General features: G+C 35.6%; 3 protein-coding genes across 5 annotated transcripts; 1 reads left to right on the forward strand and 2 right to left on the reverse strand.

Annotated features, from left to right (window-relative positions):
* Positions 1 to 6,856: 6,856 nt before the first annotated feature.
* On the reverse strand, positions 6,857 to 34,157 carry LOC145589441 (E3 ubiquitin-protein ligase PRT6-like). Of its 3 annotated transcripts, none has more exons than XM_081646009.1 (19): positions 33,753 to 34,157; positions 30,397 to 31,506; positions 21,122 to 22,230; positions 20,765 to 20,905; positions 18,515 to 18,758; positions 17,714 to 18,415; positions 16,929 to 17,123; positions 15,638 to 16,302; positions 14,132 to 14,183; positions 13,415 to 14,057; positions 12,124 to 12,332; positions 11,510 to 12,042; positions 10,671 to 10,775; positions 10,507 to 10,573; positions 10,239 to 10,316; positions 10,052 to 10,120; positions 9,838 to 9,940; positions 9,596 to 9,701; positions 6,857 to 7,030 (listed from the first exon to the last, which is right to left on the reverse strand). In XM_081646009.1, exons 1-17 carry the CDS (start codon positions 33,822 to 33,824, stop codon positions 9,866 to 9,868), a joined length of 6,069 nt encoding a protein of 2,022 aa, XP_081502135.1. In that variant the 5' UTR covers positions 33,825 to 34,157; the 3' UTR covers positions 6,857 to 7,030; positions 9,596 to 9,701; positions 9,838 to 9,865. The 3 variants fall into 3 exon arrangements, with proteins under 3 accessions (XP_081502135.1, XP_081502133.1, XP_081502134.1); XM_081646007.1 differs by having other exon boundaries at positions 9,596 to 9,730; XM_081646008.1 differs by having other exon boundaries at positions 6,857 to 7,092; positions 9,596 to 9,730.
* A 17,186-nt stretch (positions 34,158 to 51,343) lies between these two features.
* LOC145587506 (ribosome biogenesis protein WDR12 homolog) lies at positions 51,344 to 57,348 on the reverse strand. The gene is made up of 13 exons (XM_081644240.1): positions 57,140 to 57,348; positions 56,916 to 57,016; positions 56,433 to 56,539; positions 56,025 to 56,060; positions 55,829 to 55,914; positions 55,504 to 55,571; positions 55,246 to 55,356; positions 55,035 to 55,160; positions 53,397 to 53,540; positions 52,049 to 52,157; positions 51,800 to 51,936; positions 51,679 to 51,714; positions 51,344 to 51,585 (listed from the first exon to the last, which is right to left on the reverse strand). The coding sequence occupies exons 1-13, from the start codon at positions 57,294 to 57,296 to the stop codon at positions 51,493 to 51,495; spliced, it is 1,311 nt and encodes a 436-aa protein (XP_081500366.1). The 5' UTR covers positions 57,297 to 57,348; the 3' UTR covers positions 51,344 to 51,492.
* Positions 57,349 to 70,554: 13,206 nt separating this feature from the next.
* Positions 70,555 to 71,229, forward strand: LOC145588576 (uncharacterized). Its single transcript, XM_081645207.1, has 2 exons — positions 70,555 to 70,680; positions 70,804 to 71,229. Exons 1-2 carry the CDS (start codon positions 70,555 to 70,557, stop codon positions 71,227 to 71,229), a joined length of 552 nt encoding a protein of 183 aa, XP_081501333.1.
* Positions 71,230 to 72,089: the final 860 nt, after the last annotated feature.

The following is a 72,089-nucleotide window of genomic DNA, read 5'->3' on the forward strand; positions in this document are numbered from 1 at the left end:
TTGTATGTTCTTCTCCAAATGACTTTTCGGGCTCAAAATCTCATTATAAGAGCTTTTTAAAATCAGCTTTTTATAACAGCTATTTACAACCATCTTGTCAAACCAGCTAATATAATCAGTTATTGAAACTAGTTTATACAGCCGACTATCATATATCAATCAACTACTCCCTTCGTTTTTAAATACTTGCTTCATTTCTCCATGCGCGGAGTTTTAGGAGAAATTGAAGAAAGTAATAAAATATGGAGGTAGTGGGATAGTTGAAAGAATAAACAATTGTAAAAAGCAAAAGTAGTGGGGAGAATTAGAGGAGAGAGAATATGAAATTAATAAAATATGATTTATGTTGGGTCCACTAGGTGAGAGAAATAAATTAAATATTGTAAAAGCATTCCAAATAAGGAAATGGAGCAAGCATTTAAAAACGGCCGAAAAATGAAAGTGGAGCAAGTATTTAAAAACGGAGGGAGTATTTGCAAAAGCTTGACTAACAAACATGCTAATGTACAAAGTTTAACTAATAAAACTTGCAAACAAAATAATACTCCTTTTGTCCTTTTATTAAGAGTCTATTTGGGTGTTTTCACGGAATTAAGAAAGTTATAGATTTCTTGAAATTAATGATTGGAAGCACAAATATGCATGTAGGGTTTGAGAGATAAAAAGAAAGAAAAAGTGGTTGAGAATTATTGATGAGAGGGAAAGAGAAACTATTGAGAATCAACTTCAAAAATACCAAAAAAAAAACAAAAAAAAAAAGAAAAAGATGACAAATCATCAAAAAGAGAATAATATTGTTAAAAAGTACAATTTTAAATAGAAATACGCTCTTAAGTTTGCTTAACCCCAAAATGAAATATAATGTAGTGAGTGAATAGCTCAGTGGAGCTACATTCACGTTTCGTGGTCTCGACTCGGGATCGAGCATATCCCCGAGCATTCCCACCCACAGTTTCCTCCTGTGATAGGATGGGCTGTGTGGGCCCCGCTTACCAACAAAAAAAAAAATAATACAGGCTTTTAATTAATAGACGGAGGGAATACTTGAATATGTATACAAAGACTAATTCAATAACATATTTCCTTCATTCCTAATATTTCAACTCATTTATTGGATAATCCCATATTCTTGTAAAATCTTTGTACTTATGGACATAATATGGTAACTAGTTTGGCTGGCCGCGAGCATTAGTTCCCGTTGATGATGCTAGCTAATTTTGGTAGCAATTTGCATTGAATTGAATTCAAAAGTGAAAAGCTAAATACCACCATAAAAAATGATCAAACCGCTATCATTTTAAACAAAAAGACATCCTACTAAAAAAAATTCCCATTTTCTTTCTTTAACATTAGTCCATCCACCACCACCAATCACGACTCCGGTATGACCCACACCATCACATCGATCACCACAATAACAATAATGTTTTTTAATTGTTTCCTAAATAAAACACCGAACAACATTAAGATTACTAATAATAACAATTTATTATAATTGTTATCTAATACAAATAAAAGCATAATAATAATAATAATAATAATAATAATAATAATAATAATAATAATAATAATAATAATAATTTTAAAAAAATTGTTTCCTAAAAAAAATTATTTCAATTTTTTTAGAAAAATAACAGTAACCGGCCACCATTACCGGTGACGAGCAATTGGTTCTCACCTTTTGTTACCAGACACAGATTTTATAATTTTAAAACAAAACTCGTCGGAAACTTACCGCCACATGAACTGCCGTCTTTTCAGATCTTCTTGACTAGCCTCCTGGTTCTGCGCTGCCGTCAACTGCTGCGAGTAACCACTATATGTTGTTATGGTGGTTGTGAGGAAAAAGGTTGGTGATTAGGGTTTTTGATGAGAGAGAAAAAAAGGATGAAAAATGGGTTAGGGTGATTATGACCCTTTGCTTAAATGATGGCGGTTATGATAATAAATTTGAAGGCGGTATTTAACACCCCAATTCTAAAAGGTCGTAAATACAGTTGATCATAAGATTAGTTTTATTAAAATATATTCCCTCCGTTTTTAAATACTTGCTTCACTTTTCTTTTTCAGCCGTTTTTTAAATACTTGTTCCATTTCCTTATTTGGAAACCTTTTACAATATTTAATTCACTTCTCTCACCTAGTGGACCAAATATAAATCATATTTTATTAATTTCATATTCTCTCTCCTCCAATTCCTCTCCACTACTTTTGTAATTTTTTATTCTTCCACCTACCCCACTACCTCCATATTTTATTACTTTCTCCAATTTCTCCTAAAACTCCGCGCATGGAGAAATTGAGCAACTTTTTAACAATGGAGGGAGTAGTTTCTAGTTGTACGCTTACCACTAGTAAGGTGTCAGCTTTTGCAAGTAGTCAAAACTTTGCTCAAAATAACAGGTATGTACGAATACTTTTTTTTTTTTTAAGTGGTAAGGAGGACTCTAACCAGACCTCAACCCTCACGATTTTTTAGTCCAGTATTCACGGGCTACGCACTTGGGAATCCCTAGCTATACCCAAGTACCCTCACTTGGTAGGATTCGAACCCCAAAACTCAGGATCTGAGGTGAGAGTCTTATCAAGTGAGCCAACACTTTGTTGATATCTACTAATACTTTTTCAACTTCTTGAATTACATAATTTCAACAATTATGACAAGATTTTTTTTTCTTTTGAAATTTATGTTATCAACCCAAGTACATTCAAATCAGATAAATAATCGCAAACTACTGGGTGTGGGCACCCACACCTAAGTGTTTGTACGGAAAGCTAATTTCCCATTCAAATACAATTGAAATTTCACCATTTATTTCAATTATCAATGAAAACTGAGATTTTAGGGCTCATAATTCACAGAATAACATCATGATGCTTGAATCAGCCAACCAAATCAAAGAAAATGAATTATTTTATGATTGAACCGAAGATGACGATGACGACGAAGACGGAGATGAAGGTGAAGTAGTTATGCTTTTTGCGATTTGTGGCTGATGGTTGGTGGTGATGCGATTTGCGGCTGATGGATGGTGGTTGGCGCTATGCTATTTGCAAGGTGATGGTGGTTGGTGGTGGTGTTGCGATGTTGAAGGTGGTGGCATGAGGTTAAGGTCGTGGGTTAGGGCGGTGGCGTGAGGTTAGGGTGGTGGCTGGTTAGGTGTGTCGTGAGGGTGAGTGATGTTATGGTCGTGGGTGGAGGTGGCGTGAGAAATAAAGTTTCAACCAAGTGAAACAAAGCTTCAACTAAGAGAAACAAGTAAGTGGGAGGTAGCGTAAGAAACAAAGAGAAAGGAAGTAAGAGGAAAGAGGAAAATGGAGAAAGAGGAGAGAGAAAGAAATAAAATATATAGTAGACTAGTACTATCAAGTATCATATTAGCCAACAAATAACTCATATGAGCCATCAAAATGTATATAACAGCCAATTGATGTAGATATCAGTCAATATTAGGGACATATGAGATATTAATAAAAACGTAAAGTCAACACAAGAAACCTATCAGCCAACAAGAGTAAAATAACAACCAACAAAAGGTACTTATCAACCAAGAGACGAAACATATCATCCAACAAAAGAAGCATATCAGCCAACTAAAGGATGTAATCGGCAAACAAAAGGTACAAATAAGTCAATAGAAGGAACATATCAGCCAACAAATGAAGCATATATCAGCCAACAAAATGATGAAATCAGCAAAAGAAAGCAACCGGTAAGCCAACAAAATAAACATATTAGTCAACAAATGAAACATATAAGACAACAATTAAAATATACTCCCTCTGTCCCATTTTGCTTGCAACATTTTGACTGGACAGGCTTGTCGATGCACATGTTTGACCGTTGATATCTTTTATTATATATTTATACAAGGTATTCAAAGTTTATATTAAGAAACTATACACTAAAATAGACCCAACAACATCTTACATGATTACATTCACTTTCATATAATAGTTAAAAAAAAGATGGTCTAAGGGAGATGTGTAAATAGTGCAAAAGTCAAACCGTTACGAGTAATTTGGGACGGATGGAGTATATATCAACCAACAAAATAAATATATAAGCCAACTTATAGGGAATAATTCAAGCATCTCATACTTGAGCCCCACTGTGATCATACACTTAAGTATGGTGGCATCCAAATGGAAGGAAGCTAGAGCAAAAGAGTCGCCAATAAGTTTTAGGAACTTGTAAACTGTTCACGGGGTGAAGGTTACACCCCTTCACGATCCATGAGATCGCTAACTCCATAGTGGTCTGGAACCATGACTGGATATTCGAGGATGAATGTACAAATCCAACCTAAAAGAGTTTGAACCTGCCCTAAAAATAGGCCTCTACTTTATTCTTCTCATATTCATGTGCGCTTTCTAACTAACATACAATCAATATATTAATCCTAAACCTATTTAATCTATGTTGGTTGAATATTAATGCACAAACAAATCTATTATTGGCAATTACTTAAATTATAATCATATTAGCCTAAACAAGATTATTGATTATCTTATTAAGCATGATTACAAGTACAAATTCCCTTTAATCCTGCAAGAGAGGGCGTGATCAAGAAATAACAATAATAATAATATATCAAGCAACATAAAAATAACAATCATCATCATCATAATAATATTCTCATCAAAGCATAATAATATTAGCAAGATCCTAGGCATGATACTAACAAGATTAATAACAAATCCTAGCATGTCACTAAACAATAAAGATCAAAGCTTTAGCCCTAAAATGATACTAACATGATAGAAGAACTAGGAGGAAACCTAAGCATGATACTGTAGACACCTACTTTTGGCCTCTTATCCCAAAAGGAAGTGCGATGATGTTACAAAAACCCGTTCTTCATGCTAGATCAAAGTTGAAGTGTTTATGGACTACGAAATGCATTATGAAGTAAGTTAAAAACTCATATTTGAGACCAAGTTATCTTAGATCCTTGTCCGGTTACTAATTAGGCCTAAAACGTGCTCATACATGATTAAACTTGATTAATAATGGACCCAAATGCGACAAATGCAATGATTCGATCCAATGGATCTTACATTGCTGAAAACCGAGCCAAACAGATAAACCAACCATCATATTTCCATGCATGTCCTATACAGATGGATAGCCCTTTCAAAGATCTTTCCAACGGTATATTATAAGCCCAATTCCGAGCTAAAACGAAGAAGTTGTGATCAAAACACTAAACCGGGCCCTAAAACCGACACCTTGCACTCCAACGGCCATATCATTTAATCCATAACAGATTTTAACCTAATTTTAACGGCATTGGAAAGTAGACATTCAGAGCTTTCCAATGATATCTAACACGCCTTAATCCGACTTCGCAATCAAAAGTTATAGAAGTTTTAAAAACGCGTTTTCGTATAAGGCAAACCGCACCCAGCGCAACTTAGTGAGTCGCGCGCGCCAGGCACGCGCGACTCGTTGAGATGCGCGCGACACCCAGTGCGACTCAGAGAGTTGCGCGCGCCACCTGACGGTACGGCTCTAAAACCCTAAACCTAGATCCCAACGCCTATAAATAGGGGTCTTCGTTCAACCCGAAAGAGGACCGAAAAATCAGAATTCAAACCCTAGCATTCTCAAAACCCTAATCTCTCAAGTTCTCTGGCTAGGCAATATGCAATCTTGGAATTATTTTATGGTGATCATGAGCGCGAGCTTTGGAGGGAAGTATGGAATGTAAATGGACCTCCAAAATTATGTCATTTTGTTTGGAGGGTGTGCAAAGGTTCTCTTGGTGTTATGGCTGTTTTATTTGCTCGTCATATTCGGCCCTCAAGCTTGTGTTCTATATGTGGTGCTACTAGCGAGACGATCATTCACACCTTGTTTCACTGCACTCACGCTGAAAACATTTGACAGCATAGCGAGTTTCAGAACCTGATTTTGGAAGGTCTGTCCTCTTCTTTTCAGGAATTTTTTTGTTGGATCGTGAGTAGACTAGACAAGGTTCAGCTTCGTAAGTTCCTTTGCCTAGCATGGGCGGCGTGGCATTGCAGAAATATGGCTATATTTGATAACGTTGCTGAGATGAATGGCGTTATGGTAGCAGCAGGGTATGTAAAATTTTGTGAGGACTATGCAATTTACAATGCTAAAGTGGGGGGGGGGGGGGGGGGGGGGGAGTGTATCTGCACCTCTGAACTTTTCTAGAGCTAACTGGGTCCTCCCTTATCACCAGTGGGTCAAGGTGAATGTTGATGCATTTGTGCCTAGGAGTGTGGGTGTTGGCTTGGGAGTGGTCATCAGGGATGAAAGGGGGAAGTTGCTGGCTGTGGCAGCAAAGAAATTGCAGTGTAAATTGGCTCCTGTAGTCGCCGAGGCAGCGAGGTATGGTGTTGAGATGGCAGGAAGGTTGGGCTTTGATAGCGTTATTCTTGAATGTGACTCCTTGAATGTGGTAAGAGCAATCAGGCAGAAACATGAGGGTGCGACACCTATTTTTCATTTCTATGAGGATGTCTCCCGTATGAGTAGTTCTTTTGTTGATTTTGAATGTGTTCATGTACGACGTGCGGGAAATACTGTTGCTCATGTAGCGGTTAGGTGGGACACGGGTCTTAGTGATGAATTTATTTGTACTAACTCTTTTCACCAAAGTTTTCAAGCTTTGGGGACCTTGATTTAATAAACTAATTTTCCCGCAGTGGTCTTCAAAAAAAAAAAAAAAAAAAAATGAATCAGAGATTAGGATATACATGAACACATTAAAAGAATAAAAGTTGCGGCTAAAATAACATATTCAACAAGCAGATCCTCTTATGCACATAATTTACATAGAAGCCAAGATTAACATCAATTATAAAAAAAAAATAATAATAATAATAAAATAAAATAAAATAATAATATTAAAAAATAGGAGATAACTTTACATGGGAGCATAAAAGCTAGCATATGTAACAAGTCATTTTTTACAACAGACCAACAGTGGCATATATGAGATATTAAAGTATTAAACCAAACATCTCTTCACTTGCTGTAATCCTAACTTCCTAAGCCCTGCCACAAATTAAATCATCCATCAGCATCCATAAAAGTCAAGCTTACGAGTTGCATAATTACTGCATTAGACGGTGAAAAAAAAACTACAAATAAGCTGAAGGTCCCTGTAAAAGGAAAGACGAACGAAACAGTAACAACAAACATTTTCTAAGCTAAAAATGAAGGTTGATTGACATATAATAAAATATTGAATACATGCAGCACCATAGAACTCATAGATCAATAGTTGATACAAATTAAAAAAAAATAATAATAATAATAAAAATAAAATAAAAAAGATATGAGTTAGCAAAGAAAGCCATGCTCGTTAGTCATTATGCAGAAACCTTAATAGATTGAAAGAGCACTAGTCACCAGATAAAACTCCAAAATCCCAGACTAGCAGGCCATCCCCAATTACAGTCGAATCAAGCATCAAAAGGAAAAAATAAATAAAATTTCCTCCATTACAGAGTTAACTAAATATCTCAATTAGTCTATCCAAAACTTAATACAATATCTGCGTAAACAAAATTATCCCCAGTTAGCCCAAGTTTGTGTTTTTCCTCATAAATTTTCATCACTGTTTATAGCATTTAGAGAAGTGTGACTGGGAATGAGGGGAAAATACATGCTTCCTCCTTGGACATTTACACAATTCACACATACCAATCTTTTAGTGATTATGTAAGAACAAATATAATTATTTCCAAAATAGCAACTTAATATAATTTTTACAATGATATAATTAAAGAGAGTAATGGCTAAACTCGGGCGTAAGTAAGCTAAAAACTCTAATGGTGCAATTATTTCCAAAAAAAAAAAAAAAAAAAAAAACAGGATGAAGTGTTAATGGTAATGAGACTTGAAGAATCATTACCAAACATCTCCATGAGATTTTCCTTGCAAAATAACTCATATCTCATTATCATAACCACCATTCATTTACCAAACTGGTAGTTTGATGTTTGGATTCGTTTTAACAATTGGAGAAAATGCGGAAAGCAGACAGGTTTACCAACAATCTACTACAAAGTGTAAGAACCACAAGGCCTCTCTACTGAAAACTCCACCAAACACTTATATTTCAACTTTAATGTGTACACATTGGAAAAATAGAAGGAAAATACCATGGTTAGATTATTTATGAGAAAATACCATGGTTAGACAGATTATTTATGAGTAAATTACCATGATTAGACAAAAAAACCATCAGTTTTGTCTATGGTTCTTTATACCCAAAAAGATTCTTCATTTATGTACAAGCAATTCAAAACAAGGACACCAACATGAAAAATCACTAGTCTTCAGGAGAGAGACCATTTAGGGAGGGATTAGAGCAAGATTAGCCCTAGGTCTTAAGATTCTAGATGACATCATCATTTTCTAATTTTGTGTTCTTAAGACAAGACTTTATTATTTTAAAGCATTTATAAAGTTTGGTCTTAATAAAATCTGAAGTGGAGTCTTGAAAATTCAAGACTCAACTTCAGACTCAATTTAGCACTCAATTAATTTTTCTTTCTTTATTTTTAAAAAACTTTAATAATTTAATTTATATGTAAAAAATGAGTCTGAGCGATTGAAGAGATAAATTTTAACGAGTCTTAAGGAGTCTTACATAATTATAAATTAGAAAAATAATTAAATTTAATCTAAAAAGCCGATGTGGCTATGAATTAAAGTCTTAAGATGAGACTACGCTAATCTTGCTCTTAGGAGAGATGCATAAGGGAAAAGAATTAGCATTTTGGAAATATTTTACCAAGTGCAAATTTTACCAAACTAATGGTTTGGGTGCATATGAGCGTCATGCCACATAACCTTTTATTGAAATGGGCAGTATAGGATATATTTGAGCTGAAAGAAGAACATTGGCTCATTTAAGTTCACTCCTTCCCTCTTTATTTACATTTATTATAGGAAAATAAGTACTGTGAAGTTCGGGGAAATAAGGGCTGCCAAAGTTCAATTCACTTACTCAAGTTTCAATTTCAGGAAAAAAAGATAAAGTTCAGTGCCAATAAGGGCTACCCAATTTCAATTCACAATTACAAGTTCATGCAAGTAAAGCCTAGAGCCAATAGGTTACGCCATACTAAGGGCTAATAGGAATGGATAAGTAAAATTCAACTGAGGAGAACACAGTCACACACTCACACACCCTTGGTTGCAGGCCATAAGCCTAAATCACACCCTATACATAATCAGCAATTCCTTACCATGGCAGGAATTAGTCAACCATCTCAATATGAGCTTAACATACTCATTTTTATCTTCTCTCTTGAAACTAGCATTCAGTGAAAAGGGTTGTCTCATACCCCACCCCAAGGCAAGCTTATGTGTCATTTTTGCAAGAAGTAAACTAGCTCATCTTAACTAACAAACTACAACTACACCCTTTTTAGTTGTTGGACTCGAAACACTAATGATTGTTATCCCCAGGATTCATACATTAGGGCATGTGGAACAGCTGCTCCCATGAAACATAGCAAATGAATACAGGCAATTACGAAAACTATTACTCAAGAAAAAGAATAAACAATACAAGATACGGAAATGAAAAAAAGGGAAGAACTTTACATGATTGACCAGCACGAGGACTCTGCAGATCAAGGGTTTGAATGTAGATAAGGACCCTGTGGAATCTTTACATCTCCTATTATCCTACCCTTTAATGTCATATCATCTAAAATGCTCTTGCAGAATGGAACATGTCTGATATTAATCATGAATTTCAGTAAACCAAAAAAAAAAAAAAAAAAAAAAAAAAAAAAAAAAAAAAAAAAAAAAAATATTTACACAAATCAGGATAGTAATCACACCTAGAGCTTTGAAGGACCAATTTAAGAGTTAAACCATGAAAAAGGTGCCAATTGTGGTTTGATGAAGAACTTTAGAACTCCGATCGAGGCCATGAGAAGCAACCTAAATGAAAAAGTGTTGAGTGTGCCAAAAGGTGATATTGAATTGTTGTAATAAGGCATGATGGAAAACAATCAAAGATAAAGTAATATATAGTAGACTTTCATCCCTCACCATGTATGTCAAAGCTGCATAACGTTCTTCATTCAGGAACAATGGTTTGCCCCGACGCATTTCAACATCCTGCAAAGTAAAAAAGTACAAAGAGCTAAGTAATGATAACCCAAAAGTTCTTTACATTGCAAATTTCTTGATTTAAAATAAACTATATGGGCAACTTGAGCAAATAAATCTTCGGTACCTCTTCACCATATGCATCAAGGTAAGGTGAGGGCCAAGGAGCTTGGCGTGCATTTCTCTGAAGCAATATCGTTGTTTTCTATTCACAGGGGTAAGAAAATAAGTTAGCAAAAACCTACACGGCCCAAATAATGTGGGGGGGGTGGGGGGTGGGTGGGGGTGGTGAGGGGATAGGCATGAAGTCCATATAAAAAGGGAGCAATTTGACAATAGGAAGACAACTATAACAAAGAATATGTACTAGCATAGAAAAGTCTTGGAACCCCTACCCTGATTAAAAGGAATACCCCAGTCCCAGCACCACAGGACGCTGCATGAGCTTGACATCCACTTTCACTATAGAGAGCAATAGTATCAGAAAGCAGCCATAACAAAACAGTTAAATATATATCAAAACTACTGATTCAGTAAGAATGAAAAATTAATACTGGACCTGCAGCAGGACTTCCAGGCTGGAGAGCACAGTCTACCACACAATAGGCATAAAGCAGGTTCTTCTTGCACAACTTCACAATTAGGGCATCGAACTTTTATATACCTGAATAAGAAGGCGTCAATACATTAAGATCTTTAGCATAAAGCAGACGTAAACATACACATTGGCATAAAATACAGTTGGATTCAACAGGAACAATAATTATGATTAAAATTAAAATAAATAATTACATTAAGGCTTAATACTAATTCAACAGCTGGATTCAACCAGAGCACCAATTATGATAAAAGTAAAAAACTAGTAGATAATAGCTACATAACGACATAATACTAGCATAATAGTAATAGCAAGGAAAGAGTTGAAGATGCAGTCGCGATCACAGCAACGGTTGTTCTGTAGTAGAAGCGGCTTGTAACGGATTCTGCCAACGCGGTGTGTGAAAATTTTCACAATGATGGATTATAGCCTCATTTACATTTGATATTAGTTTAAGTATTCTAACAACATAATATAACCAAACCTATGAGTGATTAATTTATTTGGTAATTAGTTATGTAATTTCACATAATTAGTTATGTAATTTTGGCCAATTTTGAAAAAAAGAATAGACATATTAAGGGGAAAACACATTTTAACGCGGCAAGTAACCACTAGATGATGGGACACACAGCAAGAAAGACGTGATTTATGGCGGAAGTTCAAGGAGCGGCATCTCCAAAATCCATTACAGAACGACACGAATTTACTTCAATATTTTCCACGAGTATTAGTAGGCAGGGATTCGTATATAAAAACAGAAAAGAAAACTAGAATAAAGCAACAAAAAGAAAGGAAACCTCTGCACAAGATCCTGATAAACAACAGGAAGACGCATCAGCTGAAATGGAACTGCTGGAGTTGAATGCAGAACACGCTGAACACATTGATCTTCAAACTCTTTAGAAAAATGATAAAACCATTTTAACATCATAGAACGTAAACCTCCATCTTTAAGAGCAATATCCAAAGGAGGAATTCCAAACATGTTGCGCAATTCATTAATCTCATCCCTATCCCCCAAATTACCAGTAGCCTCCTGACAATCAGAGATATCTAAAGATTTATCAAAGTCGCCAACCCTTGGGAGGGAAGGTGAAATTGCAGAACACTTCAGAAGTTTCCATAACAACAGACATCTTCGCAGATATGGTAAGCTTAAATTATCAATCACGTCTTTGACATGACAAGAAGGATCAACATATTTTGAAACAAAAAATTTCTTTGCAACGGCAGATTTTCCAGCTAACTTGGCAATATCAGCAACCAGGCAATCATGGAAGCCTAAATCAGTCACGTTGCATTGTGAATATGAGCAGTAAGTGATTATAGCCTGCAGAGTTTTAAAAGTATTCAGAGATGAACATGGTGAATCAAAGGTCAGCACCTATATTATTAATTTAAGATATCTTACCTGAATGATAGAAACACCATAAAAGGTATGCACAAGAGATAAGAAACACTCTTTTGATGACAAGAATGGATAGGGCAGGCAAAATAGAATCCACATCAATGTTGAGAAAGGATCATGGATAAGAACAGGATGTGAAGCCTGGTCCCAAAATTGCATGTCAGGATATTCCATCTCCCCATTCGTATGTTTTAATAAATACAGAAGTCTCCCTGCAAAATCAAACAAATCAGAGGAAGCATGTACATGACATAAGCTCAGTAATTTAAGAGCCAGGTTGAGAACATGAGAGCAGTTAACTTTTCATAAAAGAGTTAGAAAGCTTTAGTAAAGAGTTATATAAATATTTTAATCAAAATACACTGTCACAAGAGACAAATTGATCACATCAAGTACAATGTACGATGCCTCTCACCATCAGATAGCGTCAATTTTTACACAGTACAACACGAATCAATAATGAAATTTCTTCAAAGTTACCAGTATCAAGAAACTTTACTTCTCCAGGGTCAATATCCTAATTGGTTCTGAACCTACCAGTTTAAAATCAATGAAGGCAGAATCCAAGCAAAGAAGGGCCATGGGTCAGAAGTAATGAGTATGCTTAACTAAAATGTAAAATTATACTACGCCACCATAAAATGGCTTGACACTTTTTTTAAAGCTATTGAAATGTTCTGGGGGGGAAAAAAAAAAAAAAAAAAAAAAAACCGCATTTCTATGCATATGACATTAATGGAACCGATGACATTAATGGAACTGCGGAAGACCCACTTATGCCACAGCCATACCTGCACCCCAACCCCCAACCCACCAAGCAGAGAGAGAGAGAGAGAGAGCTCCCTCTACCTCAGGGAAAAACAGAGGTACAAAATCAAACATCCTTTTGGGAAGATCATGAATAGGATTCAAAGAAGTACTTTCTAAACTAAAAATAAGCAGAAGCCTGATATGAAACATCAAAATTAGACCTAAATCTCCAACAAGAAAAGCACGAGACTTTTGACACTTTCAAGGTTATACCCCTTTTATTTTACGACAACCTTAACTCACATGAACACACAAGACTAGGCAACATGCAAGTGCTAATTTTTCAGAAAACACGAGCAATGCACTCAATTCCAGATACAGTTCTATGATGTATACATAGGAAGGGGGTGGGAAGCAAATATTCACTGATAAGATATGATTGATATCAGATAAAATTCCAAAAAGACAAGGGGAATGCACTCAAGTTTTAAGATGAATACGGAAATAATGGAAATATACATAGATTTGAAAGGAAATCTCTTACCTTCTCCACTGATACCTTCCCTGTGACCCTTACTATGGGTTGGGCCACAGCAAATGGATTCTGAAAAGAGTTGAAGACCTCTAAATCTTAAAAGTAAATCAGGCAAATTTTTGCTTCTAGTACTCTGGATGATTTTCAGCAGCAATGGAAGTATAAACCCACCAGATGAGTTAAATTCATCATACAGAGAGCTTAGACCATTTCTTGCACTAAGAGAGCTCTTTCCGCAGCGAGCAGCAATTTCTGTTGAGATAAGAGAATACTTGAGAGTGGCCCACATAAGAACAGAAGGGCTCACCCTCCCCGACCTTGAAAATGTATCCTGTTTATCTGGAAAATACATTCCACTTAACAATTGAAAGACAGGTTCAAGATTAGGCCTAATCCTTCGGTTTCTCTGCATAGGCAAAGCCTTAAGCATTTCACCCCTTGAAACAGCAGAAGCTGCAGTTTGTAAAATAGACAAGGTGTATTGAAGCTGCAAGGAACCATTCTCCTTTTTTGACTCAGTCAAAGAACCAAATGGAAGCACTGTAGAGATGTTGAAATTCGTAGGCTGCTCCCAAAATTTATGAGAAGCACCTGGCACAGCAGGTAGTGTAGAATTTGCAAGGCGACGACATACTGGACAGAGAAACTCACCCTGTAAAAAAGCGATAAGTGAAAGATAACAGAAATCTGGAGAAAAACAGTACAGAAGATTTTATAAAACTGTACTTGATCTGGATCAACAATATGCCCGCCTTCAAAGACCATTCTTCTTATAAGTCTGCATTACAAAATAATCAAAAAAGCTGTAAATAGACCTGAGTAATAGGGTAAGCAGATGACCAGATATATAAGAGAAGAAAACTATCACCACAGAAATATTACCATACTATCACCAACTGTTTTCCATGAATAAAAATTGATTGTGCAATCCACAAAACATAAGGGAAAAAAAATGAGTAAAGAAAGTGAACAATGGAAAGAAGTACATTTAAAGCACTTCACTAATAAGTGCAGGTAAAGGGGAGTTGAAATGTGAGTGTGTGCGTGCGCGCGCGCACATGTGTGTGTGCGTGTGTATTTGCTACTATAGCCAACCATTGACATATACAGATATAAAAACATGAATTCAGTACAACATAAGGAAAAACAACTGAAGTTGTCTCCCAATATGTATAGTAGATATAACCTTCATGGTGGCCAGGTAACACAGCAAACATACTAAGGATAGTTTTCAAACCAGATCCATCACCCCCCATATAGTAGATATAACCTTCATGGTGGCCAGGTAACACAGCTAACATACTAAGGATAGTTTTCAAACCAGATCCATAATTCATATCACAAACCCCCCCCCCCCCCCTTCTCCCCCTCTCTCTCTTCTTCCAGGATGGGAAGAGAAATCAGAGAATAAAAACTGACAACCAAAAGAAGCAAGTATGCATACATCAGTGTGTGTTTTCCTATTTTTCCTTTAAACTAGCACACTAAATTGTTTTGTCACCATCTAGAGGATCACCAATATTGTATACCTCAGACAGAGAGATAGTCAATCCACTGCAGAGTAGACAGTCTATTATGAGACACCCACTGTTGTAATGGCAGCGAATCAGCTATAATGGGGCAGGAGCTGAGGTCCACTTTCTCATAACATTAAGTGAGGGTTTGTCTCATCTAATGATCTGAAATTGTTAATTAAACTTGTAGCTCTAAGTGGAACTTTTCCAATTGTGCTGACATAATTTATGCTCATTGTACTAATGCCTTGAGCAACAATGGATGCTCTCATTGTAACTGTCCTAATATAAATATAATTCTTCTGTTTCTTTTTAGCTGCATCACTTTCCTAAAACAGAAGTTTCAAATTAGTTGCATCACTTTTTTTTTAGTTACTCTATCTCTCTCCTACCACATGGGTCCATTTTTTTTCTTTCACCCTCTATCTCTCTCATCTCCAAAAGTTGCCTAGGAGTCCACAATTTGCAAAGTGATGCAGCTAAAAAAAACGGAGAAAGTACAATTATATAAAGAGATTTCATGTTTTCCTTTATTAATTTTGTTGTTCTTACAAAAAATCATTTTTAAACAGTTCTTCAGACATAAAATTTCTAAAATGTGAATAAGAAAAACACACAGCAAAAGGTATACTATGCATGAGTTAAAATGTTAACAGAAAAATGAAACAGAAGGGTAAAAAGTAATCACTCAGATAGTTGAACTGCCAGCAGAGCTCACCTTTCTTTTAATGATGACAAATAACGATCAAGACATCCTTGATGAACTGCATGGCCGCAGGAGGAAACATGAATCCCATCACAACCCAAGGGGCGAAATTCACCATAAGACAAAATCTGCACATCAGGCTCCATTCTACGGGAATTGCTGTTTTGCAAAGGATCCCTAGACTCTTTTGTAAGAGAAGCTATATATTTCCCGAGCAACGGGGAGTCTCGGTAAGATGAGTTTGCAGCATCCTTACCCGAAGAGGATCCTTCACCATCCCTTATAAAACCAGAATCGTGAACAACACTAACCTCTTTGTGAATAGAACAAAATAAATCTTTCTCCAATGATTCAAGGGAATATACAGCCTTATCCTTCTTCTCAGTAGATTTGCCAGGGTTTTTAATTTTTCGAAGCTCGGGAAATTGAGACTTGAGGTAATCTATAAAGGCATGAAGTTCTTCAGGGTGAGCCTGAGAAGCAAACTCATCTACTGCACCTTCTACTAACTGTGCCAACTGAGAAGATGGTAAACTATCCACAGAGCTAACATTAGCAACCGTAGCCGTAGGATCTATCCTCACAGATGTGGACACAGAGCTCTCCAGCCCATCAGACTGCCAGCCTTGTTCCCATGAAGGAGGACCTCTATCAACAAAGTTTACAATCCTAGATTTCTGTTATAATTTGCAAAAGGAAACTTAAGTATTAATGTTTTCACCATTATTTGGAAGATTAAAGATGGCAATATCTATTACTGTATCCAGCAACCATTTTAAAAATTTAATAAAACAATAAAAATAAATCTAATGCAGTTGTCTAGAGATTGTCGTATTGAGAGAAAAAGGGAAATTCTCATTCATAGCCCCTTATTTTTTGGACATTACATTTTATAGTGCCCTCACCCCAGAAGAGGGAAACGAATAAATAAAAATAAAACCCGCCTCTCTCTTGATATGCCCAATGTTAGTGGTATAAATGTGGGGTAGGGCGGCCATGATGGTTAAAACTTAAAAGTCACAGCTTACAGAATTGACCCAAAAACATGTAATGACTGTCTCTTTCTTTCTCGTATTATAATTAAGGAGGACTTGACAGATGAACTCCAACCTCCTCAACCTCCAAAAGAAGCCAAAAGAGATAGAAGTATTTGTAGTTCATATTCCAACATGATTTTTGAACCACCCAAGCAAGCCCTTTCGTTAAAGTAAATAATTAATTTGATTTTTTAAAAATCCCATTAAGAAACAAAAAAAGACTTCTATTACACTTAAAGCAATAAAAGAGGAAGAAATCAGCATACCTGAAGCAAAATAAGAAAAGATACTGGGTTTCTAGAATTAGGATCATGACAAAGACAACAGACATGTGTTTCTTCGGAATCTTGGGGTTCATTAGAGCCAGCATCATCTTTCTCAAAACCAGCATCATCTGACCCAGCATCAGCTGAAGACTTCATGGTTGCCAGAAATTTAGATTGCTCAGCTTTCATTTTTGCCTGCCCAGCAAACCAAGGCAAATCATATTATGAACAACCATCACAAGAGACTTTTATGGAATAGTGATACAAAAAAGTCAAGAAAGTATCTAGGTCTATACAATGATTTATCCAAGTGAAGTTTGTAAAAATAAACATTAAAACTGAAAGTTGTACAAATTAAAAATTGTTAATTGAGCAGCTTAGGTAAGAATCCATATTTGACAAGCTGAGACGCTGACTTTTTGTTTCCTGCACTACTTAATCACCCAATTTCAGCAATCAGCATCTTATCATGCAAAAGTACTGAAATTGAACTTTTATTGCTCCCCACCCCCCCTCCCAACCCCACATTCCCTGAATAAACTCCACAATTTTTTTAAAAGGTCCCAAAACAAACTCCGCATATCTCTATCAAGTAAACCTTTCCCTTTCTTACACATCAAGTCATCAACCACTTCCTTGTCTCCGTCCCAACAATTTCTCTTGCATTTAACCTCTCTCTGACCATAACCAAAGTTAGTTCATGATTAACTTCATCTCAGTGCCAAACCAAAAGAAAAGTGCAAGTTTATTTAAGGGGAAAAGGAAGTAGAGACATGATGTCTTACCAATATGGCAGCTTGTTGTTCTCTGGCTTTCATCTTCCTCTTCTCAGCATCAGAAGCTGAATTGCTCATTGTGTCATCAGCTTTGTTAACAATTTCAGGAGCAAACTGCTGAAGTTTCGATACGCATTTATAGTCTAGGTCAGCAAATTTTTTCAGCAGAATTTCTACAAGGGAAGAAATTTTGAAGTTCCCTGCTTCTATTGAGCTGCCCATGTTTTCTTTCCTGTGCATCCTCATCAACAAGACCAGAAGTGACAGTAAACTCTGATAACTAGATCCACCATGCAAAGCCACTTCAATTTCCTCAGTTGCAACATCTACTAACAGACTGCACTCCCCACAATGAGTAGATTGATGGCCAGAATTTCTCTCTAAAGAACAAATATCCAGTGCTAGAGAAAGCAAGTGCAGAGCAGTTATAAGTACTCCATCAGGAGCACGTGATTCTGTTGATCTATCCGTAAAGACAGCATAAACGAGGACAGCCCGAATGACCTGGAGAATAGTCTTGCAGGTAGCTACTCTAGCTATTCCAATCAATGGTTGATAAATATTGGTCCACTTAGGCAATTGAGCACTAAGGGCAGAAACCCCACAAAAACGAGAGTATCTTTCCTCAGCAACCTGCAAGTCTCTAGGATTCCAACATGGATGGTACAGATCTAGTTCTTTCCAATATGGCATTCGCAGAGAGTACTTTCCCTGAAATACATAGATGATAGATTATGAGCAAGGATGCATCAAATATCTAGACACAAAACAGAAATAGAAAGGGGAAAAGAACAGGAAGAAAAGGCAAACCTGATTTAATCCTGATGGATTAGAGTAATGAGCAATTCTATCTAAGACCCCCTGTAATTGATCCAGTTTCGATAGGTCCTTAGGTAGAGACTTCACAAGTTCACTGTGAGTAGCATCACCAGTTGCAAGCTTGCAAACCAGTTCTCTTTGCAGACTCTGAGATGCCGTCAGTCCACAAAATCGCCTCTCTTTGACTAGTTGAATTATTAGGGTGAGCAACTCTTGCATTAAAACAGGCTCATACCTGCAAATGGCAGTAAAAAGTAAGCCAATTTGATATATAAGAGAAGATAAGCATCATTATTAAGCAAAAAAGCATGGGAACAAAACAAGCCTAAACTGAAGCAAAAGACCAGGTGGAGTCATACATGATGTCAGTCCAGAAAAATAAAGGATTTAGAAGTTAAGAGATACTTGTATAAAATACAAATAAATGTGCTAATTTGAATTATCACTGCAGTAACTCTTTTGAAAGCTTTAGTGACACTCAAATAAAGGCTAGGACAGACAACGAACAAAACACTTATTCTAACAAGGTTGAAAAGAGTATTGATCAATCAATCAATCAATCAATCAATCAAAGCCTTAATCCCAAAAGTGGGGTCGGCTAACATGAACCAAATTTGATTATTCCGTGTAGTCATCAACATAAATCTTTCTCCTCCATCCCTTACGATCCAAAACTTCATCCTCACGTAAATCCATGCACTTCATATCCTTCCTCACTCCTTCCAACCAAGTCATCTTTGGTCTCCCTCTTCCTCGTTTATTCTAACAAGGTTGAAAAGAGTATTGAACAAGCAATAAATTAACTCAAGATTACAATGGCTTAAATCAAATGTCTCACAGAATTATCCTTCCAGAGGTTATACAATAGGTTGGTCTGACACCTTTGGAATTAAGGGTCTACCAGAAAAGAGAGAGAAAAAAAAAAGATCCAGCCGTACAGGTAAAAATGCGCACATATATGACTAGCTTCCCTCACTCTGCCCAGGCAGAAGCCTCAACATTGGTGTTCAGTAACGACAAATTATGGCAACACAGAATAAAAAATTTCACTCAACATGTTGTTTTGTTTCTTCATAATAACTTATATGGTATAAACGAGACAAGTACTATCCTATTTATGGTCATATTCATTTGAATTAAGGGAACATAAGCAGGAGCTAAAGGTTTGCTCAAGATCGGTTTGTTTAGTAACTATTGTGCTCAATTTCAAATCATAAACATCTCCTTAATTAATTGAGTTGAGATCACAAATGAGCTTAGTTCCTAAACAAGCTTTGTTTAGAAAAAAGTATTATTCATAAACAAATATTGTGTTTCAAAGCCTCAAAAGTTACTTAAAACATAAATACAAAATTCAGGTTTTTATTTCTATTTATAAAAAGATCTTTATCCTACCGCTCATTTGATTTTGAAAAATTTCCTTTGATGCAAATATATTATGGAAAAACAGATCTACATATGATTGTATCCAAAAATGGTTGTAGTATAATCATTCAATTTTATTTTATTTTGAAAACAAATGAACTCTCTTAACGATAATAACCAAGCTATTTCATGAGCATTAACAAACGAATAGTTCATGAACGCATATAAAACAAGTTGTTCATGAACATGTATAAATAAGTAATTCTTAGTTCGTAGGGTCCCAGGCCAAAGAAGGCAAAGTTAGCCTACAAGCATACAAGGGCCGCTATTAGACGAGCTTCAAAACGAACATAAATAAGATTTAGCTGAACTCAAGTTGTTCACTAAGAGTTTTGAGACTAGCTCTCAGCTCATTTACACCCCCATGTTAACAGAGAATCAGATAATCCTTAAAACATTAATATAGTTTGTCAACACAAAGACCAATTTTTTGTTTACTAGATAAATGAACATCAAGATTTAGCTGAACTCGGCTGTTCACTAAGAGTTTAAGCTCTCAACTCATTTTTACAAATACATATACGACAAAAGGGGTACGCAAGCAATTGCACCAAGGTCATATAATAGTAGCAGGATTAGCCACACAAGTTTCGTTCTTTTCACCTGAAATCACCTTGTCTGGAATTACCTAGGTTCTAAAATTATTTCCTGAAACTTTATTTCTCAGATGAAATGAAAAAGGCCTTTATCATTTAGTTGTATTGAAGAATCTCTAGGCATAAAGGGACAATCAAAAAGCACAAGTTCATTACCATATCCAAAGAAGTGCTTCAGAAAATAAAAATAATCTCTGTGAGGTTTGAGGAGATGACATACTCACTAGAACGCTTGAGATCCAAGGCAAGGTAATTGGACAATTGAAACCGTTCTAAGATTCTTCTTACATATAGATCAGCTGGAGCAAGTGCAGCACATAGCTGCAGCAAAAATAGATCAAGCTCTAGCTCATGATCAGACCTGCAAACAAAGAAGGGAATTTTTGACAAACAAATGAGCAAGCAGTAGCAACACACAATTCCTTTATATACATGCACAATACTTGTCTGCCCATATGCTGATATGCATACACTCTCACAGCCATACCCAACAACTTGTGCAAGGAAACACCATATCAAGAATTAATGTATAGTGTTAGATAGGTTGATAATTATTAATCCGTACATATAAACATACCAGCGAATAGAACGATACCAGTTGAAACACAATATCGCAGCATCACCATTTTTCCTCCACATACCAGCACGAACCTGGGAACAAAAGACCCTGCTTTGCAGTGGATGCTCCATCATGAATGAAGAAAATCCATAGGGATGACAGCCTCTAAGTAATTTTCGGAAGAAATCAAGGTGATCAGATGATAAAGGATTCAGATAACTGAAGTCACCCTTATCTGTCAGTACAAATTCACCATAATAGTGCCTAAGAGCCTCCTTCAAAATTAAAGATAGTAATCCATGCAAGGGCATATGTAATGATATCTCTTGTGAACTTACATCATAATCAATATCTGGCCAATCAGATAAACTCAACAAAGACAAGGCATCTTTTTCAGCAGATGTTCCTGATTCCATAGTACTCACATCCTTTTCAATATCCCCAGTTTCCATTGGACAGGCACTTGTCACCGAGGAGCCGTCAGATGGACCTGAAATGTATGTTCCCCTCTTGACACTCAACAAGGCTTCCTTGAACGCTGATAATTTGCAACATGAAATGTCACTACTAACATGAGATACAACATTACTTCCTGCCAACCAACCATCAATAGCCTTTGTTGATTCACATGTCAACTGCAAGACAGCAGGTATGACTACAAAATTACAAGTAACATCAAACTTCTGTGATGAAGATTCTGATGTACTATTGTCAGCAGCTGAGCTGCAGATGGAGCTTTCTTCAGAAAGTCTACCAACTTTAGCATGTCTCTGACTATATCCATCATCAGTATCTAATTTTTCTTTCTCAACAGAAGCCTCCTTATCCATATCTTCACTATCAGCAGCAGAGAAAGCACTCTTCACTAGAAGCAAATGGATGCTAGCAATAGAGTTGCACACAATAAAAGGCAGGTGTGTATTATCAGGATCTTCTTCAATGTGGATGCTAGTCTCTCGCTTTTGAGGGTTCATGCCTTGCACTAAAGACAAAATCTGCAACCAAACTTTGACAATGTCTGGTCGTTCATGTGTCACATACTTGGCTACCACAGAATGACTAACAACAAACTTTATGTCTTCCATCACACGGCTACATGTATCAAACACACCAACCCACTTGTTAAACTGCATAAAATTTCCAAACGCATGAGAATGCAAATGTAAAGCATTGTCTACTAGCTGGTTTTTTTTAAAAAAATACTATGTATATAACATCCCTCAAGAAAATGAAAAAAATGAAAGATGCAAAACATTCAGGCAATTAACTGAGCAAAAAAACCCATTACTACATAAGAAAAGCCATATGCTCACCCAGCTAAACAAAACCTCGTCCTTCAAAGACGGTGATTCCAGGCATATTTTCCCTTTCTTCTACTGTCTAATTTTTTTTCCTCTAGATCTTTATATCATTTCTTTCTTCTTATCAGCCTTTTTCTTCTCCTTAACTTTTCAGTTGGATTATGGGAACGCTCCCTGTGCACGCCCTTTCCGATTCTTTCCTCTCTTCTGTTTTCCAGTTTTTTTCTTCTTTTCTACTTACTTTCCTACCTCTACTTCTATTGGTATATTTTACTACCTTTTTTTTGTCCTACTCGCTTTCCGTTTATGGTTATTGCTTTTTTAAGTTCTACTCACTTTACTTCATTCCATTGTTGGCACACTACTTTACCATCTCACACCTCAATAATTACACCTTTTCAAACTCTCTCTCTCTTACTTTATCTTACACTAACCCACCTTTTTACACCCTCTCCCTCTTAGACCCTATTCACTTTATCTTGAAAAAAATATATGCAAGAAAAAATTTCACTTCAGGAAAAATAGTTCATTTCAGTAAAAAAAAAAAAAAAAAAAAAAAATCAGTTTAGTAAAATAAGTAACTGTAATGAAGAAATATAATAGGAAATTGGTAAAAAAAAAATTAAGTGTAGTAGAATTAATTCCAATTCAGTAAAAATAATTTAATTTTAGGAAAAAAAATTTCAATATAGTAACGAAAAATTTCCATTCAGCAAAAAGAAGGTGAAGTGAACATGGCTTCACTTTTCTTACATTCATCATCTTTTTTACATTCTCTTTCTTACTTTATCTTACACTCGCCCAATCTTCACTCTCTTACTTTTTCTAATGACCACTCATCATTTTGATATGTTTTTTAAACTATGTGTCTACAGTTAATTAGACAAACAAAATAATCAAGAGGTAGTACATTTTTTCTTTTCTACTCTACCACTACTCCTTTTCTTCTCCGCCATTTATATCAGGAAATAATATACATACCCACCTGTCAAAACACCTATTTTAAATTTAACCACACTTTTTTTTTTCTTTATTTTAAATTATCACCCATATAATTAAGGAAAAATTGCTCTAAATAATCCCAACTTTCCCCCATTCACCCAAAATAATCCCAACTTTCGATTATTTTTGAATAATCCAAACTTAAATATGAATTTGCTTCTAGGCCCCAATTGACCGGTAACCTGTTGATTAGGTAAAAAAAAAAAATTAAAATTTAAGTTACACGTGTCACCACGTGACTGGCGAAAAATAAGTTTAAAAATTAACACTTAATTAACTATTTTAAAAATAATCAATAAAAATTAATTTCAAAATAATAAATTAAAAAAAAAAAAAAAACAAAACAAAACAAAAAACAAAATTAACCCCACCAACCAACACCAAACACCAAACATCAACCCAGCCACCTCCACCACCCTTCCTCCCTAAGCCACCATAACTACCTGAACCGAAACCTCATCCTTCTCTATCCTCACTCGCCATAACTACCACATCAGAACCTTATCCTTTTCTATCCTCACTCGCCCGCCACAACCTGAACCGCAACCTACCTCAACTGAACCAAAACCACCCACACCCGAAACCCTAATTCCCACCTAAACCGAAAGCACCCTTACTCAGGGTAGGATCGACTATCCGAGCCTTGATGTCCAACCGCTAATGGTCTGCTTTTGAAGAAAGAGATAAGAAGTGGAGCCAATCTTCGAAATCAGATTTTTCCGGGACGAGAAAGGGGTTTTGGTTTGGGTGGCGTGGGTGGATGGTTCAGGGGAGGGGGATCAGTACGGGGGGGGACGGCTGGGCAAGGCCGGAGGCGGGAGTTGCCGGGTCGGGTTGGCAAGGTAGGCGTCGGGTTGAGTTGGTGGGGTGGTTTTTCTTTAATTAATTACTTTTTTCTTTTAAACAAAATTTTTTTAATTGTTTTATAATTTTATAATTTTATTTTTATTTTTTGTCCACTCATGTTTCGACAAGGACACGTATTAAGAAACTTGTTATAACAAGTTTGATGACTTGCTAGGACCATTAGAAGCAAATTCATATCAAAGTTCGGATTATTACAAAAATAATCTAAAGTTGGGATTATTTTGGGCAAATGAGGCAAAGTTGGGATTATTCTTGTCAATTTTTCCTATAATTAAAAATGCTAGGTTTCAACACCTTTTGCCAAACCCCCCACTTTTTAATTTCCGACCCCTTTTCACCTCTATTTCCACGAATTCTTCTTAATTCACTACTAAATCCCTACTCTAACCTCCATTGAATTCATACAACCTCTTGTCAATTCCTTTGATCTCCCTTCCATTAATGAAATTGTTCTCTCTTTCTCTCAACTAACCTAATATGGGGAGAAATTAATCTCATCAAAACCCTAGAAAGGTCAAAGAATAAATGCGCTAAAACAAAGGATTTTTTTTTTTTTTTTTTGAAAAAGTGGGAGAAATAGAAAGTGTGAGATTTTGGGTTGTGAAAGTTTGGATTTTTCAAGGAAATTTGTGTGCAGTTGAAGCAGAAGCAAGAGAGATGAGAAATTAGGACACCAATCACATCATCATTAGTTACAATAATCAGTCGTTGCATTATCGGCACAAGTGGCGACAGAAATTTGGGGTGGAGGGCGGCAACGATGGTGGCAAAGGTGGTTCATTGGAAACACGCAGGGGAGTTCACATTCATTGTCGGAGAATCATGTGCGATCCAATCATTAGGTTAATTGTTGTTGAATATGTGGTGAATTGCTCCTTTAATTGCTTAATTGTTGAGTGAAGTAGTCAATTTGAGTGGTAGGAGAAATTAAGGTTTATGTAAATTAAATTGAAGATTTCTTAAAGTTGAAACATTATTGCAAAGAAATCATATTTATATAAGGTTTTATACATTTAATCAGTGTTTATTAGTTTATTAGCCATTTTGCTGTTGTAAATCATAGAAAAAGGAAGGGTAGTTATAAAAGTGGGACCCACAACCGGAAACATGACCGGAATCCAACATGTGATGAAATCTAAGTTTTTTTCATTTAAGGGGTGGTATTTTAAAATGCATCAAAAAAGGGTGGTTAAATCAAAAGAAGGTATTTTGAGGGGTGGTAAGATACAAAATTTTCTTTATATTAGCTTAATTTTATAATTCAACTTTCTTCCTATTTATTAAGATGAATGAAGAATCCAACACATCTTCTACAATTCATCAGATTTGAATCCGGCTAGGAAAATGGGAAGCCACGACATAGAAAAAGATAATTTGGCATTGTAGACATTGTGTTGATTGACAAAGGGAGGGGCACATCTATTAAAGCAACTCTTGGTAGAAGCCTAGAAGGTTTCAAAAATGTGGTTAATTACCCTTGGTGTATTCTAGGCATGTGAGGGAGGAGGTGAAATGACTGAAATCCTTTATGTTATAAAATGGCTAACGGCTTAAGCTAAAGTTAATTTTTAATAATGCCAAGATATAATAAACTTGATGTTGATGACATTTAATAAGGAAGAGGTGGATTGTGTAACATTGAACTCGGTAAGGGTAGCTCGGGTCAAATAAGTTCCAAACCCGTTGGATGTAAAGGGGCCAACGGCCATTTTTCTTGTTACTAATCCCAAATACATTGATACGAAGAAAAAAAAAGCGATGGCATCTTTAGGGTATGTGATAACCACATTAAATAAAAATGGCAATTTGGTAGTTTTGCATTTAATGCAGCTACTTTTGATAGTTTTGGAGTGATAGAAAAAACAAACAATAATATGGTGAATGGTCCCAGATTAAAGCCAATAAGTACACATGGGTTAAGAAATTCTCTCCTATTAAAAATAGATGACACTAAAACCAACTTAAGGAGCAAAATCAGTGGGCAACAAATGGTTGTAAAAGTTTAAACAACAAATTGTGTAATTAGATAGTCCAAAAAGATATTGTGAACTTCGGCTTAATGTTAGAGGATATTATATTATTTCCAAAGGTCAAAAATGCTTGAGAGAAGAAAGACTTTAGAACAAACGAGGAATTGGCCAAATGAAGTGTCGAGGGATAAAGTAGCTATATACCAATAGCTCTCTTTAGAACGTGATGAGTAAGGATAAAAGTATTCCGATTAACACCAAACCGAATTAGTGTTTTTTTTTTTTAAAAAAAAAAAAAAAAAATCAGTTTGGCTTCATATTGGAAAGTTTAAAAGTTTTGGATTTTCGGTTTTGGCCAAACCGAATTTTAGGCCAAAATATGTAAGCTCATCTCACCTTTCACATAGACCCTTCATGCCTTTAATATATATAAACTAAAAACAACCCTAGCCCCCATACTTAGTTACTCTCTCCTCTATTTGCTATTCTACTTCCTCTCTCTTCTCTCCTCTCCCACTATTTCTCCCGTTTGATCTCATGCAACTTCTATCTCCTCTCTCATTATCTGCTCTCGATTAAGCAACTTTTGAGCATCTCTCTCTCTCTCTGTGAACTTCAATTTGAACGGATTAATCAACACAGGTGCCTATGACTTTGTTCTTCATTAGGTTCATCTTTTTCTCCACCTACACGCCGCGTTTCAAAGGGTTCTTTATGATGAAATAGAGGTGAATGTAAGGAAGCAAGCAACAAGCCAACAAGATCTTTGGGTTTTTTTTATGTAATTTGTATGTCAAAATTATTGATGACAAATTTAATCCTCCAAAGAATTAATGCCATAAAAAATAATGTTAAGATTATTTATCAAATTATGTATTGTTAATATGTCTTCAAAAATCAAAATCATATAATTTACTTGTTAATATCACAAACCTAAAATTAGGCTAAAAAAATATGATTTTCGAATGGATTTAATTTCTGTATAAGAAATTCGGTACGATTAGGATTTGGATTGAAAAATCTAAAACCGAATTATTTCAGTTTGGGCCATAAATCAAACCGAAAACCGAAATTTCACCCCTTATGATGAGGAGATTCACAATCAAAGACAATTGTAAAATCTCACGATTACTAGATTTGTAACATCACTCATCACTCTTGATCAATTACAAAACAAAAGAATCCTTTGTGAACATAAGCAAAATACTTCCAAGTGGCCAAAGGAAGGGTGGGGAACCTCTCTTTTGCATGATACCTGATTAGTCTTGAGAAAAAAAAAAAAAAAAAAAAAGAAAGAAAAAAAGGCAATGGAATGTGATTATGAAGCCCTAGATAAAGAAAAGGAGGCTACTTCTAAGACTTTTGCAATGGAGAAAGAGCACAGCAATTCAGCACACAAGCCATAAGCATTAATAAAAGATGGGATTTTCAACTTCAATCTCTACATGTGATTGGTTACATTCTAAATCTAGAGAAATATTGATAATCCAAATCAATAAGTTTTTAAGGAAGTATTAGGAATTGTATGATTGCATTACAAGGTTGATTTCGAATCTTGAAACTCAAGACAAGATACTAGCATATTTAAATTTATATGCATTTATAAATGCCACCGGTCTTTTTGGTCATCATATGGCAATTAGGCAAAGGAATACCAAATTGACATGTAACAAGGTTATAAATATGTAATAAAGATTGAAATACAATCTTAAAAAATTACTTTTTTTTTTTTTTTTTTTTGAACGGATCTTAAAAAATTACTTTAAAATTAACAATATTTTAATTTCAAAAGTAAAGTGGTGGTCTTGATTTGGATCTCCTACTTTATAACCCCCTTTAGCCTCACTTGTAGTGCTACTACCTCCTAGAGGAACTTAGGGTTTTTCAACTTGTAAGTTGTAAGTAGTTTTAAATTTTAATAATTTAATTTACAAAATTACAATATCCTATTACTTTATTAGATGATTTAACTAAGGAAAAATTGCTTTTAATAATCCCACCTTTTGCCAATTCGCTATTAATAAACCCACAATTTGATTACTCTCTCCGTCCCCTAATACAAAGCCTCATTTTCTTTTTAGGTAAACCAAAATACAATGCCTCTTTCTATTTAAAGGTTGTATTTTTTTACATTATTATCCTCTTTTTATGAGCTGTCATCTTTTTTCCTTTACTGTTTTGTACTTTAAACATCAATTTCCAACACTTTCTCTTTCTATCTCTACAATTATCCCCGACTACTTTTTCTTTCTCTCTATCTCTTTATAACCCCAAATGCACATATGTACTTTTAATCATTAGCTTTAAAAAATTTACAACGTTATTAATTCCCGAGCAAACCAAAAGAGTCTTTGTATTAGGGGACGGAGGAAGTATTATTTAATAATCCCACCTTTATAGGTCATTCTCTTTTATTGGTCCTAACCCGTTGGTAATCAGTTTTGATAGATAAATATGCTAAGTGTCACTTTGCAATTGGTTGAAAAGTAAAATTAAAAAATTGAACAAAAACTTAAAAAATAAAACAAAAACTTAAAAAAAATTTAAAAAGAAAATTTAACCTAACCCACCCTAATCCCAAACCCCTCCCCCTGCGGCGCGGACCCCCCTTCCTTTCCCATGTACCCTTGCCGTGACCACTAACCTAACAAAAAATCTACCCCCTCCATTCCACCACCACGAAACAGCCTCCCCTCCTTTTCCCACACCTTGTTTTGTGGGTTTTTTCATGGTGGGGGAAAAGGAGGGGGACTGTTTCGTGGTGGGAAAAGGGAAGGGGTGGGTTTTTCATTAGGGTTTAGGCATGGTATAAAAATGCAGCCGGTACGTCGCGATTTGGCCGATATGTACCGAATTTCAAGCCTACCGATTCGAGTTTTGCCGCTTTGACACGGTGTTTTTAAAAACGTCGAGATTTTAGCCGATTCAACCGATACAAAGTAAATTTCACCCGCATTGACCGATTTTATCTCACAGCTCGTTAATTTCCAATGAATTTCTTGCTTTATAAAGAATAAGGAGAAAAAATGATAAAACAATGGAGAAACCTCCATTGGAATCAAAAGAGTTCTTTGCTGAACTCGAAGAGGAGAAAGAAAAGAAATCTGATTTTTTTTATTTTAAAAAAATCCATAAGTGGGGGTAGGTGGGGATAGTGGGGCAGGTATTTTTTTAAAAAAAAACTAAACATCCCCACGTGGAAGTACTTGAGCCAAGTTTTTAACTTTACTTTTTTTTTTTTTTTTTTTGTTGAATAGGTATTTAACTTTACTTTGTACAGCTCTGTACTACTTTTAACTTACTGTAATACTTCTTTTAATTTATTTTTAGTGAAATTCGACTGTTATTTAGGCTAAAAAGTTTAAACTATATTGATTAATTATAAAATTTAAATATAAAATAAAATAAAATCCTAAAATATAGTTTTTAGTTTAAATAAATTTTAAACAAAATTCTGCCACTACAACCGCGACCTAGCCCGCGACTAACGCATCAATTCCGTTACCGTGATGCCGCGACCGTTTCCGCGATCGCGACCGATACCGCGTTTTTATTCTATGGGTTTAGGTGGTCGTGGTAGGGGTAAGAGGAAAGGAAGGGGGTCAAACGGCAATGGAAGTGGGAGGTGGGGAGAGGGGGCTGCCGGAGGAGAGGTGGCGGTGGGGGTTGGCTTGAGGTTATTTTCTGTTTTTTTTTTTAACTTCGTTTTTTATTTTTTAAATAATTTTTATGACCAATCACGTAGTAACACATGTAATTTAAATCAAAATAAAAAATTTTACCCAATTTACAAGTTAATTGTCACAAAGGACCGGTAGAAGAGAATACCATATAAAGGTGGGATTATTAGATATTAATTAAAAGGTGGATTATTCATAGCAAACCAGCCAAAGGTGGAATTATTAAAAGCAATTTTTCCTTTAACTAATAAGATTTACTACTATTGGCACAAGATAATATTAAATGGATCATATCCTAATAAGCTTTCAATATTTAACTCCCCCTGTCCCCAAAATTAAAGAGTTTGAATCTAATTATACCAAAAAGCTGGCATGTTCATTATTCTACACTAAACAAACCAGGCTCATATCACGATGCATATAAACGCAAAAAAAATACAGCACAGAAATTTAATAAACTAAAAGCAAATTACCTGAAACTGACCATCTTCTCCACAGCAAGAAAAGAGAATTTCACCTAGACATTCCAGAAGCATAGCCAAAAGATTCCGTTCTTTAACAAGGTATGGTATTAGTGTTGGCACAGTTAAAATTTGCACAGAAAATGTTGATATTAGAGGGTATTTCTTAAGAACATTATCACTCGATGTCCTTAGAACCTCAGCCACAGGAGCAGGGTAATAATCAACGAATGCCTTAGCAAACTCAAGCTTAAATATGGGTTCAGCCAGAAGTTTCAATAGCAACTCATGCAACATCTTTGTGGCATCATCACCTAAGAACCTCTCAGCTCTTGCCAACATATTTAGTAAATCAACTGTGTCACACAACCTCTTAGAAACAAAACTCAGCAAACTTTCACTTTGATTGCAAAAATCAAGAAGCATCTCCACCACCACATAGGAAAACGCATTAGCTACTATTCTTGGCTCGGTGTCATGTTTGGTGACTGAATCCCCTCTCAACATGTTTTCAACAACTGATAACTTACCTTTCCAACACCTGAGAAGAAGATCTAATACTGGTCCAACTGAATTACCAATCTCATCTGGGAGAGGTTGTATTTGTTCTGCACCTTTGTGCTTTGAACAGAAGCCCTCTCGTTTCCAGGCAGTCTCATCACCACAATCACAGCAACCCCCTCCAGTATATATGATTGAATAGTCATGATTCTCATGATTTCCATTCTGGAAACATGGAACGCAGATTGCACAAGTTGGATCATGCTCACATGTTTTACACCGAAATGCTAGATCATTCCTCCCCCAAACAGAACCACACACACCACGCTGACCAACATTCAAACTAGCCAGGTTTTTCAAAGCAATACTCGGTTCATGTTCAAACATCAACCACTTAAGCCAAATCATGCTTTCATTATAGACATCTTTCAAATTAGGATGACCCAGAGCCTTCTTAGACCCAAATTTCTTTTGACCAACCACTCCTTCAATATCTGTGTCTGTAGGCAAAATGGCTGAGACTATATCAGGCAACAGATGCTTGTTGAATTTTATGAAACGAATCAAACCAGGCTGAAGATCTTTAAGATACTCCTCAGGAACTCCAATTACTGCCAGTCTCTGTCACAGAAGACAATAAAAATTTTAAAGAATGCAAAATCAAGATTAATGTACAAAAATACAAGACCAGAAGTTGTGTGTGAGCAATTGTGTGCAAGTAATTGTGCCAGAAATAATTTGATGTTTTATTTTAAACAGAGCTGAAAGTGTCACAATAGCACATCTTTCTTGGGTGTGAAATAGTAGTTCAATTGATGTTCTTCAAATTTGAAGAGCACAAGCAGATATCAGCTTAGGCATAGGTTTGCAAGTGGCTCATTAAACCTTTGACACTCGGCGTTTGTGGATCATTATTGAGTGTTGTGCCAATGGCTTGATATAGAGAGATTCAAAGAGCAAGAATTTCATGTTGACACTCATGGCCTCATGAGATAGAGTTGTCTTTTTGGTTTCTCTGAAGTTCTCATGCATCAAAGACTTTCTCGCCATAGTGCCATTGGCACTCCCCTTTGACTCTTTCCTGATCCTCTTTAAGGTAAAATTACTACATTATCGCTTAGGGATAAAACATATATATTTTTGATAAATGGTTTTATGGAGACACCTTCAACGCAATAAGGGTTAGATAATTCCCATCTCCGCTAGGCAGGAACCTTGTGAGAGGCACTGATGCAACAAAAACATATTTCCACTGCAGATTTCATATCGTTTTTTAGAAAATGGTACAGGTTGTCAAATCGACAACCTAAAAAAGAGACTCTAAACATTTCCACCACATGTAGGACAAACCTTCTCCGCATGCAGGAGACATTTAAAAATTGACAATCCCTCATCAGCAAAAAAAAAATAAAATAAAATAACATAAAATTTCACAGCCAAAATTCCTTCGAAATGCATAACTCATATTTTTTATTGACAATTGATATCACTTCTGAACATTATCAATAATACGATAACAGAAATTACTGTGTGAACTTCAAACTCCTTTTTTTTATTTTTAAGTTTTTTTGGTTACTTATGCAGACTCTTGTTTCTAGGAAAGTTGGTACAACAAAATAGTAAGAAAGAGCAAAAAGATGGGCGGGTGAAAAAAGGATGGATATAGTAAGAGATAGTGAGTGGAAAGATGCAAATACTATCAGCTAAAATGGTAAAAGTTGTTTGCTAAAAAAAAGCAAAAAGACCCCAAAATGGAAAGTGGTAGAATACGACAACAAAAAAAAAAAAAAAGACAAAGGGAGTACAAGATATCACATATTATAATGTTTCTTATCATCATGGCCCGCAGCTCCATAAAGATCATTTAACCAAAGCTCATACTACATTGAACTGACCTACAACTTATCCAACCCAATTCAAAATTCCTAAAATCTCCAAGCTCCACCCCAATTTAATTGCAAATTTAGCTTCACTACCCACATAGAGCTTTTGCATCTATTGTGTAGGACATTAAAGTGTGTCAAACATGACTACCATATCAAATTTTGCATTTTTTTGGTCCAAAATAAGACTGCAAGTGTCCATGCAAGGTGTGTGTCTAACAAACCTAAGAAAGTAAGAATCATTCCCAAGATTCTATCTAAAATGCATGAGAAGAAACCTGCACCGAAAAGCACCAAAATTTGGACACAAGATAAACTGCCGCATCATTTCAGTAGAAATAGCCTCAGTATTGTCAATACATATGGTTATACTACAGCCGATCATGGTACATTAAACAACCCGACCGTGTTTCATTCTAAAATCTCACTACAACATCATAGAGTATCAGAATGTTAGATCATTTTCGTAAGGAAGTGCACAATTACAATCAGCCCAACATATCAACTACACCGCCTTTATTTCCTTATTGATACAATCCAACTCCGACTTATGTCAACAGTCGTGTCGAGTAAGGAATATTAATGGCAACTATGTAAGCAAGCTACAAATACTTCCATAATTTCAACAAATGTCAGTGAAACTGAAAGCCACAACCTTTGACGCCAATAAATGACGGTTCAACACGATACTTGCAGCCAGCAAAACAGCTAAAAATATGCTAATTGATTATGAAATCACTCTTCAAATTTGATAATAATTTAACTTCAGATTCCATAATTAATTAAATTAGGTATGACTGGGTATAGAATTATTCCAAAATGTAATTTAATAATTACGAATAAAAAATACTCCAAAGTCTGACCAAAAAAGCACAACATTATCATACCATTTACCAAAAAAAAATTGAATTACTGAACCAATTCATCCAATATTCAATCAATAATAAAACCAAAAATACAAAAAAGTGGAAGAAAAAGCAATACCTGAATAATCCGATGACGAGGAGAAAGAGACGGCGACGATGACGAAGACGGCGAAGGCGAATCGATGTCCATTTTGAGAAGCTTAAGTAGCCAATCAACACAGCGACAACAGTTGCCGGATCGACAAGTTTCGGAGCCGTCACTACCCAGTATTGATGATTGCTTTTACTTCAAACATCCAATTTCCGACCAGATTCGCCGGTGACTGAGATTGTCGCCGACAACAACAACCGTATGCGGTGGTTGTAGTAAAAATGAAGATAATTGATAATGATGATGTTGTTGATGTTGTTGATGATGATATTTTGCAGGTTAGAGAAACTAAAGAAGAGGAAATGTTTGTGGGAGAGTTGAACAATCTACGTTTTCGGGTTATTCTCGATTTTTATATTTGTGGGTTGTGGTGGGTTGTGGTGGGTTGGTTTGGGTCATTCTAGTAGGATTTTTGTACTGTAGGTTATAGAGAGTTAAAAATACGCATATTAATGGATAATCTTCTCTTGAGTTTAAATCCTGATTTAAAATGTGAATATATTATATCTATCTTCTCTCGAGGCTAAAACCCTCTAGAATTTAGAATGTAGTGCATAAGGATTTTTTGTTATTTATTTGAATTTGATATCTCAATTTATGTTTTTCAATAAAGTGTGAGATTATCAATGGTTAACATTGTTTGTTCATTTTTGCATTTATGTGAGGCGGTCCACGGCTCACTAGTATTTATTAGAATATCAATAAAGATACACATACAAGAGATGGAAGCTAAAACCTGAGTTAAATTAAAATAACTCTATATTTATCTTCCGTCGTCACTAAAATCTGATATAGAATGTACGTGTACTATGTTTAAGGATTTTGTTTTTTATGTGACTTTGATATCTATTGATTTTCACCTTGTAATTTTAGTTATCCAAAATGCTGTGAAATTAGCATCATTTACTCCGTAATTTTTTTTTCTCTATCTTTTCATTCTTGTAAGACCAACTAATATTAATTAGAATATCATGGTTTTTATTTATAACTACTCTTAAAGCAAAAGCTAATGAGATCAAATTTCCTCTAAAATTGTACAAATGTCAACTTCGCATAAAAAGATTACCTAAAACTTATCCTCCTCCCATAACTTACCAGTTTTCAATTTTGAAAATCAAAACTATATCGATAATAAACTTCAAAAATTGTCTTCCCATAAGAGTTCCAAGTTTGAATTTTTCCATCGAATAGAACACTTCTAACACAAGTGCCCAAGTACAGGAAAATTGATAATACACCCATAAATTGTCTTTCACATAAAACATATTCTTCATCATCCATTCACTTTGAAGTTCATCTAATTTACTTCTAAAGTTCTAATAAGAAATCTTTAGAAATAATGACATAAAATGTCATTTACTTTTGAAATGATACATGTGCCCATTTGTATCACCCTAGAAATTCCTTTTCTTTAGATACCCGTTTTGCCCTTTTTAAAATACAAAATAGGAAAATCTAAAACATTACCACCATCGTGAAAACGCCCAAGGCAAATATCAAAGACACATAGCGGAAGACTTTCTTAAAAACCATTCAAAACAAGTCAACTTAAAAGTCAAAACCAAACGAAAGTAAAGTCAAATCAAAGTCAAACGAAGTCAAACAAAGTCAACCTACAACTTGGAACCATTGTAGGCCCTTAAAACCAAACAATACTGAAAACCTTTACGTTAGTCTCATGGCATAATAAAATAAATAATATTCAAAGCAATTAAAACACATCATATTCCTATGGAAACTAAGAATAATTCGCTCTTCACTCATGCCCATCATGAAAATGCTTCTTCACCTGAAAAGCTTCTCTCTACTTGTCCCCACTACTCGCCATAAGAAATGGCTTGTCGTAGGGCCAAGATAAAGACAAGGTCAAACAAACATACAAACACACAATCAACAATGCTGAGTACATAAGTGTAATAAAACACACTAACATGCTTTCATCCTATCATCACAAAACTTACCTTGTTGCACCTGTAAACAAGCATACAAGACATTCAACATTTAACTAGACAAATACCAATGTCCACTTAATTTGATTACGTATCGAACGGGTTTCCAACCAAATCCCTGCCCCAAATAAATTGAGGTAATAATAATAAGGAAAAATGGAAAGTAATAATCCCACCTTTGCCATTTCTGCTCAAAACAATCCCACTTTTTCGAAATCTAGAAACAATCCCACCTTTTACCCCCATCTGCTCAAAATGATCCCTTTTACCTCTAACTTGTTCTACATGTAATTTTTTTTTTCCCCTTTTTCTTCAATCTCTCTCCTCCTTCATCTTCTACCTTGATCACCTAAAAACTCCATAACCACCACTTCCTCCATAACTACAACCTCCTATATAACCACTACCTCACCAATACCACCACATTATGACACTACCACTGGACCCAATCCAAAACCTCAATCTCGTATGTCCAGCAGCCCCCCCACCTACCCCACGTGATGTGGCAGCCCTAAAATCCAGCTAACTCCTAACCTGAAACGCCATCCACCTTCCCAACTAACATGGTCTAACAATGAGTACTAAGTTCGGCGAGAGGGGTAGAGGTACGGGAAGGGGGAAGAGGACGAAATCGGGGATGAGGCAAGGTGGGGAAGGGGAAGGAATCAAGGAATGGCGTGGAGGTGTTTTCGGCGGGGATGAGGACACTCCGGCAGGACTGGCAGTGGGTGCTCTGGTAGGGGGTTAGATAGATCGGGAAGAGGGTGGGGGCTGAATTTTATTTTAATTATTTTAGTTATTAATTTTTTCTACAATTATTTTTAAAATTAAAAATAGAACCAATAAAAAGGAGACATGTAGCATTTAACCTTCATTAATAGGTTAACAATTAGATAATCCGGTAAAAGGCTCGTTTTGAGAATATATGGGTTAAAGGTGGGATTGTTTCCAGATTTCGAAAAGGTGGGATTGTTTTGAGCAAAATTTACAAAGGTGGGATTATTAGTTTCCATTTTTCCTAATAATAATAATAAAAGGAAAATACAACTACCTGTACTCCCAGTAGAAGTTATGGTTAAATATAAAACTCCATAACTCCCCACATATGTTCATACTCGAGGTATATAAATTCCAAGAGTTTTGTGCGTAATCTCTTCCATTTTACGTTGTTTTACATATTATTCAAATTGGTGATGGCTCTCCAAACTATAACACAATCAAACATTATAATTATACAAGCAACCAATCATACCAAATTAATTCTTGAATAATTGGTGACCACATAATTTTAATGTTGAATCCTTTTTAATCTATCTCAGCGCCAAAGACACCTTAAACGCATAATGCGCCGCAAATCTTATCCCTCGGTATTAGAAACACCTTAAGTACACATAGGCACCGCAATATAATTCATTCTTATGTACTAAGACACTTAATAGTTCAATTTCCATGCTTAAAGCATCAATAAAAATTATATAAACCATAATAAAATTTCATTTTCATATTCCAAACCAAATTAAACATTTAGGGTTCGTTTGGTATTGCTGTGGTTTTCTGTTTTTTGGTTTTTTGTTTTTTAAAAGTATATGATATGTGCCCCATAATGAATCAAAAATGATTTAGTCTTATTAAACTCATGATAATTTTGAAAAGTGACAACAGATTAGTGGAAACACTTTTTTCTTGTTTCTTGTTTTTGGTTTTTGGTTTTTGGTTTTCAAAAAAACAGGAAACTAAAAACCAAAAATGATGTCAAACAAGCCCTTAGTTTAATCAAACATGCCTTCAATTATGCTAATAATAAAAGTGGGGTTCATATCCAACATGCCATCATATATATATTTAATTCCAATCACCAATGCATCACAAATAATGCATACATCACAAATCATTCTCCAACATCAACCATACAACAAATTCCAACCAACCTACCATGATACTACTTGGAATTAATTAATCAAAGCCTAGCATGCTTCTACATATTCAAATAATTACCGATTATGCGAACGCACCTTAAATACGATCTTAAAATCCCCACAACTACAAGAAATCACTCACTTGGAAATCTCCTACAATTCAAAATTACAAAGAGGCATTAATATCTATTCCATACAAATTTCCAGCCATATATACACTCCCTAAATCACTCATAAATCCTTTAAAACAAGCTGAAATTTAATTTAAAACCCTCACTTTATTCCCAATTAATATGTAATTAAAAATCCTTCCAAGAACCTTAATTGTAGCTTATATATAAAAAATTCCAGCTTTATTAAATCATCATAAATTATTGTAACTGTGTTTTAAAACACTTATTTCAATAATTTAAATCACCCATAAACAAATTCCATCATTATTCATAAACTTAGAAACCTAGGGTTTGTAATTTGGGGCTTTTTAATTCAAAACCAAATCTGAAAATTTATATACATCATACTTAAAATAAACATCATAAAAATCATCACAAGACCCAAAAGCAATAGTTAAATTAAGGATGGATTGAATAAAGAACAATTTTTTTCGAAAAGGGCGCACGACCACCAAGGCCGGCTGTTATCGTGCTCACCTGGTGTCCACTGCTGCCGGCGAGTGCTAGTGGTGGTGGCCGCCGACCAGTGGGCAGCCGTGGTGGTGGTTGGGCGGTAGTGGTGTGTGTGTGGGTGGTGATGAACAAAAATAAAAATAAAGGAGAATGAAGGGGAAAAATTAAGAGGAAAGAAAATAAGAGGAGAGAGAGAGAGATAGATTTACCTTTGGGTATTTTTTACCTTGGGCAAAGTTTGATTTTGCTCATATGATGGGTATTTATACCCTCTCTCAATAACTCTCCTACTTAAAATTCCTTTACTATCCTAATGATCCCTTTCCTATTCAAACTAACATTTTGACTTTCCTTAAATACCATTGTCTTTAAAAACTACCTTTTTATAAAATCATATGCCCCAATATTTTTAAATTATAAAATAAAGTATTTCCAAAGTTATTAAATAAATAAATTGAACCTTTAATTTAAAATAAAACTCTTTAAATTAATAAAAACATCGTAAATAATTCATTTCAACTAATTTAAATGCTTATAGTGATACTTATTTAAATTAAAACACGTATAAAAAATACGGGGTATTACACCATTGAATCAATTATTCGATAATATATTTAAAATTTGGATATTTAAAAGTGGAATTGATGGATATGTTTGATTATTTATAAAGGCCTAAACTTTTTACTTATGATGACGGGGTGTGTTATAAATTTTGTATACATCGGGCTTGATGATAGTTAGTTCCTTCGAAAAAATAGAAGATATTATGGAATAAGCTAAGAAGGTGAGACATGTACAAGAGTTTAATTATAGACTAACTAACTACTCTTAAAGCTACAACCGAAGAGAAAAACCCATTACAGATCACTAGTAGATAAGGTAGATGAGCACCAGTCCAAAATCGGCTATGGGCATCAGTTTTGAGCCAGTGTTGATTAAGGGGTTGCCCATGTCGCAGATTATGGGCACCGATTTAGAATCGGTCCCTGTAGCATCAGTTAAGCGCACACCACCACCACACAACCATCTATTTCTTCACTTTCTACCTTCTCCAGCCACCTCACCACCCAGCCACCCCTCTCCGCCACTTGCCACCCCCTGAAAATCCCTCACCACCCCTGAAAAACATCCCTCGCCACCGCAAACCTTAGAAACGTCTTTTCCTCCACAAAAAACCGCCAACCGCTCCTCCCCCACCCTCGAAACGCTAAGGTGGGGAAAGGGGCGACCAACGATTTTTTAGGGAGGAGAAAGTGTTTCTAGGGTTTTGCGGTGGTGGGGGATTTTTTCGAGGGTGGTGAGGGCTTTTCAGGGGGTGGCGAGTAGCGGGGGATGGGTAGTGAGCCGGATTATGGGTGGTGGGGGTAGGACAAGAAGGTGGTAGCTGGTGTGGGTATGGTGGAGTAGTGGTGGCTAACGAAAGGGAATGGAAAAACCTAGGAGGGTGGGAAATCAAGTTGGAAGGATTTGGGGGAATAGAGAGGGTAAAGGGAATGGGGGAAAATGCCAAACAAACAACAACAAAGGGAATAAGAGCAATTGATTCTCATTCCCTTTGATGAATACCTTCAACCAAGCAGTCCCTTAAAGTTTTAAGAAAAACCTATTCTTCTTAACAAAAAAATACCTATTTTATACTTCGTATTAACTAACGCTCTAAAACCTCATTCCTTCAATTTGTGTATTTTGTATAACTTACCCTTTGACTTTTTTTCCTTAACCATACATATACACATCTGTACACTCTAATATATAAAAACTTACAAATATAAATTATTTATTAACATCAATAAACCTTTCTCATGAACAAAACATGTAATACAAATTTACATGAGCCATCTCAATATAATACTCCGTAAGAATCATTCAAATGAATATTTATATTTTAGACCATACATTTTCATTTTTCCATAAAAAACAAGCACCTTATTTTTTAAAAAAATCAAAATATTTGTAAAAAATTCAATATATGATTTATTAGTCGTATGATTAAAGTGATTTTTTTTTTCATTTTTTTGGTAAGCAATACAGATTCTTATCAAATGTAGTAGCCCGATTTGTTAGAATGACATAAGTGAAACAAATGATCTTAGGGCCTCAAATGATTGAAGATACAGTTAAACAATGATCTTAACATCACCAATTCTATATTCATCTACGATTCTCTATCAATTTCCCAACTTTCTAAAAACCTTTAGAAACATTGAGATGTAATTAGTTCAGTTTATATAATTTAGGCCCGCTTAACCCAATATCATTGTATAGATGCAATAGTACCATAACATAATACGTAACTTTTTTACTTCTTTCATAGGCCTTGTAAGTGATATATGCTCATAACGTACTTAAGTTATACAAACTTGAAGTGATGGCGGGAAAGAAAGACGGCAATAGTAGGATGGGAGGAGTGAAGAGAATTGGTGATGATAATGAAGATGAAGATTTGACGGTGGAGATTGAAGAGTGAGTAAGTGTGATATGAGAAGTAGAGAATTAAAACCTACTACAATATGCCTCATTCAAATGCAACATCTCTCCATTTTTATATTAATCAATGAGTTGTCAAATCGTATTTTATGTACTCCATGTGTTTCATAATAATCACAACAATTTTGTTTTTTTACTTACGTTTAATAATATTTGCAACATTTGCAAGTTTGCAACACCCATGGTATTTGAAAAGGACTCATTATTAATTTATAAATTCATCCTCCCACTAATCCCTCTTTTATATTTATTACTATTTATCTTTCCTACCAATCCCACTTGCACTACATTTTTTTTTTTAGAAAACATTAAGTCATGCAATATTATTAAATCATAGCAATCTCCACCAAAATAATGAAGCTTTGGGGAAAATTGTCAATCCGTACAAAAGTTAGTTCACTAGCACTATATCTAGCCACTAAGTATACTATACCCGCCCTTCGCACATGACAACAATTGAAAGACTAAATCAGTTTTCATTCTTAATGTCCTCACATAATAGCATTAGAAGGAGAGTATCCCAAAGGCTCTTGATTAACAATTTGCACCACTGTTAGAGCATCATACTCCAACATAATGCTTGTGCACCCAAGTTGGCACGCTACCTGAACATCAAACTGTTTCACATCCTAACTTGCCTCCACCCTTTGTTTTGCAGCAGCCGACAAACAGCCCTTCTCATCACGTAGAGACACTCCCAAGTCCACAAAATCTCCAGCAGTTATATGAGCATTTGTATTTACTTTTATAATGCCTGCAGTAGGAGTACTAGCTCTAGCTATCAGGTGCACTAATAGCAGCTGTAGCAGGCCTAAACACACGCACAACATAATCAACATAGGGCAGTTTCGTCAAGTAATTTGCAGCAACTTTAATTTGCAGCAACTTGAACAGGATCAATCACTGGTTCATTATGCAGACGTTCATTCCTGAAGAACCAAGCAACCCAAGCTAACATACAAAACTTGCTGATCTCCTTTTATCTATCATGTCAGCCACCTACATTAGGCATTCAGCAAAACCAGAGATCAGACCATCAGCTAAAAGCCCCACTAACTATACTTTATATTATAGAAATTGGTCCCCTAAGTTTCCTAAAACCATGTGCTTACCTTACTGTTGCAATTATTACGTTTTAGAGGGATTATTTATTATTTCGTTAATTAGTCATTTTAACTTCAAACAAACGGGGTTTCTTAATTACAACAAACCACTAAAGAATTAAATTTAGAAAGTCTAAGAATAAGACAGGGAAGTTTAGAAATGACTGAAAGATCAAAGCTATAGTTACTGAAATTGATAAGTTTTATAAGAATGTTTTCCAAGAGTTAGTCATATAACTCATTTTCACCTGATCCTACATAGATTATTCGCATTACATATCTATAATAGAAAAATCGAACCGAATCAAATTGCTTAAAATATGGTATATTAATGAATACCACCATGAAAAGAATTTAGCTTTACATCATTAGGTGACACATTCAGATCAATAGATGAATATGTAATAGGAAAAATGAAAAGAATAATCCCACCTTTTCGAATTCTAGAAATAATCCCACCTTGTAACTCCATTTTCCCAAAATGAACCTTTTTACCTACAACCGTTTCAATAGGTAATTTTTTTTGTTCGAATAATAAAACAAAGGCAAAATAAAAAAAAAAAAAAAGAAAAAGAAAAGATCCCCTAACACCGTAACCCAGCCCCACCCCACCATTGGCACCGCCATCACCACCACCATCACCGTAACCCAGCCCCACCCCACCCCACCCCATCGGCAACAGCTTAACCGCACCCCTGCCCCACCAGTACTGGCAAAACCCTCCTTCCCCCTTCTGTAATACCCCGTATTTTCATACGTATTTTCTAATTAATTAATTAGGAATTATTTTATAAAAAGGGTATTTTAGTAAATTTATTATTTGGAGCCAAATAATATTTGAATTTTTGCGCCAAAAGCATTTTGAAAACTAATCATTATTTTGGATAAGATTTATTATCCATTTATCTTATTTTAAAAACCGGATTCTTTACATATTTCGGATATTTTAATTAAAGCAAAATAATATTTTATTAATTATTTAATATGACCGAAAATTCCCAATAATGAGTTAAGGAATTTTGGATTTTCCATAAATAGAAATCTGATTTTCTTGGTTATTTATTGGTAAATAATTGGTATTTAATTAATTAATTATTTAAATATTTATTCTATATTATTATACAATTATTTTATTCCTTAAAAACCGAGCAAAATCTTCCTAAATATATCTAGAGGAATCCGAAAATTTGAGCTATGGTAAGCTTAATATTAATATTTTTGGCCCTCTCTAATTATTTTAGGGGAATTTATTTTGGTAAAATTGTATTTTAAATTATCTCCCAAAATCTCTTATTTTCCTTAATTCTATTTCTCCATCTTTTTAATATCTAATCATCATATTTTCTTGCCATTCATTCTTCTTAATTATTCCCCAAGTAATCCTTCCTTATTATTTTTCATGACAAACATACCTTCCATATTTAATTATACACAATCACCTTAATATCAAAAACCTTCCTTAATTCTTTTACTCACTTCTCCAAGTAATTCCATAAACCCTACTTGCCATAATTCTTCCCACATTCTCTTGCTATAATTCTTGCATGAGCTAGCCTATAAATACCCCTCCATACCTCTCACATTCTTCACACCAATTCTTTTCTTTTCTTCTCCTCTTTTTACAAAAATCATCCCGTTTATCTTTGAAGCCAATTTTCGGGCACTTCTAGTTATTTGGGGGTATTGACGTTTCACAGAAGATTGTTCCTCTCGAAAAATCCTTGAGGTTAGGCTGAAAAATCACCCAATTTGAAGTTATATCGAAGGAGTTACAACCTCTGCAAGTTCTGCCTATTCTTTCCAACGCAAATCCAATTCTTCTCTTTTCCTTGGTTTCTTATCTTTTCTTCTTCTCTTCTCTTATTTATTTATTTATTTATTATTATTATTATGGGGGATTTATAAAAATTATTATGAGTAGTTTTAATTATATAAAATCAGATTTTTAATGATGTTTATGAAAATTAATTTAAAAGGTCCATGTACATATAGTTGGGGGTTTTTAATTTAATTATTGTGATTATTTGTTAACCTTATATTGATTAAGGTTATATTTATTTGTAGGGTGTGTTCGATCAAGATTCTTGAGGTTCTTTTGTGTGATTTTTCTAAGCAAGGACCAAGGTACGTTAGGTGGCTAGATACCTTGAAAGTGATTGATTTGAATGAGCATGTTTGAATGATTTCTTGTGATGATTGAATTAAATTATGATTTATGAAATAAAAGTATGTTTAAATAATTGATTTTAATAAATAAATTGGAGTATTGATTTTATATCATGTTTTAAATGAATTAATTATTATTCATTTTTAAAAGGGTTTTATTTTGAAAGCATGTTGAATTTAATAAAGAGGAGTTTGGAATTATTATTAAAAGTTGGAAGTATTGGATTTAAAGAGGATTTATTGAATTATTATTATTAAAGCTTTATAAGCATGTTAGTAATCCCACTATGCGGATTTGGTTTATTTGATAAGATTTTGGACTTTGTATAACCGAGTCTTTACTTAAGAATAGCCTTGTAATATAAGGAGACTAGCTTGGGGGGTGTGCACACTTTGGAGAGGAATTGGAATTGGTTTTTGAATAATTGGAATTGGTTTTAAAATAAGTGGAATTGGATTTATTGGATATTAATATTGGTTATTGAAATTGGGTTTTGGAATCTTGAGTTGGAATTATTGATTTAATTATTGGAATGGATGGAATTGATTTCAAAAGCATGTTTATGAATAAATTGAGTTTAATTATCTTACACTTATCGTACTTAGCATATTTTGCTAATCCGTATTTCTTATTTTATTTTGGTTCGCCCTGTTTACCTTAATGGTAAGCAGTGTTGACTAATTTCAGGTGAAGTCAATAAATGAGCATTTGGAGTCCCGGGAGTGGTTCACCTAGATTAGGATATGTTGGTCCTTGTATTTAATTTTGAGTACTCATGACAATGATTACTATTTTTAGTTTATTTTTAAATAAAGTAGAGTTTTGAAGTTTCCGCTGCAAAGTATTGGTTTATTTAGTAAGTTTGAGTAGCCTTGCGTAATCACGCGGCGGTAATACGCCTAAGTCTATCTCTACGGTATAATTATACGTATTATACTAGTATTTCCGTAGAGGGAGATTTGGGGGTGTTACACCTTCTCCCTCCCCGAAAAACCATCCCAACCCTGCCTAACCACCTCAATCACAACCAAGCCTCACATCTCCAACAACATCTCAACCACTTCGCCACTCTAGACAACCAATTTCGAACCCCAGCCTCTTCGAACCACTGCGAATACCACCCGAAACCCCACTTAAATTGGCTGCGATTGAATTGGAGCTTGTGGCTGCGTTTTGAGGTTGAATTGAAGCTTGTGGTTGCGATTTACTCAATACAATCATTCACCTCCTTGTTTGCTGCTACTTCCTGGCAGTCCTCCTCTGGTTGCTTAGTCACAAAGACTAAGCGTTTTGCTGACAGTAGGCTTCCCATCTCTTCTTTTTCCTTCGAGATACCCTTCCTTGGAGTGGCCTTCAAGGCAGTGCTCCATCCAAGTTTCTCGTGCTTTTCTTCTTCAGCAACCACAAGATATTCACGCTCGGAGTGCCCCATGATGCCGCACGCAAAACAGAAAAGGGGGAGACGTTCATATGCAAAATCGACTTGGAGCTCCATACCCCTGCGATCTTTGATTTTTTGGTATCTTCTGAGTGGGCGAGTAATGTCAAGCATGAGTTTAACCCGCCTGAAACGACCTACACCCAATGAGTCCTCTATTTCAAGGATTTCCCTCATCCCTTCCACCAATTTCTTCACATGGACATCTGAACGACAATTAAACGGCAAATTTTTAATTCGAATCCAAAAGGGGGATTTGGTTAGGTTCACCTCTTTTGGTTGCTCATTGCCATCAATTTCTTTTACTCCCTCCGTGTTTTAATAAGTGTTACACTTACCAAATCCGGCCGTGTTTTAATAAGTGTTACACTTCCTTTTTTGGCAAAAAGCTACATTAAAATATTATATCTGTCTCCTCTCATGGTCCCCACCCAAACCCACTACTACTTTTACAATTTTTTAATACTCCAACTACTCCACTTACCTCTTATTTTATTTAAGTCAATTAAATTGCCTAAAACTATGTGACGGTCAAACTATAACACTTAAAAAAACACTGAGGGAGTAGAACAACTAGCATATTATCACAACACCACGACCTCCCCTTTAACACCTTCTCCATGTCCTTCCAATGAAAGAATTGAAAGGCATATAAGTTAGGGCCAAGAACCCTAATCGCCACAACACTGCTTGGAGCCCAGACGTGTGTGATGGTCTTTTTGAATGGCTCGGCGTTGTAAGATCGACGCATTAGGAGTTTTCCAATCAGCATCAGTTCAAGGTTTTTCTCCTCATTAAATTAGGGTTTATCTCCCCCAAATCAATGGTTGAGTTTTCTTCCTCCTGAATACGAAGATTAGAACACATAGCAGCAATTTCCTCCGTCATTGCAAAGGGAAACAGAGTCTTGAGAACAGAATATGATCACCGAAATCCGGTAGAACGCTATCAACGGATAGAGAGTGCACTTTTTTTCGAGCGAGAGAACCCTTTCTTTCGAGGGAGTTTTTTTAAAATATTTTTAGGACGCTTACGAGTTGCATAATTACTGCATTAGACGATGAAAAGAAAAAACTACAAATAAGTTGAAGGTTCCTGTAAAGGAAAAGACAAACAAAACAGTAACAACAAACATCTTCTAAGCTAAATATGAATAACCAAGAAATGTTTTAAGTAAACATACAAGAAACTTAAGAAATAAATTTTTTTAAACTGATTGTTGATTTTTGCTAATTAAAGATGAATTTTGGATGGTGAAACCCAAAAAAATACTTGATCCCTTTTCCAGTTGGGATTTCTTTCCCTTAAATCTTCATCAAGAGGGTATGGTGGAGTATACGAACATGAAATAGGCTCAATTGTGTTATTGTCCAAATTGAAGATGCCGCGATCATTATGCCAAATGTCTCCTTCCCAGTATGTCTTAAAAGGATCAATGAAGTAGATGAAATTAGGGTGTGAACCCGGGTACTTACTAGCACGTAGAGAAAAGGACTGATCTTGACCAATAAACACACAACGGTCTTCTAGTTTTGTCAAATGTAATAGCTCCTTCTCAGCAAATCGAACCTTGAAAATGTCGAAGTGCATAGTCTTTATAGGGGCTTCACGCCCCTTTGGAGTATTGTTGACTAATAAATGCCTGAGAATGAGCACGACATCACTAGAATTGCTATCATCAAACGTTGTCAAGGTATAAACTGTATGACAAATCTTTCTCAAATCATTGAGCTCTTGGCTCTTCTCTTGTTCAAAATGATCCTCAAGTTGAGTTTTAAGATCATCATAGGAGAAATCACACACTTTTTGCCTCTCATCACAAACAAAGTCGTACACCTCAAGCCCAGACTCATTCAAAACATAGAACTAGTAGTATTGGAGGAATCCAGCCGTAAATTAATCCTCTGCGGGAAATAGTCGTCTCGTACTTCAATCCACTCTTTACTAGACTCGGGAGCATCCCAAATGCGTAAGCAAGCAAGAATTGAATAGAGGTTGTGCCATCCAAGAGCGGCTAGAACACAATTCACATGACGTGGGTCTGAATGCGAGAGGGCCATATGACGAACTTGTAAAATTTCCGTAGGACCCTTGATCAAGGAAGGAAGACGGATGGCATTCATATTCTTGTCACTGAAATAGGGATTGGTTAGATAGATGGGGTGACAATTATCCTGGGGATCCTCGAAGGCCAACCATTCCCCTATGGATGCAAGGCACTTAGCCATGTCGGGTATACCAAGACACTCCCTTCGATTTAGCCTCACCACTTGATTCACTACAGGCTAGGGCTATAGAACGAGTCCACAATACACCCAGTCTTCTCATCTAGTTCTGGAGTTAGTTTTAACCATGGAATTCTCGGGTTTGGCAGACAGTTTTTACCATCCACCACCTCTAGTGATGATGATGACAAGATGCTCAGATTGGCTAGTTGTTGATGTTGAGATAAAAAAATGTTTGGTTCTTGCTACTCCTGATATTGGTGTAATCAAACGATGACAACCAAGTGATGTTGTCAACTTCCTCAACATTCTGATATCACAAAAATAGGGAGTTAGAAATCAGTTCAATCCAGAGCTAATAAGTAATAACCAAGAAAAAATAAAACTCCGATACCTTATTGCCATTTCAATTTCCAAAAGCCTGCAAAACAAAAAACCGAACAACAATATCACACATAAAAAACAAGAGAAACGGTTTTCATTCCATACTTATCTTCAATCATTCTATGTTATTATGTAGTCTTGTAGATGTGAAGTATGCTGGTATATTATGCAATGGTATAAATGTCATGGCTAAAAGTTAGCCTATTAGATAAAAGTATATACCAAATATATTATTAGGTGTATCTTTGACTAATTGGTTAAATGTATTAAGCCTTTTTCTAAGTTACGTACTTAACTACTAATATATCAAGGTTGTTTGAGTAATTGGGATATTGGATTATCATCTGGATACACGGCCTCCTTTCTTTTCAGTTTCCTAAGCTGTATCTTTTGCGTCATTTTCTTCCTATTAGTTATTGATCTAATATTTAATTTTAAGCCTCGGCGACAATTGACATTATACACGTACATAGACATCTTTATTACTTCTGATAGATACCGGAAATGTGTTTGTGGGTCCGAGATAATATAGATAATCAAATTGACGTTTCCTGCTAACTTAGCCTTCCTAGATGCTATATGTAATGCAGGAACAATTTTACAACGAGAAGACTAGTAATTGGACAAGAAATGAGGCCGTTGATCACATAGTAGACTTTGTAACAAAAACCGCAGGTGAAAAATACAAGTCTGATTTAATATCTGGCCTCAATTATCAGAATACCGATCAAAAAACAAGTGTTTCATTCAAGGTACATAACCAGTATAGTTCCCGTTAATAGTTTTCTTGTTTATAATTATTTCTGCCTAAGTGTTCGTCTTCTATATAACCTTGCAAGGCTGCAACACATCAGCAACCAACTTGACTCAATAACTCAATTATCTCCAAAAAAAAATACTTCTTGCTTAAGAATACGAATAGCAAAATTCTAATATTAACTAATGCTTGATAACCAATATTTCAATAGTCTGAAGCCTAAATTGATTATACCGACAATTAAATTAACGATTAACACTAGATTGTGAATACGATATTCGGTCATTAATAAGATATGTCTTACCTCAGAGGCTGCTTCTATGGAGGACACTGGAGAGTCGCTTAGAGAAAGGGGGAGGGGTGCAGGCGTGCAGAGAGGCAGCTTATACGTGAAAAAGTTCTCAAGGGTTTTTATAGAACCAATCGGATAATTTTTTCAACCAATAATTAAGAAAATAATATATTATTTTTCAACTAAAAAATAAAATCGCCACCCTAAGTTTAAAAAAAAAAAAAAAAAAAAAAAAGTTATTTTGACTTTTACCACCTGAAAAAAACGAAAAATTTGCTTTTATCACCTCCATAAAAAAAAAAGTCTTATTTTACCACCACAGATTCCGTCCATAAATTCATTAGTGGGGCCTACCATATCCACGTGTCACTATACTATTGGGTTTTGTTTTTTATTTTTTTATTTATTTTTTTCCCCAATAATATGGTGACACGTGGACATTATAGGCCCCACTAATGGATTTATGGACGGAATCCGTTAATTGGCGGTCATTGGTAGTAAAAGTCAATTTTCATTTTTTATGTGGTGGTAAAATAATACTTTTTTTTCAGGTGGTAAAAGCAATTAAATTGTTTTTTTGGAGGTGGTAAAAATCAAAAATTCCTAAAAAAAAATTTGGAAAGAAATTTATCTTGTAAATTAATTGTAAAAAAATATAGGAAAAATTATACACTGTATTTATTAAATCATTACTATCACCAATCAAAAAAAAAAAAAAAATATAGGAAAAGATACATTTATTAATTCCACTTTAATCCAACATTATATTTTTCTTACCAAATGCGGAGTAATAAATGATACTTTCGGTTAAATAAATATTAGATGAAATACAATTAACCTATGTTGTCACGAAATTTGTGATGGGATATTGCATGTAATTGATCACGTACAATTAATCAATAAATTATTTTTTTTTTTGACGGAATTAATCAATAAAATATTACGTGCACTTGATTACGAAAAATTATTTAGCTCATGGTTTTATTTCACAAATACTCCTAAATAATACTCCCTCCGTCCTCAAAACTTCAACCCTTATGGCCTAATTTTAGTCCAAAAACTAGTATAAGGGGCGTGTCATGCACGGTAAGTCTAATTTTTGTAAAAATATCCAACTAATAAATTTGATAAAACATACACATCAAATAGAGAAATTATAAGGTCACAATCTATATTAATAGGCAAGCAAAAAATTAAACAAAAATGAAATTTTTGGGCCGCCTAAACCCGAGTTATTTTTCAGATAGGGCTTGGTTTGATCAGGTTTAGTGGCCATATTAGTAAATACTTATTTATAAATGAATTTTTAATAAACATCAAAAATTAATCAAACAATAGACTAAAATCAATTGATATTTTACCTTTTCCTAGAATTAGACATATGATATAATTGTCAAACACAACATTTATTTTATAGCTATACTATACTCTATAAATCCTTAATTTGTAATAATACGTAGTAGTAAAATTTCAAAAATAAAAATTATGATTAATTTGAATATATAGTCATATTGAAATTGAAATAAAATATTAGCTAGAGGGATTGAAAAAAAAAGTGTTTTTTAAAGTAAATATTCCTCACGAGTCACGGCCATTAGTAGTTCTATGGACGATTGCATCACCTAGAAATCTAGAATCATCTTTATAATACTTCGTATACCAAGTAAGTAAAAAGTAAAATTGTAAGCTCTATTGGTCTATAAATTCAAAGGAGACGCTCAATCGAGGGATCAATTCTATGTTAATTTTGAAGGTCTCCTTTGATAATGTTGATTGATGCTAGATAATGGAAGATCAGACACTTGTTAAGGCAAAAGTGCTGCATTTGGGTGGTTATGCTGACATTGAACGCATGGAGTATGCTATTTTTCACATATCATTTGTTTACCACTTGAACATTATACAAGTATAGCCTGATCTAATTAAGGTTGAGAATTGTGTGTAAGTTGTTGAATTTTGATCTTCCAGAAATTTTTCATTTTGTCTTCCAGCCCCCAAAAGTGGAGGAACTACTTTATGTATCTTTGTATCTTGTTTTTGCTCAAGTTAATATACTCTCTATAGAAATTAGAATCTCTTTTACTCTCCTTGTTTGACTAATTATGCTAATACTATGAAAGATTTCGACTTTTCAACCTTGGCCAAGTTATGCTATCAAGTATTTAAGAACAATGAATGATAGCCAAACCAGCAAACCTGGTGCTGATCAATTCATAGCAAACTAAAAATTCATAGCGAAATATTAAGTCTTGAACAAAATAATATCAAAATTCTTGGTGTTATGTGAAAAGTTCCTTGCATTGACTGTAACTACATTGAGGACTGGTTTCAATCAATTACCAGAGGGAACTTGTATAAATCATCTACATCACTGGAATTTCAGAAGAGATACACATCTTTGAATCTGCTCCCCCACTGACAACGCTATTGCCTTTCCACCAATCAACGGATAATACCTGAATTGGAAGACCAAGCATATTTCAGATTTTCAGCAAACTTAAAATGATAATAAGTAAAGATTGCTGTAATAAACTATGAGGTCTTAATACCTTATCATTGTGTGAGTCAATCACAGACAGAGGCCACTGCATGACAAATCATGTTACTTAGCAAGAACATATCAGAGGAAATAAACATGTGTAATGCATGATGGAAGAATAAGGAAAATACCGCTGTCCTCAGATCCCACAGCATTACTTTCCCATCATATGATGCGGAAACCAAATGAAACCAAGATTTTTTGTGCCATTTGCAAGAAGAAATCCAATTAGTATGTGATGAAAACTGATACACAGGAGCTAATGTCCCTGCAAAAATAGATCTCAAGCTGAAACCAGAGAACGAGGACAGAAGACAGATATGGACACATACACAGTACACATTATGATTCGTGAACAAATAATTGATCAAGCACTAAACCTGGTCTGCGAGGATCCCATATCCTTAATGTGCCATCAGAACCACCAGCTGATACTAAAGCAGAGCTCTCTCCTCCAACATCAATACAATTAAGAACCTTGCCTGAGAACTGTAATGGAGAGTTACTTTAAAAGATATTAACGGATAGGTTCAGAAAACGTAACATTAGGGATGGCAATCGTAAACGGATATCCGCCAACCCGATCCACCAGATATAATTAAATGGATGAAAATCTGCGTTAAATGGATGAAGGGCGGGTGATGGATGGAGCGGGTGACGGATTGGGTCGGATTCGGGTGAGGCTCCGTTTCATCCATCACCCGATCCGTCACCCGTTTATCACTCGATCCGTAATAATTTATATATATATAATACTTTATTTTTTTAGAAAAATAATTTATTTTTTATACTGTATTTTTCTTGAATTAATATATGTATATATTTCTGCTCACTCTAATTCAGAACCCTAACTCCTTAGTTGAACGCCTTTCACTCTCATTCATTCTCACTCTCATTCACTCTTGCCTCTCACTCCCTCTCATCTAACTCGGTATCTGCTCAATTTCTCACTGGCGCTCCTCGCTTGTGGGCTGCGAGCCTGCTCAACGGTACTCTCACCGATGTCCTCACTGTCATCGACGGTAGCGCAGCGTTGCGGCACTCCTCTGTCTCCTCACCTAGTCACCTCCTGCTCGTCATCAACAATTTCATCTAAGGAAATTGTCTGGTTATTTAGTCTAATTAATTTTCCTAGTTATATGTAATTACTAAGCAACTAATAGGTCCTAACTTTGTTCAATTTCTTATTTTGTTTTTGATTTTCTAGATTAGTAGATCTGATTATCAAAGCTATATTAGCTATTTTTCTATTTTTATAAATAGAATGAAGACTATGAAATCATGAATGTCTTGTAGTTTGCCACTTAATTTGTGGTACTGGGTTTTAATTTCTAGTAATGTCGTTTACTTTTTTTTGGTTTTTTATTATTCTAGTACTAGTTTGTTGTTTTGATAAATTTCTAGTAAGAACTTAATTAAACTGTTTTGATAAATTTGTTGTTCATGCAAAATTAGCCAACTTATTTAATAGTGATAATTTTGAATTTTTGATGTATTTATAAAACTCAGAATTATAATCATCACCCGCTAAGGATCCGATCCACCCGTTTCACCCGCGGATGATGGATGGATCGGATGCGGGTGACGGGTGACGGGTGGATCGGGTGGAGCAGATGGCGGATGCAGGTGATGCTCCATCCGATCCGAATCCGATCCGTTGCCATTCCTACTTAACATATAGTGCAGAAAACTAAAGTATTTAGAGTAATAGAGAGAACAGTGACACACCATGCTCCATGTTGCATTCCCTGTTTCAACATCCCAAATTCGGATGGAATGGTCCCAGGATGCAGAATAGATAGTTTCATCATGTGCCCAAAGAACAGAAGATACACAATTAGTGTGTCCTACCAGTGTAGTTACAGCTTCACCCTGAAATCAATATAAACTATGAAAATGTGCACTTTTACTATTTTACGGGCAAATATTCTTTTGTTCGTAACATCAATGCACAAAAACCGATGAACTAGTAACATAACAAGGTATGACTCTTTCTCAATAGACGTCAGATTTAATTTTTCCAGCCATGAAGCAATTGAAATTTGTCTTAATACAATCTTATGCATAATATCATATACTAATCAATAACCAGAGCTTCAGCCATTAGTCACTCTACGGTACTAAAGCACAAAATAAAATTCTCAATGGTTTATGCAAGATCTAAAAATTGTCGTTAGATCAAATTTCAAGTAATTGACAAAAGTCTCTGGTAACAGAAGAGGGAGTACCAGCAGAAGCTGAAGAAAAATGAAACTTTACCCTAAAGAAAAACTTGAGCTAAACATTCCCCTGCACCATCCAACCCCAACTTTTTGGCAAGGAAAATCAATAAATGGTAAAAAATATTTATACTTTAAAAATTATAAATAAACCCTTAAATGGTGATACAGCCAACCCCTTACATCCTCCTAAAAAAATGAAGTTGTGTTCTAGTATTAATTCATAAGGGCTTATAAAAGTCATAGACGATGAGACGAAGACTAGATGCCGCATTAGTGTTTCCAGCGATGCGGAGGATTCACGAGATCTCAAGTAATATGGACTTATGGAGAGCCCGATGCTAAAATCAAAAGCACCTACTGAAATATTTATCATAAACACAAGGATACAAGCATATACTACCAGTAGCAAAATTGTCAGCAGAGAGAGAGTGAACCTATATGGGTGTAAGCGTTCAATTAGGAATAAAATAAGGCGAAGGAGCAGAGCATTTAGTAAGCTTTAATAGGACCCAAAAAGGCACATACTTTGAAATATTCCATATCCAATTCACCAAGGTATCATTCTGAGCATCCGATATCGTACTCAATATAGAATCAGATCACGTAGCATTATGACGGTATAACCTGCCTAAAGTCCTAAAGGAGTCTCTGAAATCTGAATCTTGGATCATTGCCTAACCCATGTTCCAAAATTTAGATGGCAAGTCATCAATGAATAAGAATAACACTAATTTTAGGAATGTATAAAATCGATGCATTGCGCCAATAGTTTCCATATGATGAAATAAATAATAAATAATAAATAATAGCTACATATTGAGGTCACCAAATTACCCATTGAAACTCTAGAATGATGTGGAGCGAAATGTCAAGATACTTCCCTCTCAAAATCTAGCCTTTTAGCCGGCTTACAATGATTTCAAGTTCTTCAAAGGGAAGTCAAAAGGAACACTATGATTCAAAGAATCCAATGAGTTTTTGCAACAAAACCCATTATATAATAAAACAACAAATTCCTCAATCCTTAAAGCAGTGATAATTAACCAGTGCATCATGATGAAGAAAGACAACACTCAATGAGATGAAAATTAAAAATTCATTGTCAAAACATTCTATACAAAGTCACAGTGAAAACATTGTTTACCTCTGATACTGACTCATTTACAACACCGCTCTTTTTCCTCTTTTTAATAGAAGCAAGATCACCATCAGCATCAGAGAGATTTGCTTGCCACAGATTAATTGTAGAGTCCCAGGAACCAGAACATACCTAAATTTGCAGCACAAAGCAAAAATAAGCATCGATGTCATTCATACACCTGTCACTAGTTTGTGTACATCAAAGACACAAGTACCATATTTCCAGATTGCTGCGATGCGACACACTCAACAGCAGCACTATGCCCTCGTAAAACTTTAGATGCAGTAATGGTTGCAGGATTATTTGTGGCATTTTCTGCATCAAACTTTTTAGGAAAAGAGATAAAATAATTAGCAAGAAATCTTTTTCTTTCTAAGTTTCTACGAATTCAAAGATTACAAATAAATAAAATTAATAATAATAAAAAATAAAAAATAAATAAAAAAATACAGAGCAGCACTGTCTAAATTACCTGCCAAAGCCTGAGCGATTGATCCTTTGAAGCAGTAGCAACACAGATGTTATTACCATTATCAGAACCTGAAAAAAGCACACTGATGGTTACTACATGTACTCAAAGATAACGATACTACATACACAGAAATTCATCGACCAGTAAGTTGGTGTTTTTTATAAAGCCCCAAAAGCACATATTGATCTAGTATTACGAGATAAACCTTTCTCTAGATAATTACTTTAACATAGTCATATGAACAAAAAAAATAACCAATGATAATCAGATTATCACACCATGTACCAAAGGTTCAGGAGTAAAAGGATTAATTTCAGTCACTTGCCCTTTCCATAAATAATACAAAGAGAAGTTAGGGCACCAATGTGTCCTTTTAATTTATGAGTACATGTCTCAGCACCCGTCCATATCCTGAAAAAAAGAAAAAAAAAACACACACACACACAATCAATTTTAAATACAAAAATACAAGGGAAAAAAAAATTAGAAACTAAATCAACAGCTGCTTCCAACAATAGTACCTTCCAAGACCATCATAACATCCTGTCAAAACAAACCTGCCTCAGAAAAAATAAATAAATGAACACAAAATCAGGAATTGAATTATAATAATGAACAAGGCACTCATACAATACTTTTTTATTAGATTACAATACAACGACAAAGTGAAAACTGAAAAGTATCACAGAGTCTTAGGCAGTTTAAAACATGAGCATAGCTAGCATGACAATAGAAAGGGAAAAAGAAACATTTTCTTTGTTTTGGACTGTCAACATGATACATTCTCTCTAACTATAGCCAAGATGCCACCAAAATTTAAACAGCATATATGAAATCTAGTAAAAGGGCACCTAGCTGCCACAGGGGCAATGCAATAACCCAAAATAAAAACAAAAAATAACTGTAACCCAATGAATCCACATCTCTACCTAGGATCGGAACCATCAATTGCACTGACCCAATCATCATGTAAGCATGGCTCTTCTTGTTTGCGTGGTACAACCGCCCTAATGTATTCTATCTCCACAACTTTTTCCTGTAAAAGAAGAAAGAATCCTAGTAAACACGACACAGTAGACATGGCAATTAGATAACGAACAACACCTTTCAGCTCCCATCAAACATATAAGACTAAATTTAGTTAAATTTTTACTTCACATTGTTAATTAAAGCCCATGATTGTAGAATTGTAGTGACAGACTTTCCAAATTCCACCATAACAAAGAGGCATAACCGGACTCCATTTATGAAACCCATTACCGAAAAGCAACCAAAACAAAGACAAACTATACATTTATTCTAGTCTCTCTTTGCTTTATTCTTCCTGAATTACAAATTATAATAATTTAAGAAAATTCAATAACCACTCAATAAAAAATAGTTTATAATGGAATGAAATTAAAATTTCTCACCGCAGAAATGCGCTTAGCAAGAAGAAACTCTTCAAGCGACAATCGAACCAACTCGCCATCGATTAAAAAATCGAAAGGTTCGGGCTCCCAATCAGAATCAACTAACAAACAAATTAAGCTAAAATCAACAATCATACCAACTAAAAACACACATTGAGAAACCGACAACCTTCAATTGAACATAAAAATGGAAAAAAGGAGAGAGAAAGAGAAGTAGTAATTACCTGCTTTGAGAAGATTATTGACGATAGAAGAGAGACCAAAACGAGTAAGGTCAGAAGGAATAGCAATGGCGTTTGAAGGAACTTTGAAGTGTTGTTCGAGGTGAGTTACGAAGCGAACTTGGACTCTCTTCACGGTTTCGTCTGTCTCCACATCCATGGCTGCCGGAGTTCTGGAAGAAAGAGCAAGTGAAGAGAAGATGGAAGAGGGGTTTTAACTAGGGTTTAAGCTTTTTTCTTAACATTTGGGTTTTTGCCTTGTTATCAAGCGTTCTAATCACTGTAGCAAAGTAAAAATGAAATACCACATATGCCCTTTCATTTAATAAATTTTTGGAAATTTTAACATGATTGGACAAACATTTAAATCTGCCCATATTAAACACAAGTTGTCCATTTTTCTCCCAAAATGGACTAAGTTTACAGGAAACCGGATATTGAAGTCAACATTACCTGTGTTGACCTTTGGAGGTTAGTTTCCCTCCACAACGAATTGAAGCGCCATTACTCTCTCCAACCAACTATGTCGAATCAGCCAATAATGCTCAAAAAAGTAGGCTTCTCCTCCTCTATTACCCAGATTACACTCTCTCTCTCTCTCTCTCTCTCTCTCTCTCTCTCACTCCGTACCTTCAATTTTCTACAAATTGCTGGTCCCAAACAAAAAAATTCCCTAAATTGGTTCTGCAATTATACTGGGTTAGTGCAAGCATTGAAGTGAAGTTAAAGCTACTGGGAAACCATTGGGTTAATCGACGTGTAAGTGGTATGTTCTCTCTAGAACCCTAAAGCTGAATTTTTGTCGTTGTTAATAGCAAAATTGTGTGCGAAATTACCAATTTTTATGGAATTTGTGGACTGAAATTGCACACATAATTGCATTTTGTACTTAGGTTTAGTTATTAATTGGATTGTTATTGTTAATTGTGTCTGAAATTTGGTATTTTTAATGTTGGTTTATGCTAGCTAGATGGCTGATCCTTTTGCTGTTGTAACTCTTAAGTACTGGTGTGGGGGGACTTTTAAAACTTTGTGTAATGGTACATTAGTGTATAAGGGTGGAAAAGGTAGGACTTTTAGTATTGATCCCGATGAGTTATGTTGGTGGTGGTTAGAGAACTATGCAAAACAATGTGGGGTTGAAAATGTGGATGTTTTGTTTTATTAGGAACCAGGGTGGCCATTAGGAAGTGGGTTAAGGAAGGTTTATTCTGACAATGAAGTAAATGGGATGAAGGACATGCTTTTGAAGTTTAGGTGTGTGGAGATATATGTACAAAAAGGTGGTGAATTACCTAAGTTAGATCCCATTGAACCCCAAGTACAAACAACACACTGCTAACCTTTGACCCATGACATTGCAAGGCATAAACTACCAATAAACAGGGGCCCACAAGTACCTTTAATGATAAAGATGCTCCCACCTAGAAAGATGCTCCCACATCAATAGTAGTGTGTCCATCCACAAATATAGATACAACCACTCAACCTACTTCTATATTCCCCAAAAAAAACAAAGGCAATTCAAAACTTAACACTCTTCCTTTAGCTTCCTTCTACCAGCCTCCCCCTGTTCTCATTGATACCCCCCCTTCTAGATATGACCTCAAACAGTTCACTCCTTCGTAATGATGATGATGCCTGGGTTTACAATAGGCCAGAAAGTCCTTTGAATTGGGGAGACATTTTGGGGTTCAATGACGATGTAAGTGGAGATGAACAAGATCCACTTTATGACCCAACTGCTAATAGAGGGAAGAGTGTTGCTACTGAAAAAATAGGTGAAGGGAATGAATCTGAAGGTAGTTATGATGAAGATGAGCAACAGAATGAGGTGTTAATTGGTGGAAGTGATGGTTATGACTCTGAGGTTGATGAGGAAGCTTTGACAGCAAGGGAGAGAGTGAGAAATTGTACTGCCAAGTTACTATAGATAGCAAATCAGTTATAGAGGAAGGCTGCTAAGGGTAAGCTAGGTTTAGGGATGGAAACGGATCCGGACCCGACCCGGATCCGTGGATCCAAATCCGTAAAACGGATCTGGGTCTTAAAATTTTGGACCCGTCGAATCCGGTCCTGCTGGAAAAAAGGGATCTGGATCCGGGTCTGGCCCTAGACCCGGACCCAGATCTGTTTACCTATTTTTTAATTTCTCTATTAAAAAAAAAACTAAAACTTTTTGTTTCTTTATTAAAAATGTTGATGATTTTAGTAGTGATAAAAATTAGCCATTCCAAAAGATGAATTTTGAATGCTCATATCGGATACATCATCGTTGTTTTTTCACTTGCTCATTTGTAACATCGTACTTTTTTCGTTGTTTATAATTTTTATTTTAAAATATAAGTGTATAAGTTGGTTATTTACATTGTGTTTATAGATTAGTTGTATAACTTTAATTTAGGTTGAACTTAATAACCCGACGAAAGTTTGAAATGTATTTCTTGACCCAAACATTACATTTATTGCAAAAAATTAGGCAAGATATATTGGACCCGGATCCGAACCCGGATTTGTTAGACCCGTCGGATCTGGATCCGGGTCTCCATTTTCCAGACCCGACAGATCCGGGTCGGATTTGGATCCTTGTTACAAAAACGGATCTGGACCCAGGTCCATCTGGACCCGATCCAGATCCGACCCGTTGCCATCCATAGCTAGGTTATGAGGCTAATGGGGGGGTTAGAAAGAACCTAAAGTTGTTCTAGAGGGATATGCTAGTGAGTATGATGAGAGTGAGGATGATTTAATAACCCCATAAAACAGTGGAGATGAGGAAGAAACTAGTGATCTGAGCAAAGGAGGAAGAGGGTAGGGAACTTAGTGAGTGCAGACATTGACTTCACTATTTTCACTTGGAAGGTGGGGTAGAGGTTTTCATATAGGGATGCTTTTAGGGATGTAGTATCTAAGTATGCCATTTTATAAGGAAGGGATCTGACTTATGAGATAAGCAACATTACGGTAAATCAGAGGTTAGGTGTGAAGTGTGTGGAGGGTTGTGCTTTCTATTTATATGGTGCTTGGGAGAGTAGGAGGGCAACTTTTGTTGTGAAGACTGTGCAGTTGGAGCACACTTGTCACAGGAACATGAAAAGGAACAGACAGTTGAAGTCAAAGTGGGTAGCTAAACAATTTTTAGAGGTTTTCAAGAACAGACCCCATTGGTCAGCAAAAGAGATAGTTGAAACTATCAGAAAGGCCTTTAAGGTAGTTGTTCAGAGAGGATTTGCATGCAAGGTTAAGTATGCATCTCATAAAATGCTTCATGGCTCAATGCATGATTATCATTATGCAAAGGTGGGAGGCTACATAGCAGCTTTGAAGGCTAGCAGTCCTGGTAGCTGTGTTGAGTTGGTGACAGTGATAAAACTGAACAAACAGCCTGCACCACCACCTATTTTTCAAAGGTTGTTCACTTATTTTGAAGGTTTGAAAAAGGGATGGGTAAATGACTGCAAGAAGGTCATTTTGTGTAGATGGGTGTTTCTTGAAAACCTTTTTAGGTGGGCAGTTAATCTCAACTGTTGGAAGGGATGGGAATGAGCACATGTACCCTATAGCTTGGGCAGTTGCAAAAGGGGAGAAAAACTTATCATGGGAATGGTTTTTTGAGCAGCTGAATAACAATCTTGGCCTAAGGGATGGTGAGGGTGTGTGCATCATATCTGATGAACATATGGTGAGTATTTCTAAGCTTTTTTGAACTTATATACTTTTTTAATGTATGTTGTGATAGTCATTGATGTTAATTTCATTGTTACTGTTTGATGTGAACTAGGCCATTTTAAATGGTGCGAAAAATGTTCTCCCTAAGGCAGAAAACCGGCATTGTGCTAGGCACATATATGCTTTGTGGCATAAGACCTATAAAGGGGATGAACTAAAGCTAATGTTCTGAAAAATATCCAAGTCATACCATATGGCAGATTACAAAGAAAATCTTGAGGCTTTGCAGAAACTACACCCTGATGTAGCAAATGCATTAACAACATACAATCCAAGACTATTTTGTAGAGGTTTTCTAAACACTACTTTCATATCAGATGCTATCGCCAGCAACATGGCAAAAACTTTTAATGGCTATATCATCAATGCAAGAACAAAACATCTGATTTATATGCTTAAAGAGATAAGGGCAAGCCTGATGCAGAGGCTTGTGTTGAAAAGGATGGAAATGCAAAAATGCAACTCTTTTTTGTTTCCAAACATTTAGAAAAAGAGATGAACAAGGCTGCTTACTGTGATGTTATGCCTTCATCAGAGACCTTGTTTAATGTCAGCTAATAGTTGGATTCCTTGGTGGTTAATTTAGAGGCTATAACTTGTACTTGTAGAAAGTAGGACATGGTTGGAATACCATGATGTCATGCAGTGGCATGCATTTTTTTTCTTGCACAAGGAAGCTAAGGCTTATGTGGATAGATGTTACTAGAAAGAGGTGTATTTACAAGCATATGCAGGCATGAAGCTTGTATGTTGTTGCACATAATGTTTTATTGACTTTTAACTATATTCATCTAACTTGTTGTATTATGCAGGGTCAATTCCACCTTGTGAAGGGGAGAGACACTGGTCAAGAGTTCAGTGGGCTTTGGATCCTCCCCCAATTAAAATAAGGCCTAACAGACCTAGAAAAACAGGATCAAAGATCCCTCTGATAATCCTTCAAAGCTTGGTCATCTTACTAGGACTGGGATGGAGATGACATGCAGTAATTACCAATTGAAGGGCCACAACAAAAAGAAGTGTGGTAGTCCAACCTCTTCTGACAGTGAGCCTCCCATCGAGAAGCAAGCAACTGTAGCTCAACCTCAATCACAAAGTCCACCATCTGATGAAGAGGCTCAATCACATCATCAGGCTATAGCATAACCCAGCCAACTTGGGAGAGGTGGTAGAATGATTAGGGGAGGCAAGGGTTCAAGAGGAGGGAGGACTGGCTTAACTTCTACGGGAGAAAGCAGCACTGCATCTACAACAAGTAAGGGAAGGGGTGGTAGGGGATCAAGAGGTGGCAGGTAGGGGTGTTCATAAATTGGTCCGGACCGAAAAAATGGACCGGACCACCTCGGACCGGACTGAATTAATCAGTCCAGACTTCGGGTCTTGAAATTTAACTTTCTGGTCTTCGGTCCGGTCCGGTCCAAAACCCTATAAAAACTGGTCATGGATCGGACCTTTTTTTGTTAAATTTAAAATATACGTGAAACCTTAAATAATGGTTAAGATTATCGTTAATAAGCTTAGAAAACTTTAATTTTATAAGCCTTTTTGTACTGAACATACAAAAGAAGACGTTAAAATATAGTTTTTCCTTTACTTTTTTTCGTGTTTTCCACAACTTTATTAAAAATTTAGATTTTTTTAAAAAAATTCTTAAATCGCTTTTAAACAGTCCGGGTTTTGGACCGATTCTTTCGGTTTGGTCCGAGTTTGGTCCCAACTTAATCGGTCCGGTCTTCGGTTTTAAAATTCTAATTTTTGGTCTTCGGTCCAATCCGGGTCAGTTTGATCCGGTCTTGGACCGATGAACAACCCTAGTGGCAGGGGCTCAAGTGGGGGAATGGGTTCAAGAGGTGGAAGGCTTCCTGTTGGTGTGGGAGTGATGTTTGTAGCTGATGGTTCTGCAATAAACCAGGGTCTATTTCAGTCTAATGTAAACCAGGATCCTTCACAAGTCAGCCAAAATGTGATTCCCACTCAGACAAGCCACATTTGGTGTATGGCAGTACCAACTGCACTCATAAAGCCTTCTTTTGGCAACAATGTGTTGGAAGTTTATTCAACTAGGGTTGCTTTTAATTAGTGAACAATTTGTCTATTTTAGTGAACAAATTGGTGGTTTTTTTAAAAAAAAAAAAATTGTGAACAATGAAGGTCATCTATTTGTGATCAAGATTTGTAAGAACATCAATGTTTATATATCAATTAACAGACTTGTTGGTTGATGTAATTTGAGTTAGCTTTGAGATATTACACAAAAAAATAGCTAACAATTAAGCAAAAGAAATGGAAGCCTTTTTTATTCAATCATCAGTCTTAACAGCTTCACATTACAACTAGTACACAACCAGCAAACAACCATCAACAGCCTACTACTTCAAAGACATAATCACTATCCCAAACAAAACCCATGACAAAACCAAAGCCAAAGAAAAAGAAAAATTTCTCTCATTCATATATTCCTTGCACTCTTCATCAACTTAATTCGCATTTGACTGGCTTCACCCTTAAGGTCTTGAACTTCTTCTTCCAAGTTCTCCTTTTTCAGCTGCATCCTTTTCACCTTATCTTCCAGCAGCTGCTTGTGCATCTCTAACTCAGCAATGGTGGTTTCATTTTCAAACAATTGAAACCGTAAATCATCAACTTCATCTCTCACACCACCTATCAACTTAAAAAAAAAAAAAAAAAAAAACCACAATCTGTATCCTGTACATCAAACCACAATTAGTTATACTAGTATAAATTAAACCCTAATTAAATTGGATAATTGAGATAATTAATGAAGCAATTAAATTCTTACAGGACATAATGGACAGCCAAGGAACTTCAACCCCACATTTGGACCATTCTTCACCGATCACACAACTGCATCTCTTCCACAATTACATTTAATCCTAGCAATAAATTAAAAAGATCGAATTTTAAATAATTTTTTGATGTGAAACTCGAGCAATTTGGTTGAAGAAAGAGAAAAGTCGTTGCTTTTTTATAACAAAATAATTAAAAAAAATTTAAGAAATAAATCCCAACGATAAGTGCCACATCACCCCCAAACCGGTTACAACAGGTAACGTTACCTGTTCAGTCCATTATGGGAGAAAAATAGACAAATTGTGTTTAATAAGGGCATATTTAAAGGTTAGTCCAATATGGGAGAACTGCACAAAGGTTTGTCCATTCATGTTAAAATTTCCTAAATTTTTGTAGGGGATAATAAAAATAAAAATTAAACAAAAAAAAAAACTTCTCTGTGTAATAGTCGAATTTCACAAATTAAGGTTTTTTTTTTTCTAAAAAAAAATTCAAGAATATCTATTTTTTGTCTAGCTTTCCAATTAGGCACAAATTAATCCTACTAGAGTGACGCTTCTTTATTTTTCACTAGATTAACCCCGTGCGATGCACGATTTTAAAATAAGAATTGAATTATAGACTTTTAACACGTATTGAAAGAATATAACTTCCTCATTTTTCCTAACTAATTTCTAATTAAATATGAATATGCAATTCTCGAAAGTGCATAATTTTCATATTTAATTAAGAAATTTCAATTAAATTATATTGTTAACTATTGTTAACAACTCGTAAATAACTAAATAGCATAATATGTGTAGAAAAACCCAAAATTTAAAATTTAAAAATTCAAATGGAATATATTTTCAAAGTTATGTTAAATAGGGTAGCTTAAAAAGGAAAAAAAAATGACATCATCCTTGCATTTTGGAGGGAAAAAATTAAATAAAAAAGTGACACGTAAACAATGATGACATCAGCGGTTGTTATATATATATATATATATATATATATATATATATATATATATATATATATATATATATATATGCCTCATTTTGCTGCTAAGTACCGTTACTCTTACCACCATTTTCACATTTTTTTTTATGTTTAGTGAAAAAGATCAGATTTTTATCATCTGGGTTACTTAATTGATTGTTTTTTTCATATGGGTATTTGATTTAATTATTTGGTTGGAAATAAAATTGGTTTTGTTGGGTTTTATTTTATTGGGTTTTTTTTGGATTAGGTTTATCAGTTTATGTGTGATAGTGGGGTTCAACTAATCTTTTAAGGTTTTGTGGGTTGAATTTAAAAGCTGATAAATTAATTGATGTTTTTGGGTTTTTAATTTGTGATATTATTAGTGTTTTGTATTCCAAAATGGGTGATACAAAAGGGGGTAATAATAATATTGATATGATGGGCAATTTGTTGGTTGCTCCAGTGAATGGTTGGTGTTTGCGACGAGAGACGGAGGGTCATGCAAGTGTAGGTATTCATTTTTTATGTAATTTCCTTACATATTTTCCAAAAGATTGCAGCACCATTATACGACTTAATTAGACTTTGAATAATACAATTGCTTCGTTTGGCTGCTTTTGTTTAGAAGGTTCTTTTGAATCATCTTTTTTAACAGTTATTATTAATGCTGGAAATTTTACAGAATATTGTTGTGCTCATTGAAAATTTATCATTAAGGTAAGACTTACAAGCTAAGCTATAAGAGCCCTTGATCATTTTCTAATTTTAAGTATTGTTATGTTTCCATGTTTTTTCCTTCATCAAACGTTATAAAAAATGTAAAATAAACAAACTTTTTAAAACATGTCACAGTTTGATTAACTATCAGATATTCAATGGCTCATAATTTAGTTTTTTGGGTCTTTATACAACCAATTTGTGTTGTTGATTTATTCTTTTGAGAATTTAGAATACAAAACATTATTTATTTTCGTCTTTATCATCCTCTGGGCTATTTTCTCATTTATTTTCTTCTGTTATGTCTTTTTTGTTATCTATTACGACTTTTTTATAGGGTAATTTTTCCTTCTTATAATTCATTTGCTTTTGAGGTTTTAATCGGGGGTTTGATTTGGGGAATTTTGGTTACAATCAGTTTGATATGAGGCAATGTTGATTTTCTGGTTTTGAATTTGATTTTATGGAACGATTAGGGTTTTCTTCATAAGTTGTGAATCATTGTGATCTTTACAGTGATTTCTAAGGTTGGAAATTCTAATTTTTTTACTTAAAATTTGGTGGTAGACTGGAATATCTTGAATTCCAAAAATGTTCTTGTGGATGAAACTTTGAATTCAATGGTGGTACACTGTACATTTGTACAAACTAAAGTTGTTGTCTCCTGTATTTGAAAGTGAAGAGGTCAGTTATGCCAGTAGTTGATTTGTATAAATATATAGATTTAGTTGAAATAGTTATCTACCTATTTTAGATCTACTTTGTTAGGCTATCACTCTCTCTTGATGTTGGTGCATTTTTGTGGTACTACCCACAGTCCCACATAGAGTGGTTCCATTGGTTTTTCTTTTATCATCTTATTACCTTGTCACTTTTTCATTCGGATAGGGGAGGTTGGGTGGTTGTGGCTCATATTCTTTTCTGTTTTTTTTTTCTTTTAACTTTCATTTCTGAGCTACATCAAGCATACTTGATGTATTTTTACAGGTTCCTACTTATGCTGTGAGTGTTTTGAAAGTATGGCCCTTCATTTTGAGCACTCAGATAGATCACGCCTATCTCATTTCCTTGTGCAACGCTGTACTTTCTTGTCCTCTTTTTTCTTCAATGGATTATGTTGTTTTATTTATTTTTTGGTATTATGTTATACATGCTATTTTGTAATTAGATATGTGAAATTGGAAAGTATGGTAGTGAGACATGCTTTTGAATGATTGCATTGTTGGTAAAAAAATAGTAAATGCCTCTGTAATACTTATGTTAGAAGCACTTACTTTGGTGCTTTTGGCTTTATTATATAGGAAAAATTGAAAAGAATAATCCCACCTTTCGCCCATCTACTCAAAATAATCCCACCTTTTCGAATTCCAGAAATAATCCCACCTTGTAACCCCATCTTCCCAAAATGAACCTTTTTCATTTGATGACCGGTTTTTTGAATTGGTAACCTGTTTTAAAAGGTAATTTGACACGTGTCAACTTTTAATTGGTTTTTAAAAAAATTAAAGAATTATTTAAAAAATTAAAGAATTTAAAAATAAATAAATAAAAAAAAACCTCTTCTTCTTCCTTCCCCTGCCACTCTGCCAGAGCCCCCTCTCCCTTACCACCATCACAACAAATCCTAAACCCCATCACCACCATCACAACCAGTCAGACCCAGCTATCCGCTGCGCCTTACCACCATCACAACAAATTCTCTCCTTCCTCTGCAGTTGCTACCACCACAACCCACCACCATCAAACCCACACATACCAAATCGCCACCAATCACAACCCCTCTTAACTCCCGGGCTTCGCCCAGCCACATCAACAACCCCACTGCACCTCCTCCAAATCAGTTGCTGCGGCATAAATCAACCACTGGACCAACCCCGCCTCTCCCAATGAATGCTCTTGTTTGGAACTGCAGGGATTGGGCAACTCCTTGTCAGTTCGATCGCTTCCCCCGATATGATTTTTGTGTTGGAAACTATGATTAGTAAGATAGAGGTAGAGAAGTTGAAGGAGCGGTTGGGTTTCAAAAATGCTTTGGGTGTTGCTAGTGTTGGGAAAACAGGTGGCTTGTGCTTATATTGGAGAGAGAAGGTGAACTTTTCTTTGGTGTCTTTTTCTCAAAATCATATTTGTGGAGACATTGCTGATTTGGTTGGAACTTAGAGGTTTGTCGGGATTTATGGATGGCCAAAAGAGGAAGATAAACATAAAACATGGATTTTAATGCGACATCTTTTTGCTGAATCCCCTCATCCCATTATCTTCGGTGGAGATTTTAATGAAATTCTTTCTTACGGGGAGATCGAAGGTGGTGCTGACAGAGAAAGGAAAGAAATTGAAAAATTCCGAGACATGGTTGATGATTGTGAGCTGCGGGATTTGGGATATATTGGTAGTTGATACACTTGGTAAAGGGGGAATAACATGGACTCTTGGGTTAGATCGAGAACTTCTTGACAGGTTCCTTAGGTATTGCTCTTGGCATAACTTATTCCCGAATGTTGTTGTTGAACATTTGGTTTGCTATAAGTCCGACCACACTGCTCTCTTGCTCAGACAAAATGAGGGGCGAAAGAAGAAAAAGAACAAGATGAAGAGCTTTCGATTTGAAACCGGGTGGCTCTTGGACAATACTTGTGAAGATGCAGTAAGGGAGGCGTGGGATAGCTCGGCAGGGGTCACAACTTTTGACAGAATTGTTGTTGTTGCTAGAGGTCTTGGGAAGTGGAGCAAACCAAGTTTCATCAATTAGAAAAGCAGATCGATGATGCTGAGAAAGCTTTACAGAAGGCTCAACTCAAAAGGTCGTCTTTGGAGAGTATTCAGGAGTGTTCGGCCATTGAGAAGAAGTTAGATGATTTGAATGCCAAATTGGAAGCCTACTGGTATCTTTGTTGTAGAGTGTCCGAAGTTCGTGATGGCGACAAAAATACAAAATATTTTCACCATAAAGCTTCCCAGAGAAAAAAGAAAAATTTATTGGTGCAATTTGTGATGATCAGGGAGTATGGCATTCGAATGAGAAAAAAATTGAAGAGATTATCTCTAAGCATTTTGGGAGTTATTCACATCTTCCTCCCCCTCTGAAGCTGATATTCAGGATGCTCTTGAGAACATGAGGCCGTGCATTTCCCCTACTATAAATTCGGAGCTTCTACGCCCTTTCACCAAGGAGGAGATTTTAGAGGCTCTAAAACAGATGCACTGCTGCAAAGCCCCGGGCCCCGATGGTATGCATGCTATTTTCTATCAATGTTTTTGGCATATTATTGATGATGAGGTGGCCTCTTTTGTTAGTAGTATTTTACATGGTTTTTCCTCTCCAAATCATGTTAACAATACTAACATTGTTCTTATTCCAAAAGTCGATTCCCCTACTATTACTGCTGAATATCGCCCTATTGCTCTTTGTAATGTACTCTACAAGTTGGTGTCAAAGTCTATTGTCATGAGGCTTAAATATATTCTCCCTGATTTTATCTCCGAAAATCAGAGTGCGTTTGTTCTGGGTTGTCTTATTACTGATAATGCTCTTATTGCTCTGGAGGTGTTCCATGCTATGAAAAATAGGAGTAAAGGCAAGAAAGGGACAATTGCTATGAAGTTAGATATGAGCAAATCTTATGACGGGGTGGAATGGGGTTTTTTGAGAAAATTGCTCTTGACTATGGGTTTTGACGGTCATTGGGTTAACTTGGTGATGGACTGTGTATCATCGGTTTCGTACTCCTTTGTAATTAATGGAGGAGTTTGTGGTTCAGTTTCTCCTACTAGGGGACTCCGACAGGGGGATCCTCTTTCCCCGTATTTATTTATTCTGGTGACTGATGTGTTCTGTAATATGCTTCAGAATAAAGTGAGTGACAGGTCTCTTCATGGGGCCAAAGCTAGCCGCAATGGTCCGGTTATCTCTCACCTTCTCTTTGCAAATGATAGCCTACTCTTTGCCAGAGCGAACTGACATGAATGCAAAATTGTAGTTGATTTACTCAACTAGTATGAAAAAACATCCGGGCAGAAAATTAATTATGAAAAGTCGAAAGTCTCTTTTAGCAAAGGGGTTCTTATTGAACTCGAGAGGGTTTGATGGAAATTTTACATATGCGGCAAGTTGACAGACATGAGAAATATTTGGGTATCTCGACTATTGTGGGTCGCTAAAAAAAAGCTATTTTTGAGGTGATCCTTGATAGAATTTGGAAGAAGTTGCAGGGTTGGAAAGAGAAGCTTTTATCAAGAGCAGGGAAGGAAGTTCTCCTCAAATCGGTCATTCAAGCTATTTTGACGTATTTGATGGGGGTGTACAAATTCCCAAGCATGATTATTCATCGCATTCATTCGGCCATGGCAAGATTTTGGTGGGGTTCGACAGATGGGAAGAAGAAAATTCTTTGGATAAATTGGGAGTCTATGTGCAATTTAAAATGCCTTGGGGGTATGGGTTTCCGGGACTTGAGTGTATTTAATGACATTCTCTTAGGCAGACAAGCGTGGAGGCTTGTTAAGGCTCCTTCCTCATTACTTGGGCGTGTCTTTAAAGCAAAATATTATCCCCACTTTGATTTTCTTGACTCCTATCTTTGGTTGGAAGGAAGTTACTCGTGGTGTATTATTTGGGCGTCGAAAGCTATTGTCAAGGAGGGGGTGTTGTACTGTTGTGGAAGGTGGGAAACAGCCACAATATTGATGTGTGAACTGATCCGTGGGTGGCGGATGCGGAGGGTCAATTTATCTTGAGCGAGGAGTCTTCTGACATCTCTAAAGTTAGTGACTTAATTGATCCGAATAGTAGGGAATGGAAGCTTGACATCCTTGACGAACATTTTTCCGATAGAGATAAGCAATGCATTTTGGCTATTCCTATTTGTGAAAGAGAGCAGAATGATGAGCTAATTTAGGCCTTCTCTAAATCGGAGGAATATACGGTTAAGTATACTTATTTGCTAGGAAAAGGGTGTGAACTTGAAAGCTTTCATCAAGCATGGCTGGAAATTTGGAGCAGATGTGATCTGAAAGTTCGTAATTTTTTCTGGAGACTCTGTACGAACACTATCCCTGTCAAAAGCCTCTTGCATTTTCGCCATCTAACTTCGGATGTGGCTTGTCCCTGGTGCTTCACCAATGCTGAAACTTTCAGCCACGCATTTGTAGGCTGTGAACGAGTGCGAAATTTGTGGGATGATTGCTGCTACTCTAAAATGGCAAATTGGAGTGAGTTTGATTCGATTTGCGACCTTGTGGTAAGCTGGAAGAATTTAGACCCTCAGATAGTTCAACGAGGCATGTTCCTAGCTTGGTGTATTTGGGGCGACAAATATTGCAAGGTGTTCCAAAATAAGTCGACCCCCCAATGCTGTAACTGTACAACGCGTTTCCAGGCATGTTAAGGAACAAGGAACGTATGCTGCTCATATTTTTGGGGTTGTGGGTCTGCGTCCTTCTCCCAGCCCGAGATATGGTGCGCTCCTCCTGCTCACACTGTCAAGGTTAATGCTGATGCTAGCCTCGCTGACGAAGGATGGGTGGGGCTTGGGGCTGTGATGAGAGATAATGAAGGCAAGGTTATTGTTGCTACCATAAGAAGATGCCGAGCCTGCTGGTCCCCTGAAATTGCAGAAGCTAAGGCTTTTTTGTTTGCTCTAAAGCTTGCCAGGAGGTATGGTGCTACTAAGGTCATTTTAGAATCAGGTTGCAGAATTATAATTGACAAGCTCTCCAAGAATGTTGCAGCTCTGGAATTTGATACGGTGCTTGGGGATATTCTTGCGTTGTGTTTGAGTTTTGTGTTTGTTAGTTGGTCACATGTGAAACGAGGTGGTAATTGCGTCGCTCATAATTTATCTAAGCTAGTGCCTTATGGTCATGAACAATAATGGGAGAGTTATGTTCTCGAAGAAGTTTCCCCCTTTGTACTTATGGACTCTTTGTCCCTTAATTTATTGAAGGTTTCTAGTTGGTTTCAAAAAAAAAAAATGCAACTCGTAAGCTTGACTTTTATGGATGCTGATGAATAATTTAACTATGTGGCAGGAATTAGGAAGTTAGGATTATAGCAAGTGAAGAGATGTTGGATTTAATGTCTCATATATGCCATTGTCGGTCTGTTGTAAAAAAATGACTTGTTACATATGCTAGCTTTTATGCTCCCATGTAAAATTATCTCATTTTTTTAATATTGTTTTGTTTATTTATAATTGATGTTAATTTTGGCTTCTATGTAAATTATTGTACATAAGAGGATCTGCTTGCTGTTGAATATGTTACTTTAGTCGCAACTTTCCAATGTGTTCATGTATCAGGATCTCTAACCTCTTCGATTCTTTGGTCTCTTAAATTTATTGAAAACCATCTTATAAAAACAAAATTTTATTGAAAACCATCTTATAATTTATTTATTTGTTTTTGTCAAAGCACACCTGTTTTAATTTTTTTTTGTTAAGTTCCACACCCCCTTGATTTCGACAATTGACTTACATTTCCGGTGTTGACTAGCATGTCACGTAACCCACTTAACCCCACTTTTCTTTATCCCCCCTCCTTTTCCCTGCATTCATTCCCCTCTTCGTCACTCCTCTGCTTCAATTCGTAAGCAATTACTACTCTTCTGCAAGGACTCAACCATGGCAGGAGGCAATTAATTGCCATCAGTTTGGGTGGTTGAATTACTATAAAATAAAACAAATTGCAAAATGCATCCCCAAATGTTCGAAATTCAGTTTGTTTAATTGGTTAT

The sequence above is a fragment of the Chenopodium album genome, chromosome 17, assembly GCF_948465745.1.
Source record: "Chenopodium album chromosome 17, dcCheAlbu1.1, whole genome shotgun sequence".
NCBI lineage: Eukaryota > Viridiplantae > Streptophyta > Magnoliopsida > Caryophyllales > Amaranthaceae > Chenopodium > Chenopodium album.

Excerpts from the sequence above, each read along its gene's own strand:
- LOC145589441 (XM_081646009.1), bottom strand. The coding sequence starts at position 33,824 with ATGGACATCGATTCGCCTTCGCCGTCTTCGTCATCGTCGCCGTCTCTT. Across the intron at positions 31,507-33,752 it reads CTCGTCATCGGATTATTCAG|AGACTGGCAGTAATTGGAGT; the intron begins GTATTGCTTTTT and ends CTTCTGTGACAG. Across the intron at positions 16,303-16,928 it reads CTTTTCTTATTTTGCTTCAG|AAATCTAGGATTGTAAACTT; the intron begins GTATGCTGATTT and ends AAATTATAACAG.
- LOC145587506 (XM_081644240.1), bottom strand. The coding sequence starts at position 57,296 with ATGGATGTGGAGACAGACGAAACCGTGAAGAGAGTCCAAGTTCGCTTC. Across the intron at positions 53,541-55,034 it reads TAAATGAGTCAGTATCAGAG|GGTGAAGCTGTAACTACACT; the intron begins GTAAACAATGTT and ends TATTGATTTCAG. Across the intron at positions 52,158-53,396 it reads GGAATGCAACATGGAGCATG|TTCTCAGGCAAGGTTCTTAA; the intron begins GTGTGTCACTGT and ends TCTCCATTACAG.
- LOC145588576 (XM_081645207.1), top strand. The coding sequence starts at position 70,555 with ATGGCAAATTGGAGTGAGTTTGATTCGATTTGCGACCTTGTGGTAAGC. Across the intron at positions 70,681-70,803 it reads GGGGCGACAAATATTGCAAG|CCCGAGATATGGTGCGCTCC; the intron begins GTGTTCCAAAAT and ends TCCTTCTCCCAG.